At 45.5% G+C, this 61078-nt stretch overlaps 1 protein-coding gene across 1 annotated transcript; it reads right to left on the minus strand.

The window, feature by feature from the left end:
- Positions 1-6450: 6450 nt before the first annotated feature.
- On the minus strand, positions 6451-41607 carry LOC141069242 (uncharacterized). The gene is made up of 18 exons (XM_073558695.1): positions 41523-41607; positions 37624-37953; positions 36705-37004; positions 30688-30972; positions 30038-30139; positions 22980-23297; positions 20053-20394; positions 19425-19730; positions 18709-19044; positions 17700-17990; positions 15967-16290; positions 14999-15301; positions 13878-14198; positions 12910-13212; positions 11836-12156; positions 10409-10702; positions 8623-8967; positions 6451-7226 (listed from the first exon to the last, which is right to left on the minus strand). The coding sequence occupies exons 1-18, from the start codon at positions 41563-41565 to the stop codon at positions 7180-7182; spliced, it is 4911 nt and encodes a 1636-aa protein (XP_073414796.1). The 5' UTR covers positions 41566-41607; the 3' UTR covers positions 6451-7179.
- Positions 41608-61078: the final 19471 nt, after the last annotated feature.

Here is a 61078-nt window from a genome sequence, read left to right on the forward strand (position 1 = left end):
AGAAAGAAAGAAAGAACAGAGATAAAGAAAATAGAAAGAAAGAAAAAGAACAGAGAAAGAAAGAGTGGACAGAAAAAAAGAACAGACAGAGAAAGAAAGTGGGGGAAAAAAGAACAGAGGGAGAGAGAAAGAGGGGAAGAAAGAACAGAGAAAGAAAGAGTGGACAGAAAAAAAGAACAGGGAGAGAGAGAAAAAGGAGGGGAAAGAAAGAAAGAACAGAGCGGTAGAGAGAAAAAGGGGAAAGAACAGATAGAAAGAAAGAAAGGGGAAAGAAAAAAGAAGAAAGAAAGAAAGAGGGGAAAGAACAGAGAGAGAAAGAAAGAACAGAGAAAAAGAAAGAGAGGAAAGAACAGAGAGCGAGAAAGAACAGAGAAAGAAAGGCTAAGTGCACACGTAGCAGAAAATTTCTGCTCAAAAACCTGACTCCCTTCCCAGAAACCGCGCCTTTTTTGTCCACGCGTTTTCGACGCGGTTTTTGCACGGTTTTGATGCGTTTTTTCCGGCGCGTTTTCAAAACGCATAGAACTAGCCAGAAATGTGAAAAAAATCTGCGAAATTAATGAGCATGCTGCGTTTTTTTACCGCAATGCGTTTTTTTCGCGGTAAAAAACGCATCAATATGCACAAAAAGTGCAAAATGCATAGAAATTAATGGGAAGCTTATTTTTAGTGGTTTTATAGGCAAAACCGCTAAAAATACCGCTAAAAAAAAACGCTGTGTGTGAACGCAGCCAAAGAGGGGAAAGATAGAGAACAGAGAGCGAAAGAAAGAACAGAGAGAGAGAAAGAAAAAAAAGATTACAGAGAAAGAACAGAGAGAAAGAAATAACAGAGAGAGAGAAAGAAACAGAGAGAAATAAAGATTCCGTAAAGATACCATAGCAGACCAGCTTCCATTGTAGTGCCCACCTGAGCCTCCTGGTGCAGGACATATCATGATCCGCACACATGGCAGGCATCTCCGATTCCAAGGCGATCCCGCTGTCCTCGCTGTCAGAGGAGGACACAGTGATGGATCTGAAGCATTCCCTGAAGTGCCTCCATGGTTCCGTCACAATCTCCTCCCGAAGTTACCTCATTTCTAGTCAGCTTCCAGCACGTCACTTCCGGTAGAACGTCACATGCGAGTTCTAAGGTGCTCCTTGGGGCTCCGCCGTGTACTCCTGTGTCCGCGGGAAAAGTAAGCTCCCAGCTGGGGCAGTCTCTCTCTCAAAATCGGGACTGTCTCGCTGGATCCGGGACGGTTGGGTGGTATGAATTCTTCCCACCATTCACCTCGTACACGCACGGCTCCACTCCGTACACCTTGTACACCAGCGGCTTCACTCCGTACACCCCCGGCTCTGCTCTGCTCCATAAACACACGGCTCATCTTCGTAAGCACAGGGCTCCATTCCATACACCTCGTACACATCCGGCTCCGCTCCATACACCTCGTACACATGCGGCTCCGCACAACTCATGCACATTCGGTTCCGCACTGCACACTTCGTACACACACGGCTCCGCTCCGTACACCTCATACGCACGCAATGGTCCTCCAACTGCGGCCGCGTGAACCCAGGATCATGGCCGCGACAGTCTCTCCACAATTTCCTCTTTCTCGACCACTTCTTCCGACTGCTCCGGTTCAATCATCTCCGCATCCACGATGCACCGGCTCCTGACGGTCTTCGTCACCATCTGGTTGAATGGGGACCATTCTTCCGAAAGTGGTAACTGATCCTTTTCTTACGTACCCTGCCTGTTTGTGGGTGGAGCCACTTCCGGCTGCTCCACCCGTTCCTCAATAATCTGCAGGGGTTTAGGCTTCTCCTTTCTTCGCCACGCCCTCCCGGGTGGGCACCAGTCACTAAGGGACATGGCCTCGACTTAGGCCGCTGCTTCTGCCAAGTTGGTCTTCGCGCCTTTTTTGCTTAGGACGCCCACGGTGGGCGGCACCGCTTCCATCTTTAGCGCCACTGACTGCCATCTTCATGTCAGTGTTTGGCGCCATCTTTAGGTCTCTAACGGCCGCCATCTTTGCCATTTTCAAGGCTCTTCTGCTCTCTGCATATAAGGCATTGCAATCCTGCCGATTACGACAATTCTGTGAGGCGGCCAGCATGGTAGTCGTGGCAACAAGCTGTAGTGTTCCCACACCCTGGCGCCCACAGATGGAAAAAAATGGCCTTTTTGCTGCATGTGCAGCGTGTGCAACAGTACACTCAGATTTACTGTCAGAGTTCCCTCGGCTTCTGTCACTCTGGCTCTGTATCCAAGAGCTCCACAAACCATTCCAGAGACAATGTCCTTTTTCAACAGTTCAAATTTACTTAGCACTAGGGAATCCATCACAAATGTGGCACAGTGCATACATAGTGGCATCTCTCAATCTTTCCCTGCCTCCTGGCTACCTCTGTTCTTCCTGGCAATCTCTGCCTTGCTTCTGGCAATCCCTGCCTTGCTTCTGGCAATCTTTGCCTCGTTTCTGGCAATCCCTGCCTCATTGGACAATCTCTCGGACAATACATGTCCCTTTCCAGCAATCACTGCTCTTTTGGACAATCCCTATCCCTTTCCAGCAATCACAGTTCTTCTCGGACAATCCCTGTCCCTTCCGTGCCTTTAGGCCCACCAGCTTCCTGCCGTTCCCCTGATAAGGCTTCAAATTATAAGATAACAGGCCCACCATCTCAGCTTCGCCTAGTCCCTGCTGTAAGCTTCGAATCCTTCTAGGAACGGTTCTGTTTAAGCTGGTGACCGCCTGCATGACACTCAGCCTGGGGCCCCTTCTTGCCAAAGCAGCCTTATCCCCACGGCTGTCAGACTGTACTTGATCACTGTTGCACCACCTTGCCTGGGGCACAGCTGCCTGGACTCTGCTGTCTAACCAGGAAGTGTCTTTGCTATATCCCACTGATCTGTCTTGCACTTCTCTGTGACTCCTCCCAGTCTGGAAAACCCCTATACTAGCTATATCGACTCTAAGACTCTTATTCCCTATCACTAATGTGCCCCACTAATCTAGCCCCACTGTTATCCTATACTAACTCCTATCCTATCCCTAAACTTATAAACAGTACATATCAAATACATACACAACAACATTGCATGAATACATTAACATTGGTAAATGACAATTTGCAATGGTACAGTTGCCTGAGGAAAACAACCCAGGGGAACCGGGGTGGGTGTGGTGGGTTCTCCTGGGTTGTGTTCCTCAGGTAACTATACCATTGCAAATTTATGTATACCTTTGTTGAATATTGATTGTTTTGTGATAATACCATGGCTGGTTTAGGTTTATACATCACTTGATGTTTACATGTGGATAGGTTTAAAAGTTTTTGCCCTGTGTGGATGGATGCACATCTTTACACACCCCATGTACTTTTTGCAATTTTGCCTTGACAATAGGGATTATACTTGTGTGTCTGGTTGTGCTCTCATCTGCTCAGGGAAAAGCCTTCCTTTAATACTAATCATTAATATTTGCATGGCATATTTTGGATTTTATGGCTTCTGATGTAAATTTCCATGATGGGTTATGATAATATATCAATTGTTTTGGTATACACATATATACAAATTTTTGTACTTACTAGGTGTTCAGTCCCGGTTGTGCCGACCTCCTTCTCTGTATCTGTGTTATTGCCTTATGTTTTTATTTTTATATTTATATATTTTTCACTAAAGAGTACTATTGTTATATGGCTGTGTGTAAAGCAGTTTTTTTCGGTGTTATATTATAGGATCACAGTGGTGTAGAAACCATTTTTAGGTATTTTTTATTTCCAGACAACCCCTTTAAGACGTATAGTATTTTATATACAAGAAACCAGACTCTGATTCAGCTTCTGCTTTCAAGTTTTTTGTTCACATTGAGCTTTTTATACATTCCGATATCGAATAAATGTGTATGACGATTAATTGAGGCTGAGGTGCTTCCTTCACATTATTATGGTTCAGTTGTATCTAGGAATTCACTATTACAAGTGTTATATCCATATCTGATTCATCAATATTAGCAGTTAATATATGGAAACGTCACACACATTTGTACAATATATGGCTCTTTGTGAAGTGTCGCTCAGGAGCTTATGTGGTCCATCATGGGAGCTGTCTGTAAAGTGTCCTGCTGCAATGCAAGGGAATGTCTGCCGTTCTGTCTATCCCCTCTGTTGACCTCTCCGCATCCTGTTGCCCATAGCTGTGATTGTATGCAGCAATCTAACATTGTCCCCTCTTGTCTGTCATTATAGCACATCTAATAAAGGGTTTGCCCACTACTGGGTGGCCCTTAATCAATGCCCTGAATGTGCAGAGTGAAATAAGAAAAAAGCATACTTAGCTGCCGTACCTACAGTACTCCTCCGCTGTGTGTCCTTCAGCCACGTGACATTGTATATGTCAAGTGACCGCTGCAGCCCATCAATAATCGTTTCATCAGAAGAAACTTCCATCTGACAAAAAGTGTGAAGGCTTCAGCTCACAAACAGTGGCAGACATTACATAACAAATCATTTCACGAGATCTCCAGGGCAGCGGATGACTGAGATCCAGGAGATTAGGATGATTTCTTCTTATTTTAGTTGCGAGCATTGAAATGTTGTCCGATAGTGGAGAACCCCCTTATGTCCTACAAACAGGATATCCACAAGCTGACAGGTAATAATAATTCTTGACAATTCTGAAGTATTATAGTACATTACACCAACAATCAAAACATTTTTTTAAAAAAAGTTCATAAACTGTTAAAAATTTTCCCCAATTTTTTTTTTTTTTTAAATGTTGGTAATGCTGCAATTTTAATGGCCCACTAACTGAAATTAACATGTTCTTCATGCCGCAGAATGAATGAAGTAAATAAAAAAAATAAAATTGCTGAACATCCTAACAAAAAATGTGATAAGAAGCCATCAAATTGTTTACTTAGTCCAAAGTGATAAAAATGGAAACTAAAACTCAGACAGCAGGTAGTGAATAATACAGAACACACTACAAATGCTATAGTTTTCTTCTTTATCTGATAGTATGTTATAACGTTCTTATCTTTGTATGTATTTTACGTGTATTATGTATCTCCAGGGTTATAACAGTCACATAGAATTATGTTCAAAACAATGTAATTTTAATATTTTGCATTCTTCCTCTGTAACTGGGACATTCATATGAGTTGCAGAGGAAAACGGCTCTAGTGGTGACATTGGCAGAGCTTTTATGGGGCCAGTGTTCTTGCGATCACTGGGTTCAATGGTGCTCATTGATTTCTCTGGGTCTCCCCTTGGCTCTGACATCCTGGCACCCAACATAGTGCTGCTTTTTTGCAGGTACTTTGAACCCTGACCGTACATGTAGGATTGTGACCCAAAAGCAACTTGCTGCAGCTTTACGGCACATGGTACCATATTAATATGTTAACTAGGATCTACAATAACGTTAAAATCTGCTGATTCTGAAACTGAAAAAAAACCAATACTGTCCCAATAATTTCGATAGTTTTCCAAGTACGTGCATCTGGTGTCCCTCCTTTGCAGGGAGCAACAAAATGTCTCCATTCATATGAATGGAGGCTTATTGTACTTACTTGCACAACACTGATCTGGCTAACCTATAGGTAGCACTATAAAGGGTGTACATGACTTTACTATCGATGACCTAAGGATAAGCCATCAATATAAAAAATCCACAACCCCTTTATCCAGAGTTATTGTTTCCTTTATTATGAGGATTGTAGGCAGCCAAGGACTGTCTGAGAATAATTTTACACAAGTTTAACCCCTTTACCCCCGAAAGTGGTTTGCACGTTAATGACTGGGGCAATTTTTACAATTCTGACCACTGTCCCTTTATAAGGTTAAAACTCTGGAACGCTTCAACGGAATCCCGTGATCCTGAGACTTTTTTTCATGTCATATTGTACTTCATGATAGTGGCAAAATTTCTTCAATATGACTTGTGTTTATTTGTGAAAAAAAAAATAGAAATTTGGTGAAATGTTTGAAAATGTCACAATTTTCCAACTTTGAATTTTCATGCTCTTAAATCACAGATATGTCACACAAAATAGTTAATACATAACATTTCCCACAGGTTTACACATTTGAAGTGACTTTGAGGGGTCTATATGATAGAAAATACCCAAAATTGACACCATTCTAAAAACTGCACCCCTTAAGGTGCTCAAAACCACATTCAAGAGGTTTATTCACCCTTCAGATGCTTCACAGGAATATTTAGAATGTTGAAAAAAATGAACATTGAACTTTTTTTCCCCCAAAATTTTTTTATTCAGATCCCAATGTTTTTTATTTTGACAAGGGTAACAGGAAAAAATGGACTCCAAAATTTGTTGTGTAATTTCTCTTGAGTACGCCGATACCCCATATGAGGGAGAAAACCACTGGGCTCACGGCAGAGCTCGGAATGGAAGGAGCATCATGTGACTTTTTGAATGTAAAACAAAAGCAGTGTTATATCTCCTTTATTATAAGAATCGTGGTGTCTTCACGCTTTCAACATGTAACAAAATCATTAGTCATCGCAGATTCCCTAAAATCATTCAAGCAAAAGAGCAATACAACAAAAAATGGTAACAATGTCACACACATTGGATTATTGCAGTGTAAGGTCCTTGTACACAAGGCAGAGAGCCACCTTTCCAGCTTTTTTACAATTGACAAATGCATACAAAGTTATGATGTAAGTTACTGAGGTTTTCGCTGACTTTTTCTGTGCCAAATGTCTATGAATGTTGCGCAAAGTAAAAAATTGTGTTTTTTTTTTATTTTGCTTTTTTTCTAACTTTAACCATTTTTTTCTGCAACATTCTAGCGCAAGAAAAGTTTCAGGTTTATGAAAAAGTTGCAAAAATTCTGAAAAAAAATCAAAAGTGTTGACTGGAGTACATGTGCAAAAAATGTTTTCAACATTTTGCAAAGTTGCAAATGATGAATCAGGTAAAAACATCTTTAAACTCTAAACCATGCACACAGTGACAAACTAAAAAAACAAACAAACAAAAAAACAGAGAAAATTATAAAGTAGACTTAAAAAAGGCGCAAATGGAAAAATGAATTTGGTGTAAAAAAAAAAAAAAAATTAAAAAAATGAATAAAAAACAGGTTCAAGTGCAATACTGAATCAAACCATGAGATTTCTGGGACTGGAAACATTGTCTTCTAGTGTTGTAGCATTTTAGTCGCTGGTCTCTTCTGTGCTGTTTCTTCTCAATGACGGGTTTTCTGTGAATAGTGATATAAGCACAGGATAAGTATCGGTAGAAAATCTCCTTATTAAACCAGAAGAACTGCCCTACCTACACCGCACATATATAAAATTGCTGCTAATGATGGAGCAACCACAAATGTTTAAGAAACTCCAATGGGTAAATAATGAGCTGCGATGTAATTAAAGTGCGCTGATGGTGTGGACTCTGAGTGTTCAGCAGGCTGATCATAACATTAGGATTAGAGTTATATTTAAAATCATTAAAGAGGTTGTCCACTAACTTGAAGAACCTGTTCTGAACTACTATACTCCCCATGTAATGTAAAAATAGCATATTCCGTCCTCCTGTATCGGCAGTGTTCCAACAATGACAGTCGTGACTCACGTGTGACATTCATCTCATGACAGCCATTGGGGGGGCAGAACAGCAGAGCTTTGTTTATAAAACCTTTGCAGCTACAGCTCTCCCCTCACAATGCTGTCACCTCTGCTGTACTTTCGTCACCCAGACTGACTGTCAGATGAAAAGTGTTTGTAATCACACTCATCTCTGCTCGACACTGTAATCACAGACAGCTTTTCAATAAGAGCAGTGAAGCTCTCAGACTGTCATTACGTGTCTCACACTGAAAAGCCTGCCCTAAGCTAACGTGGGGGCGTCTTCTTTTTTTCTTTGTATGTTGCTGCCTGCTGAGGATTGGTCAGCGTCATGCTGTAGAAGAAGTACACGCCCCAGAGACAAGTTTCTGGTAAGGCTCAGTTGGGCTTCGCATAAATTATAATCTAAACTTTACAAGCAAAAATCTCCGCAATGGAGAGGAGAAATCAAAATATAAAAATGACATTTCACTCAGCTTCTGTATTCCTTATTTAATGATTTGGCCAAATTACCGTGCTCCAACTGGTGAAAGGTCCTCTTTCAGATGGGATTAATGAAGAAATAGCTTTTTTTTTCTGAATATTGACTTTAGAAATATGATTGTTCAGAGTTTCTCCAGGCAGGTGCAAAAGCAAAGTCACTTGTAAGAACCGTTATCTTTAGAGATCCTGTGCAAGCCCTTCTCTAACACTGGGTGAGAGGATGTACCCATTTCTTTTACGGGTGACAGGAGCGCCATCGCTTCCAGAACTTGTCACTACTGCTCAGCTGCCCCCCAGTGAGTGCCAGCAAGTAGGCAGATGAACAGCAGTAATAGATGATGGGGCTGTGTTATACCTGACCCCCTATACACAAGCTCAGCAGAGTGCTGATGTGTTTGGATGGGGAAATTGGAACATGTCACTGACAGGCACTTTTGCTGGTGTGTTATATACCCTGAGATAAAAGAAGGGGTATTTTGAAATCCAGTGGTAATGAAAAATTAGAAAAAGATTTAAAATGATGCTGTCCATATAATGTGCCGTACTCACCCTGCACACATAAGGGTCCGCTGCTCCTCTCTAGTGGTCTCTCCAGGCTGGAATGATTCACGCTGCAGATGATCTCTGATTCCTGGTCTCTCACGGTTGGGGTGAACAGCAGTCGGGCTGTACACGAGAATGTGGAGTCATAAAGTCTCTCCGTCTCAGAGATTGATGTCTTATACTTATTGTTGTCATGTAGAGATTTCATCTGTCCCTCCTTCTCCTTCTTATACCAGCTCACAGTCACATCATTGGGGAAATATCCAGTAATTCTACATTGTAGCTGAGCTTCCATCTCATCAGTCAGAGCAGGCAGTTCAATTTCTTGTAATATTGGAATCCACAAAAATGCTGTAAAATATCACCATAAAAGTGTTCAGCATCATAAGGGTATGTGCACACGTTGTAGATTCCATTGCGGATTTTTCCACGGGGAATCTGCTGAATCTTCAGGTAAAATGACCTGCGTTTTACCTGCGGATTCATTGCGGATTTTCTGTGGTTTTTGTGTGGATTTCGCCTGCGTTTTTACACCTGCAGATTCCTATAATGGAATAGATGTAAAAACGCTGCGGAATCCGCACAAAGAATTGACATGCTGCAGAAAATAAACCGCTGCGTTTCTGTGCTGAATTTTCCGCAGCATGACCACAGTGGATTTTGTTTTCCATAGGGTTACACGGTACTGTACGCCGCATGGAAAACTGCTGTGGATCCGCAGGGCCAAATCCACAACGTGTGCACACACCCTTAATGTTTATAAATCAGCGCTATCAGAACATCAGAAGCCCGGCTGACCATAGCTGATGTTTTATATTAGACATGGCTCCAGGAAGAAAGGTAGACATGATGGAAATGTGAACACGGCTTATATAATTCCATTTATTAGTATATGATAGAATTACTAACATAGTCAATAATGAAAATAATGTTTTACAGAGATGAGCAAATACTGTGTATCCCCGAAAATAAGACCTACTCCGAAAATAAGCCCTATTTGCAGTCAGGACGCTCTTAGGAGCCCCCAGCATTTCTATTCTGAGGTTAAAACTGCTTAAGGACCTTTGATGACATCAAGGTCATTTGACTATGATGTCTCCAAAACTTCTTTAACTGCAGGAGTCTAGAGGAACTAAAGAGGATACAGGTCGGTATGTAGGGCTGGTGTTAGGGGGAAGAGGTGGAAAATTGGGCAATTGTTTAAGGGCCCCCAGCAGGTCTATTCTGAGGTTAGACTGCTTAATGACATCACAGTCAGGCGACCTTGATGACATCAATGTTCCATTAACTGCAAGAGTCTAGAGGAGCTGGGCAATTTTTGGACCTCCTGTACTATATTTGCCCATTTCTCCATTTCTTTCATCCCAGAGGCAGCCCTCAAAATTATGAAACTTTTATGGCATATCCTGTAAATATGTCATAATTGTTCACGATGAGAATATGTCTCCAAGATAGGGTTTTATATTATTTATAGTTAATTCCTTTAGAATACATTATAACTTAAATACATATTCTGGAAATTATTCTATATATGTATTATTAAATGTACAGTATCTCTACATAAACCTTAAATTAACCCTGATACATCCCTCTCTGGTATCACTGGCTTGTTCCTTGGTGGCTACATTTGTGGCCGTTTTTGGTTTGACATTGGAGCTTATATGTCTGATTCCTCTGCTGCTGACACCATGGAAGTGGAACCCTTCAGGTCTATACGGATTTCATACCTAATTGTAGCTTCTCTCAGTGTTGCCCTATTATATAATTCTGTGTTCTTGCCGGTTGTTCTTACCTGTATCTTTTAGTTGGAAGCTTTGAGGACTTTCCATAGACTCGTGCTGCCATGTCACCTGCAGAGGAAATCTGAGCTGTGTCCAAGGAATTCTACACTCACTGATGGCGTCATACGCCTCCTCTTCTTCTTTATTCACCTGAAGGATTGTTTTCAATGCCACTGCACAACTTTCTCCATTTATCCAATTTACTCTGATTTTTTTAGGAAAGAATTTTGTGATCTTCACAGAGCAGAGCACCTCGTCTGTGCCATATGGGGTAATTATCGGTCGCTCCGTCCGCTCCGGGGACACTGAAAATTAAGAAATATGAAAAATCATGTCGTTTACAGTATTTTAAGTAGCTAGGAACGCAGGTGCACAAGTCTAAAGAATGGCGCTTATGTAATGTGAGATACAAGAAAAGGTAGCGTTTTTATCATACAGAAACATTTATAAAAATGAATGAATAAGTTAGTTATAGTAAGGATAAGGAGGTGGTTAAGGTTAGAAACATTTCCATTCACCATTTCACCGCTCTTCTCTTGTATTGTGATGCCACTGTCACTCACTTGTCCTGAGATGCAGAAAATCTGCAGTTGGAGGGGTTATCTGAGCCGGAACTGTCTTTTTTTGCAAATAAATGTAATATCTGACAAAATCCTGGAGAAGAGTCTGTACTATGCTACCCAAGATGAAACCTTTATACATGGGTGAGATAACTGAACCATGAAGACCATATTAGGGAACTCTGAACCAATCTCAGGAATCCGTAGTTTAGGATCGTCACCACTTGTCCAGGTTAGAGAGAAGTTACGAAGATTAGGTAGGGGAAAGAAAAGTGGTTGTCCTGAAGAAGAAGTTGTATACTTCGAAACGCGTTGACGATTAAACCACTTATACTTGGATTGGCACCCTTCATCCTTTCTACATGGCAGAATTAACCCATTTATTTCTCCACTACCGACACTGACATCTCCTCGTGGGTCTGCAGCAGCCTCAATGTAATCGGTGGTTGTGTGCACACAACCCCACCAGGTTAGCACGATTGTGCAATTCTTTTAATATTGTTACCCAGATAAGACTCTATTTTGCGCTTTGTCGTTTTCCAGTCCCATCACCTCCGGAAGTTACAAAGATTGTCCCTTACTCTGCAGGATCTGTGCTATCGTGCATTACACAGACAGCTCACTGATGTGAGAAAGCACCATGTACAATCTTTTTTTAATTTGCTGGGACGGGAAGGGGAAATTGAACACTTACTGCCAGACTTCAGCTCTCATATGCACATGGAGACTGCTGCCTCTTATTATGCTGTTTGTGTATTAGGATGAATCAGAAAATACACTAGAAGGGCAGCGGATCTGTTCCCATACTGTCCTTCCCTCACAGATTAATTATCCATCATTTCTGGTTGTAAATTAACAAATTCAAGAAAAGCTCTCACCATAGACTTGTATTGGTCCCGTCGTTTGCTCTAGGTGTTGCTCCAGGCTGGGATGCTGCGCTCTGCAGATGAACTCCGCTCCATCATCTTTTATGGATGGTATGACTGTCAGGCTGGCGGTGCAGCTGTACGTGTTGTCAGGCTGTCTCTCTGCAGGGGGTGTAGTGCTCTTTATTAGATCTGGATTTCCCTTCTTCTTGTACCAGGTCACACTGAGATTATTGGGTAAATATTGGGAGATTTTGCACTGCAATGTGGCTTGTCTGTTCGCAAAGAAATCTGGTTTGTCTATTTGTTCAATGACGGGACGCCAGGGAAAGTCTGGAAATAAGTCATGTAACAATAACTGATGATTGATATGGCTAAAGAAAAAAAATAATATTGCAGATAGAAAAGAGGAAAACTAAGTCCTCTCGAGCTGATAACTTGTAATGTCTGACGGTAGATGTGATGATAACTAGCCGCCTCCTACACTGCTCCAGTCTCTTCGTTACGAGTTAGGTTTAAAGTTGATGTCCCCAAATTTCACAATACAAAATATATATGTATTAATAGATCTCTTGATGATCTCGAATAGATCTTGATGAGGCTAGAGTACTTACTTTAAATATTCATGTCAGAATGGCTGTATAATCCTGATTCCATAATAAGAGCGAGAGCTTCTATGTCCCAGTGTATTGAGTCTGCACCCAGCCTGACTGACAAGCCCCTCAGTGTCCCGCCTCCCTGCTGCTGCTGAATCTCTGCTCTTCCTGCCTGACAGCGGCAGCTTGTACTGACCAGTATGAGAGCTCAGCAGCAGGAGGGACATCAAAGCTGCTTTTCTTTATCAAATCGAATGGCAATTATTGCATACATGTTATGATGTATTATGTAAATATACTAAAATTGTTCTAGAAGTAAATGCATTTTTAAGTATTTTTTTATTATTTTATCCAAATTTATGAATAGGGGTGTCTGCATTTAATGTATTTGCTGACTGGAATTAATAGAACATATTTTCTGATTAATTGTTGTTGCATAAAACGACAAGGACACAACAGTCACTGCATTGTATTCTCCATGTTTTATTACCTGCATCCCTGATGTACACCTCTCTCTTCCCTGGTTCACCCAGTGATTCGTGGCTCCAGGTTACAGTGATCCTAAAGTCGGGGTCATTGATGTCCTGCTGAGCGACTGTGCACTCACTTCTCACATTATATGTGGAATCACCATTGTCTTCATAGGACTCACTGGACGTTAAATACCTGTTAGAGCAGCAGCTCCACCTGATTTCTATAGACTTGGGGTAAAAACTTTGCAAATTGAGAGTACAGAGAACATCTCCTCTCTGACTGAGAGACCATTGTACTGGACCCTGCACCCTGGGGGAAGCTAGACAAGAAAACACACGTTAGACAGATACAGAAAAGGCAGAATAGAACGCTCCGTGACAGTCAGACTACGAGATCTCACAAGACATCTAGAGATCCTGCGCTTCTGCACTTTAGAATAGCAGATACCGATTGGTAACTGAAAAAAACCTTCTTCATGACACAGTAAAACACCAGCATAAATACGAGAAGAGGCGTTTATGTCACTAAACAAGAGATTGGTTCAGCCAGGGAAGCCAATCACGTCTATTCGAGCTCGCGGGCTGCACCTCTCTAACACATGGGGGTCTCCTCACCATTGGAGAAACAGTGATGTAACCAGTGGGCACCCAGTTTACATAACACCTTTTTAGGTTACATATTCCCCAAGGATGAGCCGGGTATAGTGGCGTAAGTGCATGACATACATTTGCGCATGTGCTGAATCTGTTCAGCACTTACACAGAGGTGGAAGCAGCCTGGTACTGCCAATGGTGAATGACATGATTGCCGCCATCTTACTTCATGTGCACATTGAGTCCTCTGCCTCTTATAAAGATGTCTGTCTAATAGGACAAATAGAATACAGAAGGACAGTGGACCTGTACCCCTACTGTGCTTCACTTACAGGTCACCTTTATGTATCATTTCTAATGTCTAATTGTCTACTGCTAGATAAGCTCTCACCATAGACGTGTATTGGTCCTGTCGTTTGCTCTAGGTGTTGCTCCAGGCTGGGATGCTGCGCTCTGCAGATGAACTCCGCTCCATCATCTTTTATGGATGGTATGACTGTCAGGCTGGCGGTGCAGCTGTACGTGTTGTCAGGCTGTCTCTCTGCAGGGGGTGTAGTGCTCTTTATTAGATCTGGATTTCCCTTCTTCTTGTACCAGGTCACACTGAGATTATTGGGTAAATATTGGGAGATTTTGCACTGCAATGTGGCTTGTCTGTTCGCAAAGAAATCTGGTTTGTCTATTTGTTCAATGACGGGACGCCAGGGAAAGTCTGGAAATAAGTCATGTAACAATAACTGATGATTGATATGGCTAAAGAAAAAAAATAATATTGCAGATAGAAAAGAGGAAAACTAAGTCCTCTCGAGCTGATAACTTGTAATGTCTGACGGTAGATGTGATGATAACTAGCCGCCTCCTACACTGCTCCAGTCTCTTCGTTACGAGTTAGGTTTAAAGTTGATGTCCCCAAATTTCACAATACAAAATATATATGTATTAATAGATCTCTTGATGATCTCGAATAGATCTTGATGAGGCTAGAGTACTTACTTTAAATATTCATGTCAGAATGGCTGTATAATCCTGATTCCATAATAAGAGCGAGCTTCTATGTCCCAGTGTATTGAGTCTGCACCCAGCCTGACTGACAAGCCCCTCAGTGTCCCGCCTCCCTGCTGCTGCTGAATCTCTGCTCTTCCTGCCTGACAGCGGCAGCTTGTACTGACCAGTATGAGAGCGCAGCAGCAGGAGGGACATCGGAGAGATGTCAGACTGAGAGTTTAATCTTTCATACTCAGGACATCTTGTCAGCTGCTTTTCTTTATCAAATCGAATGGCAATTATTGCATACATGTTATGATGTATTATGTAAATATACTAAAATTGTTCTAGAAGTAAATGCATTTTTAAGTATTTTTTTATTATTTTATCCAAATTTATGAATAGGGGTGTCTGCATTTAATGTATTTGCTGACTGGAATTAATAGAACATATTTTCTGATTAATTGTTGTTGCATAAAACGACAAGGACACAACAGTCACTGCATTGTATTCTCCATGTTTTATTACCTGCATCCCTGATGTACACCTCTCTCTTCCCTGGTTCACCCAGTGATTCGTGGCTCCAGGTTACAGTGATCCTAAAGTCGGGGTCATTGATGTCCTGCTGAGCGACTGTGCACTCACTTCTCACATTATATGTGGAATCACCATTGTCTTCATAGGACTCACTGGACGTTAAATACCTGTTAGAGCAGCAGCTCCACCTGATTTCTATAGACTTGGGGTAAAAACTTTGCAAATTGAGAGTACAGAGAACGTCTCCTCTCTGACTGAGAGACCATTGTACTGGACCCTGCACCCTGGGGGAAGCTAGACAAGAAAACACACGTTAGACAGATACAGAAAAGGCAGAATAGAACGCTCCGTGACAGTCAGACTACGAGATCTCACAAGACATCTAGAGATCCTGCGCTTCTGCACTTTAGAATAGCAGATACCGATTGGTAACTGAAAAAAACCTTCTTCATGACACAGTAAAACACCAGCATAAATACGAGAAGAGGCGTTTATGTCACTAAACAAGAGATTGGTTCAGCCAGGGAAGCCAATCACGTCTATTCGAGCTCGCGGGCTGCACCTCTCTAACACATGGGGGTCTCCTCACCATTGGAGAAACAGTGATGTAACCAGTGGGCACCCAGTTTACATAACACCTTTTTAGGTTACATATTCCCCAAGGATGAGCCGGGTATAGTGGCGTAAGTGCATGACATACATTTGCGCATGTGCTGAATCTGTTCAGCACTTACACAGAGGTGGAAGCAGCCTGGTACTGCCAATGGTGAATGACATGATTGCCGCCATCTTACTTCATGTGCACATTGAGTCCTCTGCCTCTTATAAAGATGTCTGTCTAATAGGACAAATAGAATACAGAAGGACAGTGGACCTGTACCCCTACTGTGCTTCACTTACAGGTCACCTTTATGTATCATTTCTAATGTCTAATTGTCTACTGCTAGATAAGCTCTCACCATAGACGTGTATTGGTCCCGTCGTTTGCTCTAGGTGTTGCTCCAGGCTGGGATGCTGCGCTCTGCAGATGAACTCCGCTCCATCATCTTTTATGGATGGTATGACTGTCAGGCTGGCGGTGCAGCTGTACGTGTTGTCAGGCTGTCTCTCTGCAGGGGGTGTAGTGTTCTCTATTAGATTTGGATTTCCCTTCTTCTTCTTGTGCCAGGTCACAGCGAGATTATAGGGGAAATATTGGGAGATTTTGCACTGCAATGTGGCTTTAGTCTTCACAAAGAAAACTGGTTTGTCTATTTGTTCAATGACGGGACGCCAGGGGAAATCTGGAAGTAAATCACATAACAATAACTGATGATTTATGTGGCTAAAGACAAAATAGTATGTTATAGCATAGTTAGCATAAAACGGAGTCAGAGTCCTCTCGAGCTGATAACTTGTAATGTCTGACTGTAGAGATGATGGCAAATAGCCGCTTTCTACTCTGGTCTCCGTCAGGCATCAGGTGTAAAGTGGATCTGCCACCGGATTTCACAATGCAAATTTTATGTATTAATAGATCTCTTGATGATTCCTAATGAATCCTGGGAAGACTGGTGTACTTACTTTGAAAATCCATGTTAGAATGCCTGTATAATCCTGATATTATATAGTAAGTATTTGTGTAAGCCCAGTGAGAGCTCATGCGTCTAAGAATACTTGGTTTATACCCATCCAGCCTGACTGACACACTCCTCAGTGTCTCTCCTCCCTGCTGCATGATGAATCTCCCGACCTCCTTGTCAGTTGCAGCTTGTACTGAGTAGTATGAGAGCTCTGAAGCAGGAGGGACACTGAGGAGCTTTCTGTATAAGACTTTAACCTTTCGTAAAGGATTATGGTGCCTCATCTATGTAACAGTGGGGCCGGTGTACTTACTATTTAACACTGTATGCAGTTTATATTGTTTGTGAATGTTTATATACACTTTAGTTCCCCCAGTGGACGTCCATTGCAACTTCACAACTGCACTTATATTTTCTATCAGTAGTGAACTGCTCGTTTACCGTGTTCCGCTCTCTGAGTTTCTCTTGGTGAATTTCACCCTGTGCTCCTGAGAGATTTGGGTATTGGCGGCATCGGTTCACTATTAATGACCTCCATCTACTTTTGATCACAGTCTACAGGATAGAGTTGTGCCTATCCTAGACAAATGTTCCTATCCTCCCCGTCTCCGATACTCCACACCGCTGTCTGTACTATTCTGATGTAGAACCTTTGTGTTCTCTTTATTTTTATATCTCCAAAATCCATAATGATTACATTAGTATTGAAAACAAATTTTGGATCAGACCAGAGGTAACACGTATTGTGAATCCTGCACATGAGAGTACCAGACTGACGTCACTTCTGGAGCACACAGTGCTGCGGCACTAATTATGTGCGGAACCTTCTCAGGCCTCGTGTACAATGGCTGCATCCAGAAGTGTCCAGCGTAAGTCCAAAGAACAGGATGACAGTGAGGTGCGGTGCTACAGACCTACCGCTATCGGTGTCCTTATAATGTGACATGTACAGGGTCGTCCTCTGTCTTATCCTACTACCTTGTCCCATCACATACAGAAGGAATCATTCATAGAGCGGAACACCCATCTCTGGTGGTCACTATGACGGCAGCAGTGGAAGAGAACTGTACTGTGTAAATCAGCCATTTCTACGCACTACCGTGTGATTACTGGTGTGTACAGGGCTCTACCTTTTACACAGAGATCCTGATGCTGAGGAGATGACAGTGATTCGTGCTCCCACGTCACTCGTACTCCAGTCGTGAAATGATCGCAGGGAACTTCACATTCACTCGTAGCATCAAGTGTCCGTTCACCATCCGTCTGTATAAGTCTCCTGATGGATGGTATCACTTTATCTCCTCCGTACGTCCAAGTAATCTTAATATCTGAAGGATAAAAATTTTTAAACCTTGTGCAGCACCGTACTCTGCCTGCTTCACTGAGCGTGAATGTCACCGGCTTCTCCATCAATGGAATCACTGGGGATAAAAGAGAAAAAATTTATTAGATTGTACTGAATAAAATATAGTTATTCCTGAAGCATTCATATTAATTATCCCTATTTCTGCAGAGGATGCTGTCAATGATGACAGTGGTGAGGGCGCTACATCCGGTGCGGTGACACGGGCGCTACATCCGGTGCGGTGACACGGGCGCTACATCCAGTGCGGTGACACGGGCGCTACATCCAATGCGGTGACGGACGCTACATCCAATGCGATAACGGACGCTACATCCGGTGCGGTGACTGGCACTACATCGGATGCGGTGACGGACACTACATCGGATGCGGTGACGGACACTACATCGGATGCGGTGACGGACACTACATCGGATGCGGTGACGGCACTACATCGGATGCGGTGACGGGCACTACATCGGATGCGGTGACGGGCACTACATCGGATGCGGTGACGGGCACTACATCGGATGCGGTGACGGGCACTACATCGGATGCGGTGACAGGCACTACATCGGATGCGGTGACTGGCACTACATCGGGTGCGGTGACGGGCACTACATCGGATGCGGTGACAGGCACTACATCGGATGCGGTGACAGGCACTTCATCGGGTGCGGCGACGGGCGCTATATCCAGTGCGGTGATCGGCGCTACATCGGGTGCGGTGACGGTGCTACATCCAGTGCAGCTCCCTGAGAGAGCCGAGTACATTTATTATAAAACCTCCCAATCACCTCTCATCATGGCCTTCCCTGTGCTCCGTTCTATCGGATCTTTTAGGCTCGGGTGAGAGACTTTACAGATAAACTCAAGGTCCTCAGGATCTGATGTGGCTGTGAAGGATAATGAGGATGAGCAGGAGTAGGACTTATCCGTTGATCTGTCTGGTGTAGAAGAGACTTTGCACGGCAAACTCTCACATTGTGTCAGAGAATTCCCCGTCTTCTTGTACCAAGTCACCGTCAAGTTATCTGGGAAAAACTCTGAAATTTTGCAGGTGACTGTAGTCTGTTTTCCCATTTGTAGAATCAAAGGAGTCATATCCACAATTCTTGGACACCACGGATAATCTAGAAAATATCAAAGATAGAAACAGAAAATTATTATCACTTACGTAAAACACATAACTTGTTGTTTATTTAAGAAGTCGTCTCCTGACAAGAAACACCGTCCATGTGCCTTATGAGGAAATAAGGGCTTGATATATGGGGTCCCTAATCTGTAGGAGCCAAAAGTTAGAGCTGCTGTGGTGGACTCGGCCTCACGTCTGACCATTCAATAGTGCGATAATGGTAACATTTATGAGACAACACGATTCTCTCAATTCCAAAAGTGTCAATGTCCAACCACATAGTAATCTGAAAAATGACTGACCGCTGTTCTCTAAGCCACAGAGTCATGGATTTCTCCGTATTTCTATCACAGGCTTGTCATGGATTCATCATCTCACCTTCATGCCCCACACCTATCTCTCTGCTTTCTGCCTCGTTCATGGTTTCGTGTTTCCAGGTCACTTTTATTTTACAATCTGTTTGGGTAAAGATCTCCCCCGGGATGTTACACTTTGTATTAATGGAGAAGGTGTCATCATGGTTTCTGATGGCTTTCCCCTCTGATGGTTTCTTCTCCTGAGATTGGCCGTAGCTCCATGTGATCATTATGTCTTTGGGGTAAAAGTTTAGGAGCGATAAATCTGCTGTCACATCTCCGGAGTCAGTGATGGAGAGTCGGATGGGACGGTCACTTGTTGGTTTTACTGAAAGACATAGAGAATACAAGTAATACAGAGATTATGTCTGTGGATGATTGCAGGGTCTCCATATAGGCCCTTTACATTGCTTAGACAGTATTTGGATGTACTAAATTGCCATTGTACACACAATCAACAATGCACTTACACAAAACGGGGCACCAATGATGTAAAATTATAGTTTTCACAGATTATATAGTTTAGGGTTAGGGTTAGTTTTCACTGCAGCTCAGATTTTTCATTGTACATCATGAATATAGACATCAGCCCTGGATGATTGGGGGGTGGCTGTTATTCGATGGCAGGATTACCCTCACTCCTGACTTACCCCTCACTTGTAACTGTCCCGTACTCCTCTCCGCCGGCCGCTCCAGGCCAGGATGTGTAACTCTACAGATGATCTCCGAGCCTTGTTCCTCCAGTGATGGGGTGAGCGTCAGACCTGCCGTACAGGTGAATGACTTATCTCGCTGCTGCTGGGATCTGTGGGGTGTCATCTTGTATTTCTCACACATCTCAATTATTTCCTCATTATCCTTCACTTTCTTAATCCATTCGACAGTGAGATCATCAGGGTAAAAGTGGCAGATTGTGCACTGCAGCTGTGCCGGGCTGCTCAGCATCAGACTCGGTGCGAGTATTTCCCCCAGTTCTGGAGGAGACCGAAAACCTACAGGAAGATCAAACACAGAAAATGATTAGTCAGCCGGCCCTATAATCCCATGTTTATGCTCATAAAGTGTGAGTGACATTTCCAGGTCCTGTCACAACACGGCTGAAGTAATAAAAAGAGACATCTCCACTTTTCCATATGTGTAATGTCCAAAAGTTGTTGATTACATTAATGTTATTACAATGTAAATTGTTCTTGAAATTTGCCTTTAAATACTTGAATTGATACACTGCTTTAATATGCAATATTCAGCACACTCTATAGGGTTAACCTCACTACATAACTACTTTGCTGCCAGACAGGAAATAGTTAGGTGGATGGAGTTTAGCTGATATAATGCTGCAGCCCTGGTTGATAGTGTGAGGATCAGCAGTAAAGCAGCCACTGCAGGAGGTAGGAGAGCCGCTCATGCCGTTTTCTAGAGGCCGTCACAGCAGATCTATCTGAGGGAAAATGTAGTACAGTATTCCTGATTACCCCCTTACAGGGAAGAATTTTAGTTCCCGCCTATTTCCCGCTGAAAAACTAGCGATTTGCAAGCGTAATTAGCTTGCAGAATGCTAGCGTTTTCCAAGCGATCTGTAGCATCGCTTGGAGAACTGATTGACAGGTTGGTCACACTCGTCAAACATAGTGTTTGACTAGCGTGATCAACTTTTTACTATTGAGGTCGCCTATGCAGCATCAGTAGTAAAAAGATCTAATGTTAAAAATAATAAAAAAAATCGGGTTATATTCACCTTCCGACGTCCCACGCAGCGTTCCCGATCATCGCGATGCTCCCGGCAGGTCCCGTTCCCAGTGATGCATTGCACCAATGACCTTTGATGACGTCGCGGTCTCGCGAGACCGCTATGGTATCGCGAAACCGCGACGTCATCAAAGGTCATTGTTGCAATGCATCACTGGGAACGGGAGTTGCCAGGAGCATCGCTGAGGCCTGCTGATGCTGCAAGGGACGCCAGAAAGTGAGAATATGACGATTTTTTAATTTTAATTCTATTTTTTACAGGGATATGGTACCCAGAGCCTGGAGGAGAATCTCCTCTCCTCCGGACCATGGGTACCATTCACAAATGTTCTGCTTACTTTTCGCATGGTGGGCACAGCCACATGCGGAAAGTAAGCAGAACAATGCATTAAGATTCCGCACAAAGAATGAGCATGCTGCGTATTTTTCCGCGATGCAATTCCGCCGCAGAAAAATCCGCAGCATTAGCACAGCATGTGCGGAATGCCATAGGATTGCATGGGATGCTTTTTTTTGTGTTTTCGCGGCAAAATCGCGTGTTTAAAATCGCCGCAAAAAAAGCTGCGTGTGAACACAGCCTTACAGCGGTATACTTAAACCCTCACCACTACCGATACAGGGTACCAGACCCTTTTTATCTATACTAAAGATGGGCATGCCCCCATCATTTCCTATAAACCCCTAACTATCTTTTTGGATCTTTACCTCCCCTGATGAGTCACTAAATAAAATGCGTTGGAAGCAATCACAGGTACAGACTATATGGATCCTGCTGAGTCTCCTTGTTGGTACGTTAATGTGTGGCATGAACCCATGCCCCCCCCCCCCCCCCTCCTTCCATATGCTGACAATTAGGACCTATCTCAACTAAAGGGAACTTTTCTAGACTTCTAAACTGGGTGACTCCGTTCCTTTTTATACATTTTAACTATATTACCACTGTATGATAATTTGGACCACAAGATATGGCCATACCAAAACCCTGTCTGATGACAAAATGCACATATAGCAGGATGCAGCGGGCCTCCACTAATAAAGGCAAGGGGCAGCTCAGGTGCAAACTACTGATAAAAACAACCACCCCACACCTAACAAACCATGGAGGGGTTGGCTGCCTAGTAGGAAAAATGCACATAGATAAGGCTTGCATAGGACGTCAGTCATACATGTAAGTGTGATGCAAAGTGTCTGGCTTGCAACCTATTAATGACGCCCATAGTATTATCAGGCGGGCTGCTACAGCACTATAATATGCTTTAAAATTAAAGCAAGAGAACAGACGGCATCGGACAACGGGCAGAACAGCGGCCATCTGATCCTAACCTCTAATATCAGAAAAATCCTAGTGATGAAAGAGGAGGCTAACGTAAATCTTTGGTGAATGGTGCAGTCTGAGCCGCCACTGAATTTTCCATTGTTGTTTTTTTTTGCTACTTTTTCGGCAACGTGTTCCTCTACATCATTTAACATTTTTTACAGTACGGTTATGATTTTTTTACATAATTCCCTCTTCTGACTTTGTTACACTGCTGTTTATCAAGTATTTTGGGGGATTTGCCTTTTTAGTGTTTTTTTTAAGCATTATACATGATAAAAGTCTGCAATGATTGTAAAGATGTGGCCGGCCCATTCAGTGTCAGACTGAAGAACATTGGGCCCACCAGAGGATTTGATTCTGAAGGCCCACCTTTCTTCCCCACTCAAGAGCCCAATTCCAGCGGCAAGGTTTGCACTATATAATCTCCTGAAGGAGAAGTGAGGGCCCACCGGAGGATTCTCCGGGTCTCTGGTGGGCCAGTCCAACCCTGGGCCCATACTATACAGCACTTACGTGTGTTGTCCTTGCTCTCATTCGTCCATTCTCTGTGGCACGGATGTCTCAGTTTTTTGTGTATCACCGAAGCACGCAGGGAATATTTCTCACTTTCATCGACTTTTCCTCTGAGACTTTCCGTGGTGCTGATCACATTGAAGGTGCCATCCTGGTTTTTCTCCATGACATCTGTATATTGCAGGGTCTGAGGGTTTTCACTAGAAGGAGGTTGAAAGAGTTCCCAAGAGATTGAGATTTTCTCAGGATCGAAATGATCCACATTCAGACTGAAGCTGCCGTCTGCGAAGGGGGTGATATTTCTTAGCTTCGGGTGACCTGGAACAACAAGTGAAATGCTTTAGTTATATTTGCAGAGAATTGAAAGTGTTCAGAAACTTTTGGAATCAATTAGAAGGTGAAATCAGAAATAACCGCTTACTATGGAAATTGTCAACATATCGAGAAAACACGGGTATTACATACCTGGTAATGTGTTTTTCCAGGGGACATGACGGCACCACGAGAGAGGGGATCCGCCCTACGAGGACAGGAAACCTTCAAGACAAAAGGGGGCGGCTCCTCTCTCCGCATCAGTTGTTTTACAGAGCACAAGAGGAACTCCGCCAGTTAGTGTACACATAAATAATACCTATTTTACACTGCTAAATTTCCCACACCAAGGGAGTGTATAATACTAATAAAAAACACCCAACTAATGACGTGATCAAACAGGGCGGGAATATAAGGGTGCCGTCATGTCCCCTGGAAAAACACATTACCAGGTATGTAATACCCGTGTTTTCCCATGGTACATGACGGCACCACGAGAGAGTTACAGAGATTTGTATTCTCTTTAGGGGGGGGATCACTGCCTGCAACACTCTTCTCCCAAATGTGAGATCAGAGGTAGCAGATAGGTCTAATCTGTAATGTCTGAAAAAGGTAGATGGAGAGGACCAAGTGGCCGCCTTACATATTTGGTCGATGGAGGCGTCCGCTCTCTCCGCCCAGGATGTTGCCATGGCTCTCGTGGAGTGGGCTTTTAGGCCCTCTGGAACAGCCCTGCCTGCACTACTATATGCTAGTATGATGGCCTCTCTCACCCATCTAGCTATAGTTTGCTTAGAGGCTTTAAGACCTTTCCTTGCCCCCTGGTATGAGATAAACAAGGCCCTCTGTTTCCTCCATGGTTTTGTCACCTCTAAATACTGTAGGATACATCTCCTAACGTCTAGACAATGTAACCTCTCTTCCTTTTTGTTACCAGGGTTAGGACAGAAGGATGGCAAGATTATTTCCTGAGCTCTGTGAAATTTCGACACTACCTTAGGGAGGTATGCTGGGTCTAATCTTAGCACGACTCTATCATCCATAACCTGAGTGTATGGTGGGTCTGCTGATAGTGCGTGTAAGTCCCCAACCCTACGTGCCGATGTGAGTGCCACTAATACGGCTGTTTTTAAGGTTAACACTTTGTCTGATATTGTGTCTATTGGTTCAAATGGACTTTCCGTTAGGGATGATAGGACTAAATTTAGATCCCAGGGAGGAGGTTTAGGAGATGGGACAGAGTCAGCTCTAGTACAGGCCCGGATAAATCTGGCGACCCATCTATCGCTTGCCAGGTCATAGTTGAATAATGCTGCCAGGGCTGAAACGTGTACTTTCAGGGTGCTGACCGCTAAGCCCAAGTCTAAGCCCCTTTGCAGAAACTCTAGCACTGCCCTTACCGGTACTTCCCCTTCCTGTATTGGGCCTGAGGTGGACAAGAACTTCCTCCATATCCTCCCATATATTTTTGTAGTCACTGGTTTTCTGCTGCTGATTAAGGTGGAAATCAATCTCGCCGAAAACCCTTTCTTTTCTAATAGTGACCTTTCAAATTCCAGGCTGTCAAATGCAGCCTGGAATTCGGAGGATGATTGAAGGGTCCCTGTGTTAGGAGGTCGTGATCCTCTGGGAGCACCCATGGGTCTGTCACTGACATCACTCTCAGCCAATAGAACCACGGCCTTTTTGGCCAAAAGGGAGCTATCATAATTACTCTGGCTTGGTCCTCCCTGATCTTTATCGGAGGGAATGCGTACAGGAGACCTGATGTCCATTTTATTCTGAAGGCGTCTACCGCCAGTGGCATGTCTCCTGGTCTTAGGGAGCAGAATTTTTGAACTTTTCTGTTGGTTTTTGAGGCGAAGAGATCTATTATGGGTTTTCCCCACCTCTGCACAATTTGCTGAAAAATGCACTCTTTTAGGCACCATTCTCCTTGCTTTAAGTGGTTCCTGCTCAGAAAGTCCGCCCTCAGGTTGTCCGCGCCTCGTATATGCAGGGCCGATAATGAAAGGAACTGATGTTCCGCCAGAGTCAGGATTCTTTTTGCTATTTCCATCAATGACCGAGAACGAGTGCCCCCTTGATGGTTCACGTATGCAACCGCTGTACGATTGTCTGATAGGACTTTCACATGATGTCCTCCCAGGTGTGTCAGTAATCCTTCCAGCGCTCTTTCGATGGCTAGCAGTTCCCACTCGTTTGAGGATAGATCTTTTTCCCCCTGAGCCCAAGTATCTTGGAGCCATAGGGTGTCTAGATGGGCTCCCCAGCCCCAGGGACTGGCATCTGTCGTGACTACTCTGGAGGCTGCATATGTCCAGGGTACTCCCCTCGGAGCGGCCTCTATCTGTAACCACCATTTTAGCGACTGGAGTACAGGATCCGGGATGGTGAGCTTCTGTTCTAACTGCCCCTGAAGCGTCAGATCGCTTTGTAACACACACCACTGAAGTTCCCTTGCGTGAAATTGTGCCCATTTTATCGCTGGTATGCAGGAGGTTAGGGACCCCAGCACTGACATGGCTTTCCTCAGAGTCATTGTTGGCTTTCCTAATGTTGTTCTGATTAGGTTTTTGATTTTCTCTTTTTCCTCTGGGAGGCGACACTCCTGTATTACCGAGTCTATTGTTAGGCCCAAAAAATTCTGGACCATCGTTGGCTCCAACCTGGATTTTTTGAAGTTCAGTTGCCAACCCAGAGTCTGAAGAGTCTCTATCACTGTCTTGACTTGTTCCTGACAGTGAGCGAAATCTTTCCCCACTATCAAGAAGTCGTCCAGATATGGTATTACTAGAGCATCTTTTTCTCTGAGATGTGCCGTGACCTCCGCAATTAACTTCGTAAAGACCCGGGGGGCTGTTGCTACCCCAAAGGGCAGAGCCTTGTATTGAAAATGATGCCACTGAGAGTTTATCTGGACTGCCACCCTGAGATATTTGCGGTCTTGCTGCCGAATCGGGACATGATAGTAAGCGTCCTTGAGATCCAGGACCGCCATGTAACACCGAGGGAAGAGGAGTTTTACTGTAGATCTTATTGTCTCCATCTTGAATGATGGGACTACTAGATACTTGTTGAGGCCTTTCAGATTTACAAACGTCCTCCAGGAATCGTCTGGTTTCTTTATCAGAAACAGGGCGGAGTAAAAGCCTTTCTTCTTTTCTTTTTCTGGAACTTCTTCCAGTACGAGTTTTTGTACAAGCGATAATACCTCCTCTTCCAAACTCTTTTGTCTTTCCTGAGATGATTGTACCGGAGTTTGAATGAATTTTTGCGGTGGCCAATGGTGGAATTTTAACTCCAGACCTGACCCTACTATCTGTCGGATCCAGGTGCTGGATGAGATCCTTTCCCAGGCTGGGAGGAAGTGAGAGAGCCTTCCCCCCACCTGAGAAGGACCGTCACTGGGTGGGTTTTTTGGCTTCTCTCGGGGGCTTACTGAAATAGAAGCCTCTCCCTCCTCTGTATCGTCTGTCGGAATTGCTCCTGTCACGATCTTTAAATTGTTGTCTCCTGAACTTTCGGCCCCTCTGAAAGGAGCGCCGAAAGGCCTGAAATGGTTGTTTCGGAAAATTCTTTTTGGTATCACTCGTTTTCTCCAGCGCTTCATCCAATGCCGGGCCGAACAAGAAATTTCCTTCACATGGTAGAGAGCAAAGTTTCATTTTCGCCTGGGTGTCCCCCGGCCAGCATTTGAACCATACCGCCCGCCGTCCTACATTGGTTAAGGCTGCTGATTTTGAGGCTAGTCTGGCCGAATCTGCTGATGCCTCTGCGAGAAAGTTTGCCGCTGCCCTAATAGCCGGCAATGATTCCAGAATCGTCTCTCTGGGAACCCCTTGTTCCAATTGATCCTCCAAGTTGTCTGTCCATATCTTTAAGGACCTAGCCACACAAGTGGCTGCGATGGCGGGCCTTAGTGCGCCAGCCGAGGTTTCCCAGGCTGCCTTAAGGCAACTATCCGCCTTTCGGTCCAGTGGCTCTTTTAGAAACCCCAAGTCCTCAAAGGGTAGGGAGGATTTTCTGGCGACCTTTGATATCGCCACATCAATTTTGGGGGCCCTATCCCAGGATGAGGATGCCTCTTCCTCAAATGGGTATCTCCTCTTCAGGGAATTTGTATTCTGGGACTTCCTTTCTGGTTTTTCCCACTCGCGATTTATGAGTGCTTTCAGTTGCTCATTAACAGGGAAGGTTCTAAGTTTTCTCTTTTGCAGTCCACCAAACATGAGATCTTGGGCTGTCTTTTTTGTCCGCTCTTCTACTAGCCCCATGGTAGATCTAACTGCTTTAATGAGTTCATCCGTAGCTTCTACTGAAAACGTATCTTCCCCGTCCGAGCTACTTCCTGAATACTGCGACTTATTTGAGTCGTCTTCTGACCCTGTAGAGTCCTGTTGAGAGACCCCTGAGGGGCTTGATCTCCTAGCTTTTCTTTCTGTATCTACCGTTTGTAATGCTCTTACTGACTTGGAAACTTCTGTCTGAATTATGGCCCTCAAACTATCCGAAAATGAGGGTGTCTCCTCCGCTATGGTCTTGTTAATGCACTCCTGGCATAATTTTTTGTTCCAGGCTGTTTCTACGGGACTTTTACATAAAGCACATTCTTTATTTTTTGACTTTCCTCTATATTTTTTAGGGCCCTCCTATACTCCACCCCGTCCATATATATAAGAGGAGGAGGAGAGGAAAAAGAGAGGCAAAAAAGAGAAAGAGAACAGACATTAGATTACTGGACTTTCTCGAGGTTCACTCACCACTCGGACGCTTCATAGAACGGGTACCGGATCTGGAGGTTGGCTGGTCCTCTCACTGTCTCCCAACGAGACTATGGACCCCTCTTTTTTGCGGTGACGATCCGCCCGTGCGCTGCCCGAGTGGCTCACACTACTGCTGCGGCGTGCTTTTGTTTTTTCATCTGAGCACGACCGCCTCTCCTTCGCTTCCTGGCGCGGTTGTATATGCTCTGGCGAAGGGCTATCCATTATGCTGCATATGGCTGCAAGCAGTCACCCCACTCAAAATTGGTGCTGTGACGCCCGCTCGCCTTTCCTGGCGATTTAAATAGTACTTTCTCTTTTTTTTTTTTTTTTACCTGGACCAGCTGGTCTCGCACCTGTGTGTGGATGCGCGCGCGCCCCCGTGCTCCCCCCCGGGACCGCGCACTCTTCCTGTCTCTCCCAGGCCCCGCGGTGCTGTGCGCCCCCTCCACTTCCGGGTCGCACGCAACCGCTTCCGGTTCGGCGGCCATCATGCGCGCTCCGAGTGCGCGCCGCCCCCCGGTGCGGCCAGACGACCTGCTGTGCGGGCCGGGTGAGCGCTTGGGCCCTGCCTATTTCGGGGCCCCCAGACACCCCTTACCCCCGATGGACCTGGACCACGGATCAGCTACACCTGCCGCACTCCGCTGATGTCATCCATGGTGGGCCTGGACTCCCATGCTGCAGAGCACCTTCTGACTGCAGGTACGCTGCGGGGTCCGGTGTCTGGGCTTCGACAGGGAGGGTCACTGTCCGTGGCCTCCGAGGAGCTCTTCTGCCCGGGCACCGATGTGTCTCCTGGGCTGCATGGCCACTTGCATGTCAACAGGGAGGGAACACTACCAGTGGCCTCCCTGGACCTCTTTGCTGACATCTTGGAGGGTCCCTTCGCCAAGGTACCCCGCTTCGCCTGGGCATCTGCCCAGCTGTGGCCATGCCTTCGCTCAGGGGGGACATAGGCATATATGGCCCCCGAGGCGACTACCAGTACCTGGCGTCGGGTGTAGCAGACCCATGCCTGCCACTAATCACCCGACCCAGGCCCAGGCATCCTCTTCGGAATCTTCAAAGAGGCTTTCATCTTGAGGGTTCCCCGTCGAGGACAGGAAACCAACTGATGCGGAGAGAGGAGCCGCCCCCTTTTATCTTGAAGGTTTCCTGTCCTCGTAGGGCGGATCCCCTCTCTCGTGGTGCCGTCATGTACCATGGGAAAATATGACTTTGGAGCCAATGTATTGTGGAAGTGCAGAGAAAGAATTGATCATTATCAGCTCAGTAGTGATGAACAAACATGCACGGGTGTTATCCGGGTGACTTCAGCGTGCTCAAACGATATGGTTGAGTCCCACGGCTGCATGATTCGTGGCCCCGCATGTGCTGCAGCTGTCTGTTAGGCAATCCCATAAGGGTTTGTGCACACGCTGCGGATTCTGTTCCATTGTCCAGGTGTCAAACCGCAGGGGAATACCGCTGGCAAATCCGCAGGAAAACCGCAGGTCACTTTGCCAGTGGTTTTACCTGCAAATCCGCACGGAAAAATCCGCAGGTGATTCAGCACTGTGTGCTCTCACACTTAGTTGTGTCTAACAGCCACGAGACATGCAGCCACAGGGACTCAAACATATTCGAGCACACCCAAGATGCTCCAATAACACCTGAACATGTTGGGATTACACGTTACCCGAGCACGTTCGCTCATCACTACAGTTCGGCTCCCAGTTAGCACATCTCACTACTAGGAAAATCAATATTCCGTAGAAAATAAATAAAATCTCAATTAGAGTAACAACGAGCACAAAATATGTGTATCCTGAGCAGCAAGGTACATACCCTCATCAGTATACAGAAAGCGGCAATAAGGAGACACAGCAAAAACCATGAAATGATTAAAAAAAAAATAGAATTAGACAAGACTTTCACTTATTCAAAGCTGAAATATACAGAAGAATCCAATAAAATCTATCTGTATTAATTACTTACGTTTCTGCCTGTATCTGTACACATAAGAGATAATGGTCCCGAGTCCTAATAGCACCGGCAGTAATATGGCAGCGATTAGAAGGAAATGACTACGCATCAGATCTGAAACCAGAGAAGAATAGACCATTTATGATCTGTGGTAAGGTAGAAGCAATGAAAAAAGAGGAAAAATAGCAGTCTTTAGAAAAAAATTACGGTAGATGTATAAGTAAAAAACACCTATATTAGTAGAAAAAAATTCATTTAAAAATGGCCGCGTTGCGAACACAAAAAGTGTTCTCCTTCATGAGCTACGAATAATCAAACGTTTTGTGTTTGAAAGGCGTCAGTTTTGTTCTCCTTTCCCTGTTATGATTTTTTTTATGGATTTTTCTACTAATAACGGTATTTTTACTTTTACATCTAATTTTCTCCAAAGAGTGCTGGATTTTTTCCTGCAGATCCCCTGATGCCGCACAGGATCTTGATGAGCTGGCTCTTCTACTTCTGAAATGGGAGCAATGTTATAATGGCTCTGCGGGAATGGTAAATCTGTTGCTTAGTTCAGTGTAATTTCTTTCTACTCGTTAATGATAATTCTCACTTATTGGATCTATTCACTTTACTATTTGCAAACTGTCTGTGAATTGTGCTGACAGATTTGTACTCACTTTTCCCAAGTACGGTCAGGCTTTTCGCCCGCGGCCGGAGCAGGGTGACGTGTTCCACCACACAGGAGACCTCCGTGCCCCAGTTCTCCTCAGTTGGCATGAAATGAAGGACGGCTTCCACGGCTGAGCTGTTAATTCTCTTTATTTCTGTCTTCTGCATATTTGTCCCATTCAAAATCCAATTCACCACAATGGCTTCTGGTTGAAACCCGGACACGAGGCAGACTAATGGCTGTTTTATATTCTTTATAAATGTGTGAGGAAGAATGTGAATAGTTGGGACGGCTGTAAATGAAGATTCAAATCAGTTATTTCCTAATATTACCCTAGATCTCTATTATCTAGATTGTGAGCCCCAATGGGGACAGAGATGATGTCTGTAAAGTGCTGTGGAATTAATGGCGCTATATAAGCAAGTAAAATAAATAAATGACACAACCGCAATGAGGAGTTCAGTATAAAATAGTATTTAGAAGATTAAATTTCCAGATATTTGTCATTGTATATTTATTTTTGCAATCAGGGATCCATACTTTTAGTGATCCATTGAAGCATCTCCTCAGATATGCAGCTCAGTCTGTAAATATAACATTCTGATCATTGCTTAAAAAAAGATTTACCATATATACTCGAGTATAAGACGACCCGAGTATAACCCGAGACACCTAATTTTGCCACGGAAAACTGGGTAAGCTTATTGACTCGAGTATAAGCCAGGTATGCATTGTCCCCTCATCCCTGTCCTGGTATGTGTGGCTCCCCCCATCCTTTCCAGCTATGTGTGGCTCCCCCTGTACTGGTATGTGTGGCTCTCCCTGTTGTATGTGTGGCGCCCCCAGGAGTATTGTCTCCACAGTGGCATTGCCTTCCTCCAGGGAGGGTGATGTCAGGCTTGGAAGCAATGAAGGGTCTCTCTAGCAGTTAATCATTTTCATGCAACACAGTTCCCACTCCAGGCCAGGAGAGGGAGCTCTGAACCAGAATTGAGGGAAGAGCGACTCTCTGAGGGCCAGGAAGGGGAAAGAGGAGTTAGTGTGAGGACGGCAACGTGTGTAGACGTGTGGAGAAGCTGGAAGTTGAGCTGAGGATAGAGGGCTCCCTCCCAGTGACAGCGCATGATCTGGAGCCTGGTCTCCACGGTTGTATGGATACTGAAGGTCCTGCAACAGAAACCAGAGGAATAGGAAGCTGCAAATGCTCTATTCCCACCTAAGGCTGTGTGCACACGGTGCGGATTCTGCTGCGTTTCCGCAGCGGTTTTGCCCCTGCGGAAACGCAGCAGTTCCGCTGACAAAGTACAGTACAATGAAACCCTATGAGGTTTCAAAAACGCTGTGCTGATGGTGCGGTTTTTTCCGCGCGGTTTTGCTGCGGTTTACAAACCGCAGCATGTCAATTGTTTGGGCGGTTTCCGCAGCGGTTTCACACCTTTACCATAGTAGAGGTGTGAAACCGCAGGGCAAAACCGCAGGAAAACCGCAGGTCACTTTACCTGCGGTTTTACCTGCGTTTCCGCGAGAAAAACCCGCAGCGGAATCCGCAACGTGTGCACACAGCCTAAGACTCGGAGGCACAACAGCGACGGGTGAGCCAAGAGAGATAGAGGGCTACAGCTGTCTGCCATACGAGGTAGTTCTAAGATGATAAGGAGGAGGAACTTCAGTGTAACCCTGTACTGCATGTACCTCAAGCCAGCGCTAGGAAGGAAACTACACAACCCATCTGATAGAGAAATCCCTGAGTTGCTTCCAGGCTAGCCTGCTCCTGTGCCATCTGTAACCAGGACCAAGTAAAGGTAAAGAAACTGCACCCTGTTATGTCCTTGCCTCCTTCCTGCAACATCCTCAGCACTGCTACATCTCTGTGCCAAACACTGCACCCTCTTCCTAAACATTCAGCTACACTGCCCTGGGACCAACAGCCCTACCTGTGGGGGGCTACAACATCATTGCTGCACTACACCATCTGTCCCAGAGGATCTGCATGCAGCGTCGGCTTAACACCTCCCTTGCCGAACACCACAGGTGGCGTCACAAATCACTTATAAACTTTATTCCCAACTCAACCCCTTTTACATGGGTGCCCAGGGCCACGGACCGGGTCCCCGCTGCTGTGACAATCCCCTCTGAGAGACCGGCCCGGTACCGAGTACCCCACAGCCCTGGGAGGGCGACCCATATGCATGGCTCCTTCGTCCTCCCCTGCTGTATGCATGGCTCCTCCATCCTCCCCCCTGCTGTATGCATGGCTTCTCCATCCTCCCTGTAATGTATAATGATTGACCTGTCTCTTTAAGAAAGGAAATCTTGTGACTGGAAGGTTATAGACAGGAAGTGGGTTGGTGGAGTTTCAGTTTAGCCTGATGAGGGAAATGTGATGCTGTGTGCTGGAGGGAGAACGAGAAGAATAAAGTACAGTTAAAGCGTTCTCTCTTGAATTCCTTATACCGTGTGGACATTACACTCCCCCTGCTGTATGCATGGCTTCTCCATCCTCCCCCTGTTGTATGCATGGCTTCTCCATCCTCCCCCTGCTGTATGCATGGCTCGGCGTTCTCCCCATGTAAGTATGGCTCCCCCATCCTCCCCCTGTACGAATGGCTCCTCCGTCCTCCCCCTGCTGTATGCATGGCTCCTCCGTCCTGACTCCTCCCCCTGCTGTATGCATGGCTCGGCGTCCTCCCCCAGTGTATACAAGGCTACTCCCGTCCTCCCCCTGTCCTCCCCGTCATACTCACCCCCTCCTGGCGCAGTCTCTGCACTTCCCTGCTTCTCTAATGGTCTCTGGCACCAGCAGCTTCTTCCTGTGTTCAGCGGTCACATGGTACCGCTCATTAAAGTAATGAATATGCGCTGCATGCCTATTGGGTGTGGAGTCGTGTGCATATTCATTACTATAAGCTGAAAATCTCAGCTTATACTCCAGTATATACGGTATGTTTTTTTTGGTAGCTTAGTTCAGACTTAGTTTAGACTTCATGTTATATAGCACTGTGCACTTACAATTGCTCATTTTGCCCTTCTGCTGCGGGTTGTACGCTGCAGATGTACACAGCGTCCAACCCGCAGCATTTACCGTGGGATCATACCCTTACATGCTGAAATAATTTGTGACAGATGGAACCTTCAGCATTCCAGAAAATAGAGCTCTGCAGACCTGACTTGAATGAAACAGAGGTGCGAATCGTTGCCCTCTATGCCATTCATTGTCCAGGCGCACATACGCTCCAGTACTGCAGAGCCCAGGTCTCTGGGTTTCAAAGTCCCAGTTTTGGATTGTTGAGTTTCCAGCAGTTGAACCACAGTGATCAGCAAGAATAAGGGATAAAATATTATTTTATGGAATAACTATTAATCAGATAGAGAATAATTTGAATATAATTCTCGAACAGCGAATTACAAACCGTTTGTCTACCTCTAGAGAGACTAACTCTAACTTATTAACATATACATACTTGATGCGTTAACACACCACAGCTAACGAATATATGAACTCCCATAATTCTGCAAATGTTAAAAACATAAGGTACTTAGCGCTTTTTTAATAAAAGAGTGCAAAAGCCAACCAACCACATCAAGGTGTACCTTCAATATGGATGATACTTAGCCACTAAATGTCTTCCTACTCTATGTACCAAACCCGCCTCGTGTACAGGGAGTGAAAAGGATTCCAGGCATCGCTTGTAATTAAAAGCTTATATGGGAAAGATGGACAGATAAGGGTGCTGAGCCCTGGAGGGGGCCACAACCTCCGATATGTACTGCATAACTTTTTGATTACCAGATGTTAGTGAATGTGTAGAGCAGGGGTGGGGAATCTTTTTCTGCCAAAGGCCATTTGGATATTGATACCATTCTTCGGGGACCCTACAAGTTGCGCTTTATCTCTGCCCACAAAGTACATCCTGGCCCTGGCGCCAGGATTTAATATTTCACTGTACACTCCTCAGCGTTCAGTAGTGAACACTGCGTGCTTACAGAGCAAGAAAAAAACTAATGGGTCGATGGCCGTCAAAGTAAAGCTGCCGGCCCAATCACTGGGGTCCCTGGGAAACTGCCCAGCGGACGCATAAAAGTTTATCGAGGCTGTGGGCCTGAGGTTCCCCCCTCCTGGTGCAGAGGTTAAAAGTAAAGTATCTTGGTATATGTTTAACAAAAAATTAGATTATATCTTATCTGATTTCATAGATAAATTTTAGCAAACTTGATCCTCGTGGCTTTACAATATCTTCTCACCTACAGTAGCACTCCCATGGATCTGATCTTCGGCTAGCATTTTCCCCCTTTTTTCCTTTCTCCTTATCTACTCCGTCATTGTTGTTGACCACTGACTCTCATCCTAGTTTTCTGATCATTTTGATAGACTTGTGTCCTTTTTCCCCCCCAAAGTTTAAAGGGGTTGTCCGGGCTTTTCACATAATCTCAGTGCATATCTGGGCTGCAGAATGGTGACAATAAGTAATTTACCTTCTGTCACCAGTTTGCAGGGTTTTCTAGATATCACTCTCTTGCTTCTGAGCAGAACGTCCAAGGTGGGGGGGGTGTTCTGGCATTGAAATGAGAACTGGTCTTTTCCTCCTACTCTACTAAAAACCTGCCCTCTATAGCAACAACCCCACCCTCCATAGCAACAGGCCCTCCGCGTCCACATGAACAAGCTACCTCACACAGTAACACATCCTCCCCCTCTAGCAGCCTCAGTGCAGAGAGCAGAACGACCCAGCTGCTCCTCCCCCAGACACACACTGAACAGTGATGTATGGGAAGTGAAACTCTAGTGAGGAGGGAAAATCGTCCTGTATTCTGGGCCCCTCCATGATTACAATACATAACTCACTCATTATCAGTGATTCCTTCCCTCACTGTCCTAGGCTGCTGGCAGTGATGGGGCTTGGGCTGGCAGTGATGGGGATCGGCTGCTGGCAGCAGTGAGAACAGACTGTGTGATGGCCAGGGATGGGGGTCTGCAGCTTCTAATCTGCACAGGGGATGGCAGTCACTGATGTAATCTGTTGTGTGACAAAGCCTCTGCTGTGTGAATGAGACAGCTCTGTGTCACTGATGTCTTCACACAGCAGCAGATTTGGTGCAGTGTATGTGTGGGCAGTGGGTGGTGCTGGTCACTGGAGCTTGGTGGAGCCTCACACATACACTGCACCAAATCTGCTGCTGTGTGAAGACATCAGTGACACAGAGCTGTCTCATTCACACAGCAGAGGCTTTGTCACACAACAGATTACATCAGTGACTGCCATCCCTTGTGCAGATTAGAAGCTGCAGACCCCCATCACTGGCCATCACGCAGTCTGTTCTCACTGCTGCCAGCAGCCGAGCCCCATCACTGCCAGCCCAAGCCCCAACACTGCCAGCAGCCTGGGACAGTGAGGGAAGGAATCACTGAGAATGAGTGAGTTATGTATTGTAATCATGGAAGGGCACAGAATACAGGACGATTTTCCCTCCTCACTAGAGTTTCACTTTCCATAGATCACTGTTCAGTGTGTGTCTGGGGGAGGAGCAGCTGCTCTCTGCACTGAGCCTGCTAGAGGGGGAGGATTTGTTACTGTGTGAGGAGGGCTTGTTCATGTGGACGGGGAGGGCCTGTTGCTATGGAGGGTGGAGTTGTTGCTATAGAGGGCATGTTTGGAGTAGAGTAGGAGGAAACGACCAGTACTCATTTCAATGCCAGAACACCCCCCCCTTGGAAGTTCTGCTCAGAAGCAAGAGAGTGATATCTAGAAAACACTGCAAACTGGTGACAGAAGGTAAATTACTTATTGTCACCATTCTGCAGCCCAGATATGCACTGAGATTATGTGAAAAGACCGGACAACCCCTTTAAATTACACAGTAGACTAATACATCTCAGTACTCTATTTTGTAGGCCATGTGTTTTTTTATACAATATACTTCAGTGTCCTGTTCATTATATTGTCAATTAATTTTAGTTACAATATAAATTAAATTGGTAATTTTAAGTCTTCTCCCTAGCTCACTATTTTTATCAAATATGGCTACCTCCATAAACAAGTTGAAATGTTTCCTGGAGAGGTTTCGGCAGCGATTCATGTTGGACTCTGCATGAGAAGTTTTGCTTTCTGTCTTCCTCAGTGGGTACAATTGTCACCGTGCTGTTCACACTGTATAGTCCATCTCGGTTCCTCAGGGACGGATCCTCCGAAACATCACTCAGCCTCTCTGAGCCCCTGAACCATTTAATATCGATATCCACCGGGTAGAATCCCGTGACGGAGCAGCACAGGACACTCTCTGCATTCACCACAACCATTTTATTTGTGATTGTCACCTGCGGAGGAGCTGAAACAAAGAAACAGGAAATATATTACTGAACGTTACCTGTTTTTGCTGCAATGTGATCAGATTGCTTGAATCCCATATAAAATCTCTCCAATCAAGCTGTGTGTGAGATATTTTATTTTTTAATTACTTTTATTTTTAAATGGGAATAAAAACAGTTTGGTTGCTTGTTTATATTTTTGAAAACTCACTCTTTTTTAGTTTCCTTAGGGGACTTGAACCTGCAATTCTCAGGCTATGGTCTTGCACTTCTTTTTAGTCATCTCTCATGGCCTGTACTAAGAGTAAGCCATCAATTGAAAAAGGCTGTATAAACTAATAGACAGTCAACAACTAAACCTTATAAACTTGTTTCTGCTGACACTTGTCTATTTGTTACTGTACACATATGTTATTGGAAAGGATCAGCCATTCGGGGTACAGTAGAAAACGGGGACTTTTGCTCAGTAGTAAACCAGCGCAGTCATGTAATACATCTAACATCTGATTGTCAGAGGATCCAGTATCTCTGAAGATGGTCTAACTCTCTCGGGACTACCTAGGGACTTGTCCTAGTTTAAAAGGCATGTTACAGAATGTGCTTGATTATTGAATTTGTATTAAATCTATGAATCCTTACCTTGAACGTCCAGCCTGATTTCTGCCTCTTTTCTTTGGTTGCTGTATATTACAGAACACTTGTACAGTCCACCATCAGAGAGGGAAGTGTTAGAAATATACAGATCAGCTCCCCCATCCATGGCTTTGTCTACATAAGACAATCTAGGATCCGTTGAATCCTCTGATTTGCCATCTACCCTTAGAACTTGTTTTCCTTGAAAATACCAAATTATCTTCAGTAGTGAACGGTCGACAGGAGGTTTATCCACAATGAATGAACATGGTATCTGCACATTTTTCCCCAACCAGGCTTTATGAGTCGGCGGGACAAACAGCTTCAGAGACGCAACTGTAGAGAAGGAGAGAAGACATGTTCACGACCAAACAAAAGAAAATGTTATTGGCATTAACATTTACCAAGCCTTAGCTATACCATGGAGCAAACACTGTGAAGACATCTTCAAGAATTGGCTTAAACTTGGCACCACAGTGATATACCTAGAACTGGAGTTCCATCAAATACTGATGAAAAGACAAAAAGAAAATTGATCCAGGAGGATGTCAACAGGTCGACTGAAACATTAAAGGAGCTGTAGGAATTTCTGGCAAATACTGGCTGTGTACTACATGTGACAACAATCTCCTTTATTCTTTATTGGTCAGGTCTGTGAGGTAGGATGGCAAGATGGAAGCTCTTTCATACAAACAGAAGATTGAAGCCCAACTATGTTTTGGTAAAACCTACAAGTCTTCCAAAGGATGTGGGAAAACGTGTTAGGCCTCTTTCACACTTCAGTTTTTTTGCATCAGTTATAATCCGCCAAAAAGGCAGACAAGCGGATCCATTGTCAACTGATGTGAACGGATGGCACAGGATCCGTTTTTAGACGGATCCTGAAAATGAGGAAATAAAGGAACTGCTGGCCGGGAAGGAGAGAAAGAGAGAGAGAGAGAAAGAGAGAGAGAGAGAGAGAAAGAGAGCGAGAGAGAGAGAGAGAATTTTTTTTCTTGTTTTGTCCGGCACCCAGAAAGAAATTCGGGTTAAATCAGTGTCTGGAGGATCCGCCAGAGAAAAAAACGTTGCAAGCTCCGTTTTGAAATCTTTGAGGATGGTGACGGACAGGAACTTTTGGCGGATCCTCAAAAAAAACGGATGCAACGGACAGCAATCCGTCACAGTCCGCCATTAATGTAAGTCAATGGGGAAAAAAACGGATCCTCAAAAGAAAATTGAGGATCCGTTTTTTTCAAAACCTGGCGGATTGTGACTGATTGTAAAAAACTGAAGTGTGAAAGAGGCCTTATGGTCTGAGGAAACCAACAGTGAACTTTTTCACCAAAATTCCAAAAGGTGTGTTTGGGACGACACCAACACTATGAAATGCAAAAAAAACAAAACAATACCAACAGTGTATCATGAGGTCGGTCCTCAAAGAATAAAAACCTGTTCCGAACTAGTATGGTCCTTACGCTCAAAGGATTAAATGCATTGTTCAGCATTACAAAAAAAACTTGTCCTAAGCACTAATTTACACTACGTGATCTGCAACGTAAAACTGCATATATGTCATTTGGCAGTCATTTAATAGCCTGTTTACACAGGCAGAAAGACCTATTACTGATAGTCTGTAATTGTTCTCGGCAGCACATGTCCTGTTTACACAGGCAATCCGCGATGCGCACAGAACGCTCTATTATTGATTGGCTGTCGTTGTCAGCAGCACTTGTCCTGTTTACACAGGCAGATTTGTCAGCAGCACTTGTCCTGTTTACACAGGCAGACCTCGCTTATGATGCCCACAAAGCAATTACTGATAGGCGGTCATTGTTCTCAGCAGCACATGTCCTTAATTTTTTAAGCCAGGCAAAAGATCGTTTCACCTGATGAATGAGTCTTTTGCTTGTTTGTCGTGTGATCAGCAGCCGGTTTTGCTGGGAACACTCGTTGATATTCGCACAGTGTGGGTCATGAGTATGCAGTCCTGGAAAACCACATTAACCAGCAGAACTCATCGCTTTCTATAATTTGTGATGTTGGAGCAAAGACAGTTACTGTGAATTGCTCCTCTTAATCTTGGCCTGCTTAGTTTGTTAGATAGGCAACTTGCCACTTCAGCAGGGAAGAAGACCTGAACTCTAGCGCCACCTACTGGGAGTAGCAAGCCTTGAAGTTGATATTGACCCTTTAACGACTCTTACCACATAATTTAGGATAAAAGCCAAACTAGAATTTCTTTTTGCAGACACGTGTTTCCAGGCATTGATCCTTCTTAGTGCTAGGTATGAGATCTGATATGGCTAGAATTACTGCACTGAACAGTTAGGGGTTAAAGGGAATTTTTGCAGGTAGGGAAAAAAAAGAGTGTTTTATTTCTATCAGAAACAGAAAGTAACTGGTCCATGGGATGTGCAGGGAGCAAAGTTTCCTTCTTTCAATTTGCTCTCAGGCAATGGCGGATCCTAATAGGGGCGGATGGGGCGGTCGCCCCGGGCCCAAGGTTTTTTGGGGGCCCAGGGGCAGGGGCAGGGGCGGGCTGGGCCGGGTGGCAGAGAGGCAAATGCCACCCGGACCGCTCCCCCAGCACCTGTACAGGGCCGGCCGTGCCCTGTGCTGCCTGTGACGCCGCCGGCAGCAGACAGCCGCCCGCGTCACAGTCTATGAGGGGCCGGGAGCTGTGCACGGCCGTCACCTTGACGGCTGCTCAGCTCCGGCTGTACTTCCGGGTCAGATGTCGGGCGTGCGCGATGACGTCATTGTGCACGCGCCGACATGTCCCGGAGGATGCTGCAAGCAGAGGCGCTGCTGGGGAGCGAGCCGGCTGTGAGGTAAGTATGGGGAACTTTTTTTATTTTTTTTTATTTATAAAATGAATTAAATGGGGGACGAGGTGAGTGGGGGCTGTACACAATGAAGGGGGGGTGACTGGGGCCTGTATATGATGAAGGGGGGGTGACTGGGGCCTGTATATGATGAAGGGGGGGTGACTGGGGCCTGTATATGATGACGGGGGGTGACTGGGGCCTGTATATGATGAAGGGGGGGGTGACTGGGGGCTGTATATGATGTAGGGGGGGTGACTGGGGGCTGTATATGATGAAGGGGGGTGACTGGGGGCTGTATATGATGAAGGGGGGTGACTGGGGGCTGTATATGATGAAGGGGGGTGACTGGGGGCTGTATATGATGAAGGGGGGGTGACTGGGGCCTGTATATGATGTAGGGGGGGTGACTGGGGGCTGTATATGATGAAGGGGGGTGACTGGGGGCTGTATATGATGACGGGGGGGTGACTGGGGGCTGTATATGATGACGGGGGGTGACTGGGGGCTGTATATGATGAAGGGGGGTGACTGGGGTTGTACAGGATGAAGGGGGTGAGTGGGGGCTTCACAGGATGAAGGGGGGATGAGTGGGGGCTTCACATGGTGGAATGGTGGCGGGTTTTCCGTATGGACCCGCAGCAAACCAAGTGCTGCGGTCCGTACGGCTGTCAATTCCCGCACGGGGACCGCAGCGCTCAGGTGGGAAGGGGGGTACAGGGGCCCAGGTTTTATGAACAGCCCCGGGCACATAGTCCACTTAATCCGCCACTGCAGTCTCAGGGGTAATACACTGAGAATAGGGTGACATATCATAGTATCTGCGAAAACAAGGCTACATCCTGCTGTCCGCACTCTAGAAATGCCTGCTCCCCTCATATTACACCTCTCACCCTCCTCATCACATCCAGGTAACACAGAGTTGAGATCTCGTATTTCTATCCTGTCCTTTCAGTCCTTTGTCCTGAGATGCTGCCATGTAATCTGATGTGCGCACAGTGACTGAGCGGCCTCCTCTTCGACAATGGATCTGCCATCTGTTAAATTATTTTTCCCTTCATTACTTATTTCTGCCAATAACATAAAACACACACGCACCTGTCTGCAGGAGAAGAAGGAGCAGGACTGGTGAAGCTTCCATGTTCTTCTGAAGTGTAAAGTCTATTTCTACTTTCACTTTCAGTCCCCAGCCTCCTGTTATCCTGTAAAACTTTTAACCACCCCCGGGTCAGCTCCCCCTTAGTGAGAATTTGGGTAAAAATGATTACATTCGTTAGATCTTTGTTAGATCCGGTTTGATCAACCAAAACTAACGTTAGATCACCCCCACAAAATGAGATATTTACGATCTTTTCAAGGGGGGTTGACCTGTAGCTAGCCCCCCCAACTTTGAAATTTGCCGTTTTTTGGATGGATTCTGATATTCGTTAGATCCGATTTGATCAGCAAAAATTAACGTTAGATCTCCTCTCGTTCCTGAGATATTGGGGGTGTCAGGTGGGGGGTTAGCCCCCTAATTTGAAATTTGCCGTTTTTTGGCTGGATTCTGATAGATATTCGTTAGATCCGGTTTGATCAGCAAAAATTAACGTTAGATCTCCTTTCGTTCCCGAGATATTTACGATCTTTTTCTGGGGGGGGCTAACCCGTAGCTGTCTGAATGCAAAATCCTACAGAGACAAGTAGCGGCTGGGAAAATTCATTGTGGCGGTCTGGACTAGAAATAGGCAAAGCAAATGACCCCAGTAACAGCAAACGTCGCATGTGACCACTGGATATAAGGCCTCTTTCACATGATCTTAGTTTTGTCGTGTAATACGCTGTGTTTTTCACGATGAAATGTACCCATTGAAATCAATGCGTTTATTCTCATATGTGTTTATTCTCATGCATACGCAAATGCGTGTAAAAAAAAATAAAAATTACAGGATGTTCTATTTTGTAGCATATTACACGATTAGCCCATTAATACAAATCACTGGGCTGCGTGAAATATGACGGGAAATGCGCAGTGACAACGCTGCATTTGTAACGCGCGCAGTACGCATATGATCGTGTGAAAGAGGCCTAAAGGTAACATAACCACTAGTGCGGTCTGCAGAGCGCCTGTGTAGCTAGTTTCTGCCTATCTATGGTCACTGTATAGGAGTAATATTGGTCTTTGCATGGTGTTTTATTCAGTCACAGTATGGTGGTATTGTTTCATTACTACGTTGGTGTAACTCTCATCAGAGTGGGGGCAAGTAGGAAATCTTGGGTGAGTTCCCACATTTTTTTCCCAGAACTTGACCCCTGGTAGTACCTGATCTGTAATCCAATGTGAGCATGTGATGTATGGTGCTGAAGGGGTTCCCTGGGATTTCCACAGGTTGCAGAAGGCTGGTGGGGTGACGTCACCCTGCCAGCGGGAAAGCTCAGGGAATCCTTACAGTGCCACAACAGAGGGATGCCGGTGAGCAGTGCTACCTTGCACATCGTCCTCCCGCTTCGCTGCAGCGGCACGGGTACTCATGGCCTCCCTTGCTGTCGGCTACCTGTGAGTCTTGTACTGCAGTGCTTGTCTGTGGTTCCCTGGCGTTTCCCCTGCATAGGACACAGGAGGGGCGACGTCACCCCGCCAGCAGGAGACACCAAGGATCCCCTGCAGTACCACATTCGGAGTTTAATTCCGGCTCAGACAAAACAGGTGTCATATTTAAGCAGTGTGAACTTAGCCTAAGTCAGCAGATAAACTTTGATATGCCTCTATGACATATCAAAAGTTACCTGAAAGTTAAATACAGGGCAGGAAAAGCAACAGGTGGAATAGTGGCAGAACAGAGGAGCGCAGCATGATGGAGCCGATCACATGCTCATCAGCTCCCTAAGCACTGCATGATGCCATTGAAAACCACATGTGGAAAAACCAGGTGGGGCAATGGCTTGAAAACCCACTTAGCTCCTTTTACATTTGCATGTAGTTTTATCAACACAATGTATCCACTTTTGAGTGATTTTGATCCCACCCTCTGTTTGACCCTGTGTGTGACTTTTTCTTTGGATGTTCATTTTCACTTCAGTCATAAGAGCAGGCAGAGAAACACATCCTCGTACAAGTGTGTTCACTAAATGTGAAGGTCGGTATTGATTTCCTATGTGTGGCATATTTCTATGCAGGAAGGTCTGATCTACTGTGTGTAATTGTCCTATCTGTGCATGAGTGTGTGCAGGGCCGGATTATAGGCAGGGCAGGCGGGGCTTCAGCCCCGGGGCCCCCACCACAAGAGCTTCTAAGGGGGCCCCCACCACATTCCTGCTGGCTGCTGCAATGGCACTCCATCTTCTCCCCACCTAAAAGTGAGTGACCGTGGGGGCGGCATTATGTGCTCTGCTACCAGCAGCATCTACAAGTAGCCTGAACGCTGATGCTGCTGGTAGCGTGCAAAGGCTTGTGATGAGATCACAGGAGGTAAGGTGTCAGGGCCCCGATCATGTGACCCCTGTCTCCTCCCCTCCTGTGACCTCATCACAGGTCCTGTGCGCACAGCACAGAACACTGGGAGCAGCCATGTATGTGGAGTGCGGCTCTGCGGGTGGAGGTCAGTGCTGGAGGCTCCATTATTCTCTATGTGGAGTGCGGCTCTGCGGGTGGAGGTCGGTGCTGGAGGCTCCATTATTCTCTATGTGGAGTGCGGCTCTGCGGGTGGAGGTCGGTGCTGGAGGCCCCATTATTCTCTATGTGGAGTGGGGCTCTGCGGGTGGAGGTCGGTGCTGGAGGCTCCATTATTCTCTATGTGGAGTGCGGCTCTGCGGGTGGAGGTCAGTGCTGGAGGCTCCATTATTCTCTATGTGGAGTGCGGCTCTGCGGGTGGAGGTCGGTGCTGGAGGCCCCATTATTCTCTATGTGGAGTGGGGCTCTGCGGGTGGAGGTCGGTGCTGGAGGCTCCATTATTCTCTATGTGGAGTGCGGCTCTGCGGGTGGAGGTCGGTGCTGGAGGCTCCATTATTCTCTATGTGGAGTGCGGCGCTGCGGGTGGAGGTCGGTGCTGGAGGCTCCATTATTCTCTATGTGGAGTGCGGCTCTGCGGGTGGAGGTCAGTGCCGGAGGCTCCATTATTCTCTATGTGGAGTGCGGCTCTGCGGGTGGAGGTCGGTGCTGGAGGCTCCATTATTCTCTATGTGGAGTGCGGCTCTGCGGGTGGAGGTCGGTGCTGGAGGCTCCATTATTCTCTATGTGGAGTGTGGCTCTGCGGGTGGAGGTCGGTGCTGGAGGCTCCATTATTCTCTATGTGGAGTGCGGCTCTGCGGGTGGAGGTTGGTGCTGGAGGCTCCATTATTCTCTATGTGGAGTGCGGCTCTGCGGGTGGAGGTCGGTGCTGGAGGCTCCATTATTCTCTATGTGGAGTGTGGCTCTGCGGGTGGAGGTCGGTGCTGGAGGCTCCATTATTCTCTATGTGGAGTGCGGGTGGAGGTCGGTGCCGGAGGCTCCATTATTCTCTATGTGGAGTGTGGCTCTGCGGGTGGAGGTTGGTGCTGGAGGCTCCATTATTCTCTATGTGGAGTGCGGCTCTGCGGGTGGAGGTCGGTGCTGGAGGCTCCATTATTCTCGATGTGGAGTGCGGCTCTGCGGGTGGAGGTCGGTGCTGGAGGCTCCATTATTCTCTATGTGGAGTGCGGGTGGAGGTCGGTGCCGGAGGCTCCATTATTCTCTATGTGGAGTGTGGCTCTGCGGGTGGAGGTCGGTGCTGGAGGCTCCATTATTCTCTATGTGGAGTTTGGCTCTGCGGGTGGAGGTCGGTGCTGGAGGCTCCATTATTCTCTATGTGGAGTGCGGCTCTGCGGGTGGAGGTCGGTGCTGGAGGCCCCATTATTCTCTATGTGGAGTGCGGCTCTGCGGGTGGAGGTCGGTGCTGGAGGCCCCATTATCCTCTATGTGGAGTGCGGCTCTGCGGGTGGAGGTCGGTGCTGGAGGCCCCATTATCCTCTATGTGGAGTGTGGCTCTGCGGGTGGAGGTCGGTGCTGGAGGCTCCATTATTCTCTATGTGGAGTGCGGCTCTGCGGGTGGAGGTCGGTGCTGGAGGCCCCATTATTCTCTATGTGGAGTGGGGCTCTGCGGGTGGAGGTCGGTGCTGGAGGCTCCATTATTCTCTATGTGGAGTGTGGCTCTGCATGTGGAGGTCAGTGCTGGAGGCTCCATTATTCTCTATGTGGAGTGCGGCTCTGCGGGTGGAGGTCGGTGCTGGAGGCTCCATTATTCTCTATGTGGAGTGCGGCTCTGCGGGTGGAGGTCGGTGCTGGAGGCTCCATTATTCTCTATGTGGAGTGCGGCTCTGCGGGTGGAGGTCGGTGCTGGAGGCTCCATTATGCTCTATGTGGAGTGCGGCTCTGCATGTGGAGGTAGGTGCTGGAGATTCCCCATTACTGGGCAGAGGGGGCAGTAACCTTTTCAGAGCTGAGACTATCTTGGTGCTTTTTTGTTGTCACTTTCTAAGAATCATAGCATTTTGTTCCTTGTACATGTGACCCAAGTATGGAAAACAGGAAGTAACAAAACACATATTGCAATGTCCCTTTCCTGTCCCCACATACAGTATAATTTTCCCACAGTATCACGTCCCCACATACAGTTTAATGTTCCCACAGTATCACCATCCCCCCACATACAGTATAATGTTCCCCACTACCGTCACCCCCACACAGTATAATATTCCCACAGTACTGCCATCCCCCACACAGTATAATGTTCCCCAAGTACCCAGTATCAGCCCTTGGTTTATGCAGGACTCTGCTGTCTGTGCTGGTTTTCATCGTCCTGGATGAGGTGAAGTTTGTGTGGGGTCAGGGAGGGTTTACAGGGTGGATATAGCAGAGACGTGTGTGTACAAGGTGTACGGAGCGGAGCCGTGTGTGTGTGTATGAGGTGTACGGAGCAGAGCCGCGAGTGTGTGAGGTGTACTGAGCGGAGCCGCACGTGTACGGAGCTGAGCCCCACGTGTGTGTATGGAGCGGAGCTGCGTGTGTGCAAGGTGTGTGGAGCGGAACCGCATGTGTACGAGGTTTGCGGAGTGGAGCCATGTGTGTACTGAGTTGAGCAGTGTGTGTGTGCAAGGTGTACAGAACGGAGCCGTGTGTATGAAGCATAAAAAGCGGAACCGTGTGTGTATGATGTATGCGGTGCCATACGTGTACAAGGTGTATGGTGGGGAGCATTCATTCCTCCCAGCGAGACAGTCCCGATTTTGAGAGAGATACTGCCCCAGCTGGGAGCTTACTTTTCGTGCGGACACAGGAGTACACGGCGGAGCCCCGAGGAGCACTTTAAAATTCGCATGTGACGTTCCACCGGCAGTGACGTGCTAGAAGCTAACCGGAAATTAGGTAATTTAGGGAGGAGATTGTGACGGAACCATGGAGGCACTTCAGGGAATGCTTCAGATCCATCATCGTGTCCTCCTCCAACAGCGCGGACAGCAGGATCGCCTTGAACTTGGGGATGTCGGCTATGTGAGCGGATCGTTATATTTCCTGCATCGGGAGGCTCAGGTGGGCACTACAGTGGGAGCCGGGCTGCTATAGTATCTTTATAGAATCTTTCTATCTCTGTTTCTTTATCTCTCTAATCTTTCTTTTTTTTCTCTCTCTCTCTCTCTCTCTTTCCATTCTTTCTTTCTCTCTCTGTTCTTTCTTTCTCTGTTTTCTTTTTTCTCTGTTCTTTCTTTCTGTCCCGCCTCCTCTCCTGTCACACCTCCTGTCCTGTGGATCTCCTCTGCCTGCTCGCCGCGTTCACGAGCATCGTGCGCCCGCCGCCTGCTGTGTACCCGCCAATCAACTCTGCAGCGCCACGGTGATTAACCCCCTTGCCTCTAGGCTCCAGCTAGCTATATATTGATCGAGGGAGCTGTATGCGCGAGAGGGGAGCTGTACATTTGGGCCTGTATACCTGGAGGAGGGAACTGTATAAAGACAAAACATTGGAGAACTGTATAACCTTGGGGGGGGGGACAGCTGCCTGTATACCCATGTAGGGGGCAAGAGCTGTATACCCGTTGGGGGGGAGTTGTATTCCCATGGGGGGGAAAGCTGCCTGTATACCCTTGTAGGGGGCAAGAGCTGTATACCCTTACGTGGGGGGGGGAGCTGTACTCCGGAGATAATACAATAGAGAGCATATTGTTATACAGTAGTTAGCAACAATTGCTGCCGGTGAAAACTTTCCCTTTCTGCATTTTTATTATTCCTTGGCTGTCTTAACATTGGGTTCAATAAAAAAAATGTGAGTAACTCTTTCTGTCTATAATTGGACTGCTTTGAGTTATCCTGGACTGTATCTCTATTGTAGTACTGTAAATCTGAATGTGGCAGAACAAGAGGATAAGATTAGATTGTACATCTGAGTGCTACAGTTCGCGCTCTACTGTTATGGCTAAAATGTTAATGATATGGGGGCCCCCACCAGATTTTCTGCCCAGGGGCCCCCACCAACCTTAATCCGGCCCTGATGTATGGATCTGCTGATCAATGTATGCAGATATGGATGGCAGCAGGAGAATGGATGTAGAGAGCTGTGTGTTAGGAAATTAAATCCCATTTTAAGCACATAAGTGTGTGGCGCCCCTGAGGGTTCAATCGCAACAGAGGTACTGCACCTCCTCCTGACGTGTGGTGCCCCACTATCCAGGTAAGGTGGAGACACCTGACCACACCCCCAACACCTGCATCCCACACCACAAAGTAGTGTAGCAAAGCACCCTTTGGTGGCTCCCTGCTTGGAACACGAAGCGTGCTGGGAGGCGGGTGGAGTTTAGTTTGCACTAAAAGAGCGGGAAGAGGATAGGATTTAGTCAGTTACAGGAGTATGACGAGGTCAGTCTGTGAAAGGAGATCCCCTGAGTGGGATGAATGAAGGAAGTGCTGCAGCCGACCTCAGTGATCTGGGTCTGCTGGCACAGGAAAGGAACATTGATAGAAAGCCTAACTCTCCATAAGAAGGAAAGGATTAGTACGGAACATGAGGAGAAGAAGAGAACAAGGACCAGGGTTAGAGGAGAACCCTTCCCAAGTTCTAAGCGCAAGGCCGGCGTCTGGTCCCCGAAGTTGTATGGATACTAATGGTCCTGCAGCAGGCACCAGAGGAATAGAAGTAGTGACCACTTTATTCCCACACCAGACTTGGGGGCACAACAGCAACATGTGTGAGCCGGGACTAGGTAGAAGGAGTCCCCGAAGCAGGCTACAGCTGTCTGCCGTACAAGTAGAATTCTTAGGAATATCTGACAGGAGGAACTCCAGTATAACTCAGTACTGTGAGTACTTCACTAAAAGGCGCTAAGAGGGAGACGTTCAGAAAAGGCACATATGTTGGCGGAGTGTTGGAAAGGAATACTTAATCTTGCCTGGAAGTTGACTGAGCTCCTGGCCCGGAGGACACGGCACAGAAGCGGGCTCTTGTGCCACAACAGACTGTGAGTAAAGCTTTGGAACTACATGCCCTGGTGTCCTCCACTTATCCCTGCGTCAACCTGCCCGACACTGCTACATCCCTCCTGTGCCCGACACTACACCATCTAAGTGTCACTTCACCTACACTGCCCTGGGACTACAGCCCTGCCTGTGGAGGACTATAACATCATTGCTGCACCACACCATCTGTCCCAGAGGATCTGTCTGCAGCATCGGCTTCACATCTTCCTTGCTGAACACCACAGGTGGCGTCACGAATCACTTATAAACTTTCACCACCATAAGCACACTGAAACAACCCCTTTTGCAATGGAGCCCCAGGGCCACGGACCGGGTCACTGCTGCCGTGACAACTCCCGTTGAGAAGATCAACCGGCCTGGTACCGAGTACCCCACAGCCCTGGCGTGTGAGGGCGCTCCAAGTGCACAATAGGAAAATGTGCCAAGTAGCTGCAAACCAGTCCTTTACTTCAAGCTTCCCCATTACGTTATTTGTGTTGGCCAATTTATTCATATATAGGATATTAGTCATTCACACGAGTGTTGAATGCTTCACTGAAATGCTGAGAACTGGCACCAGAGCTGGCACCAGTGACCACAGACCCCATGGCCAGCCTAATCGTGCTATTAGATAGCTGACATGCGCCCATGAGTGCCAAATAACTCAAAGGAAAGACGAAGAACAGTAACGCCCCGGTGTTGGGCTGTCAGAGTTCTTCTTTCTTTTGTTTGAGTTACTTTGCACTCATGGGAGTTTTCAGCTCTTCTATTCTTCAGATACAGCCTACATCTTTCATGAATATTTATTGTAAATTATTATTGGTATTCTATGAGATTAAACATTTGAATAAATATATATCTAGTCACATTAGTAATTTTCTTTGTTTTTTGTATAAGTCAAACACCGATAACTCAGGAACTTCGTCTAGATGTTAAAACGTACGTGTTCTATTTATATTACAGGGATTTGCAGTCCTAAACTTTCCATTATTAAATATCTATTTCTGTAAGGTATTACTTTTACTTGTGTTTTTCACTGTACTAATAAGTAAGATTATTTTTTCATAATTAAATTGATTAAAAATGAGACCACATGAGGAGTTTTTGTTTAGTCTATGTACAGGCTTTTTTAACCCCTTGAAGACCGCCCATTGACTTTTGCCAATGGGGCTAGCCGGGCCTTATTCCTCCGCCATAGAGTTTTCACATCGGGTGGGGGAATGGCAGCCCCAGCTAGCACCGTCGGCAATCACGGGATCCCAGCTGTCCTACCATCAGCTGGGATCCCAACCCCCAAAAATTAAATATTTTAATATTTATTCCACACGGTAAACGCCATAAAAAATAAAAAAAGCCATAATTTCTATTTTTTTCACTGTTTGAGTCACAAAAAAAGGCATAAAACGCGATCAAATAATCAGATATACCCCAAAATGGTCCGAATAAAAACTACAACTCTTCCCGCAAAAATGAGGCATCCCACAGCTCCGTAGTCAGACAAATAAACGCTACGGGGCTGCGCATGCGGCGAGACCAAATCCTCTCTCATTATTTAAAAAAAAACGTTTTACTTTTTAAAAGTAGTAAAAAAAAAAAAAATTACATAAATTTGGTATCGGTGTTTCCGACCTGACACGGAGAATAAAGTTATTCTGTTATTTTTACCGTACGGGAAATTAACTAAAAATAAAACTCAAAAAACATTAATTTTTTTTTACATTTTCCCTCTCCTAAAAAATAAATAAGTTATACAAAACATTATACAGTGGAGGCCAAAAGTATTGGCACCCCTGCAATTCTGTCAGATAATACTCAGTTTCTTCCTGAAAATGATTGCAAACACAAATTCTTTGGTATTATTATCTTCATTTAATTTGTCTTCAATGAAAAAACAAAAAAAGAATTGTCCTAAAGCCAAATTGGATATAATTCCACACCAAACATAAAAAAAGGGGTGGACAAAAGTATTGACACTGTTTGAAAAATCATGTGATGCTTCTCTAATTTGTGTAATTAACAGCACCTGTAACTTACCTGTGGCACCTAACAGGTGTTGGCAATAACTAAATCACACTTGCAGCCAGTAGACATGGATTAAAGTTGACTCAACCTCTGTCCTGTGTCCTTGTGTGTACCACATTGAGCATGGAGAAAAGAAAGAAGACCAAAGAACTGTCTGAGGACTTGAGAAACCAAATTGTGAGGAAGCATGAGCAATCTCAAGGCTACAAGTCCATCTCCAAAGACCTGAATGTTCCTGTGTCTACCGTGTGCAGTGTCATCAAGAAGTTTAAAGCCCATGGCACTGTGGTTAACCTCCCTAGATGTGGAAGGAAAAGAAAAATTGACGAGAGATTTCAACGCAAGATTGTGCGGATGTTGGATAAAGAACCTCGACTAACATCCAAACAAATTCAAGCTGCCCTGCAGTCCGAGGGTACAACAGTGTCAATCCGTACTATCCGTCGGCGTCTGAATGAAAAGGGACTGTATGGTAGGATACCCAGGAAGACCCCACTTCTTACCCTGAGACATAAAAAAGCCAGGCTGGAGTTTGCCAAAACTTACCTGAGAGAGCCTAAAACGTTTTGGAAGACTGTTCTCTGGTCAGATGAGACAAAAGTAGACCTTTTTGGGAAAAGGCATCAACATAGAGTTTACAGGAAAAAAAAAGAGGCATTCAAAGAAAAGAATACTGTTATGAGCTCATTTTCTGCTCCACCAGTTGAGAGTTCTCCTTCCGTTCTCCCTCTGGTGGTGACAGGAGGTAGTGAGGTTGGTTTAAGTGGTAGTGATCTGCCCCTGATGAGGAGGATAATGATTGGATCTCTGGAGTATCAGACTGGATATAAGGCAGCCGACGCCCTATCCTAGTGCTGGTGATTCAGTCTGCTTCTCAGGTCTTGGACTTCAGCTCTCTTCCAGTCTTCTCAAGTTAAATTTGTTTTTTGCTAATGTTCACACTTGCGCTTGTTGGTCAATTCAGTTTCTTGTGTGGTCAGCTTGCCCCTGCTGGGGCTATGCTGAACTTTCACTCCTATTTATCTGTATTTGCCAATTTGCCTTTTTGTCCCTTATTAGATTGGCCTCTTTTTGCTCTGTTTCAGAATATTTCAGAGTGCTGATATAGTGGGAGAAGTCTTGTGACTTCAGGGTTAACTTTGCTATCAGACGTGTTGGACATTATTTTGGTAGGGGTTTTTTTTGGCAGATTGCAGACAGTGGCTTTCCTTTCCTTTCCTTTCTAGTTAGTCGGGCCCCATCGTTTGCTCAGCCTATTTTCCTGCCCGTGTTTGTGTTTTCATCTTGCTTCACCGTCAATACATGTGTGGGGGCTGTCTCTCCTTTGGGGGTCTGCTCTGGGGCAGTTAGTTTTCCCTTTTCTTGCTTTAGGTTTATGTAGTCCTCCGGCGGTGACGAGGCGTCTAGGAACATCGTAGGAACGCTCCACTGCTACTGTGTTATGATTGAGTCACCGTAGGAGGCAAAAACAGAAATGCTAGCTAAGTCCAGAAAACCAGAGAAGTTGGCAGCTATCGGATTGCAGACCCCTGAACCTATCAACACAACTAGCAGTAGCCGTGGGGGTTCCTACGATGCCCTAGACCCCTCGATCACAGCCAGAGAATTAAATAGGCCTAAAGAAAGAAAGGGGAAATCTAAACTGCCCCAGAGCAGACCCCAAAGCAATAGGCAGCCCCCAACATATAATGACAGTAAAGCAAGATGAAAATACTAACACAGACAGAAAGATAGACTGAGCAAAGAGGGGCCCAAGCTAACTAAATAGAAAAGGACAGGAAGGCTGCTGTCTGCAATCCGTGAAAAACCCTATGAAAATAAGAGCCAACAGACTGACAGTGAAAAAGGCCCTGAAGACGCTAGGCTTCAAAAAAGCTATGTCAGTACTCAGGAATATACTGAAGACAGAGCTACAGGCAAAAGGAGATTCAGCTCACCCCAGCAGGGAATGGCAGAATACTGAAAAGCAAGGAAAACAAAAAACAAAACAAAAAGCTAACAGGCAAAACAGAAACTTAGCTTTAGAGGAGCAGGAATCAGACTGGTGTCCTAGAAGTCCACAGAGAAATCACCCGCAGGGCAGAAGGGCGTCGGCAGCCTTATATCCAGTCCGTGACTCCACTCAGCCAGTCATCCTCATTAGACTCAGGTGCCTGATAATCAGGCTCATTACCTTCCTTACCAGAATAGGGAGTTCACCAGACCCCAGTGACGAAGGGGAAAATGAACTCACAACACTACTGTTAGTTGTGTGGTTAAGATCAGGGATCTGCAATCTGCATAGTTACCAACCTCTCTGTTTTTCTGGGACTTAGCTTTTTTGTTGTTCCTCCTCAGTGACCAATTCATAACAGAATCACCAGCCATACCGCAGATTCTTGGGTACTCAAAAGCAGGAATGAATTGTTAAAGAAAAAAAAGTGTCAGAATTTTTTTAATATATTTTTTCCTCTTTTTTCTGGGGCCGTAGGAGGATTTTTTTTTTTCCCTAATGGAGATTAAGCAATTGTCTGATCGTGTGGAGCAACTTGCTGCTGAAGTACAGGGAATTTACACCTACCTCATTCAGTCACATGCTGCTGAACCTAAGATTCCTACTCATGATTTGTTTTCTGGGGATCGGTCTAAATTTCTGAATTTTAAGAATAATTGTAAATTATTTCTTGCCTTGAAGCCTAATTCATCGGGGAGCTCTGTGCAGCAGGTTAAAATTGTCATCTCCTTGCTGCGCGGCGATCCCCAGGATTGGGCGTTTTCTTTGACACCTGAAAATCCTATTTTGACTAATGTGGATGCATTTTTTCAAGCCTTGGGGTTGTTGTATGATGAACCTAATGCCGTTGATCAAGCTGAGAGTACCCTGTTGGTATTAAGCCAGGGTCAGGATCCTGCAGAGTTATACTGTCAAAGATTCCGAAAGTGGGCGGTCCTTACTACATGGAATGATAGTGCATTGGCAGCTCTCTTTCGGAAAGGTTTGTCAGAGACCATAAAAGATGTTATGGTGAGATTTCCTGTTCCTTCTGGTCTGGATGGCTCTATGTCATTGGCCATTCAGGTTGATTGGCGTTTACGTGAACGTAAAACTGCACGGGAGGCGCTGCCACCTTTTGAACAAACGTCTAAACCTATGCAATGTGATAGGGTTTTGTCTAGGGCGCAACGTCAGGAGTTTAGAAGGTGTAATAAGCTGTGTTTTTTTCTGTGGTGACGCCTCTCATACTATTTCTGTCTGCCCTAAACGAGAGAAACGTTTTGCACACACATTTGCTGTGGGCAGTGTACAACCTAAGTTCCTTTTGGCAATTACTCTGATCTGCTCCTTGTCCACATTTTCCACTGAGGCTTTTGTGGATTCAGGAGCAGCTCTGAATCTGATGGATTTGGACTTTGCTAAACGTTGTGGCTTGTCCATGATGCCTCTGCAGACGCCTATTCCTTTGAGGGGTATTGATGCCACTCCTTTGGCGGAGAATAAACCTCAGTTTTGGACCCAGGTGATAATGCGAGTTGCCCCAGACCACCAGGAAAATTGTACATTTTTGGTGCTGCATGATTTGCATGATACTATTGTTCTGGGGTTCCCCTGGTTGCAAACTCATAACCCAGTTTTGGATTGGAAATCTGTGTCTGTGGTGAGTTGGGGTTGTCAGTGTGTTCTTAGGGACGCTCCTGTTTTCTCCACCTCTCCTCAGTCTCATGATATTCCTGATTATCTGGCTGATTTCTATGATGTATTTAGTGAGAGTAAGTCTGCGTCTTTGCCTCCTCATAGTAGTTATGACTGTGCAATTGAGTTGATGCCTGGGTGTAAATTTCCCAAGGGTCGGCTTTTCAACTTATCTGTACCCGAACATGATGCTATGCGATCCTATATTAAGGAGTCGTTGGAGAAGGGTCATATTAGACCATCCTCGTCACCTTTAGGCGCTGGGTTTTTTTTTGTGGCCAAGAAAGATGGTTCATTAAGACTGTATTGATTATCGTTCCCTTAACAAGATGACGGTTAAATATCAGTACCCGTTATCTTTGATGTCTGATTTATTCTCTAGAGTTAAGAGTGCCTGCTGGTTTACTAAGCTTGACCTCAGGGGGGCATATAATCTTATTCGCATCAAGCACGGGGATGAATGGAAGACGGCGTTTAATACTCCGGAGGGACATTTTGAGTACCTGGTGATGCCTTTTGGGCGCTCTAATGCCCCTTCTGTCTTCCAGTCCTTTATGAATGATATTTTCCGAGACTTTGTGGATAAGTTTTTGATCATCTATCTGGATGATATTCTGATCTTTTCTAGTGATTGGGATTCCCATGTGGAACATGTCCGGACTGTGTTCCGGATTTTGAGGGAGAATTCCCTGTTTGTTAAGGGATCGAAGTGCCTCTTTGGTGTACAGAGGATTTCATTTTTGGAATTTATCTTGTCTCCATCGACTATTGAAATGGACCCGGCCAAGGTACAGGCCATTTATGATTGGGTTCAGCCTACTTCTTTGAAGGCTCTCCAGAAGTTTTTGGGTTTTTCTAATTTCTATCGTAAATTTATAGGTAATTTTTCTAGTATTGTCAAACCACTGACTGATCTGACCAAGAAGGGAGCTGATGTGCTGAATTGGTCTCCTGAGGCTGTCTCAGCATTTCAGGAGCTTAAGCGGAGATTTACTTCAGCTCCAGTTTTACGGCAACTGATGTCTCACTTCCATTTCAAGTGGAGGTAGACGCTTCTGAGATTGGTGCAGGAGCTGTTTTGTCCCAAAAAGACCCTGTGACTTCTAAGATGAATCCCTGTGCCTTCTTTTCTCGAAAGTTTTCCCCATCTGAACACAACTATAACGTGGGGAATCGGGAATTGTTGGCCATGAAATGGGCATTTCAGGAGTGGAGACATTGGTTGGAGGGAGCTAGAAATCAAGTTGTGGTCCTCACCGATCACAAGAATCTGATTTATCTGGAGTCGGCCAAACGCTTGAATACTAGACAGGCTAGATGGGCCTTGTTTCTCACGCGTTTTAATTTTGTGGTCTCTTTTCTTCCGGGCACTAAGAATGTTAAGGCAGACGCCCTTTCTAGGAGTTTGTTTGCTGATTCTCTTAATGTGGCCGAGCTTACTGCTATCCTAGGTGAGGGGGTAGTTCTTTCTGCCATTTTGCCCGATTTGAGACGCGCCCTGGAGGAATTTTAGGAGGATAAACCTGAGCGTTGCCCTATGGGAAGATTGTATGTTCCTGACCAGTGGAGAAAGAGAGTGATGTCTGAAGTCCATTGCTCCGCATTGGCTGGTCATCCGGGTATTTTTGGTACCAGAGATTTGGTGAGTCGGTCGTTTTGGTGGCCTGCCTTATCTCGTGATGTCAGGAATTTTGTACAGTCCTGTGGGACTTGTTCTCGGTCTAAACCCTTTTCTCGTTCTAGTGGGTTGCTGATGCCCCTGCCGGTGCCCAAGAGGCCATGGACCCATATTTCAATGGATTTTATTTCTGATCTTCCTGTCTGTCAGAGAATGACTGTTATATGGGTGATTTGTGATAGATTTTCGAAGATGGTCCATCTTGTACCACTCCCAAAGTTGCCATCTTCCGCTGACTTGGTACCCTTGTTTTTACAACAGGTGGTTTGGTTACACGGGATTCCTGAGAACATTGTGTCCGATAGAGGGGTCCAGTTTGTTTCCAGATTCTGGAAAGCCTTTTGTTCCAATCTGGGAATTCAGTTATCCTTCTCCGCGTTTCATCCCCAGACCAATAGGCAGACTGAGAGAACAAACCAGACCCTGGAGTCTTATTTAAGATGTTTTATATCTGCTGATCAAGATGATTGGGTCTCATTTTTGCCCTTGGCCGAATTTGCGCTGTACAATAGAGCTAGTTCTGCCACTTTGATGTCACCCTTTTTTTTTATAATTTTGGGTTTCATCCTCGATTCTCTTCAGGGCAATTTGAATCTTCGTCCTGCCCAGGTGTGGACACAGTGGTTGTGAGAATGCAGCAGATAAGCAGATATGGGACCAAGTGGTGGATAAGTTGTCACTCTCTCAGGAAAAGGCCCAGTGTTTTTCCAACCGGCATAGGACCATTGGTCCCCCGTTTAAAGTGGGTGATATGGTTTGGTTGTCGTCTAAGAATATTCCTATGAAGGTTGCATCTCCAAAATTTAAGCCCAGATTTATTGGACCTTATAAGATTTTGGAGATTCTTAATCCTGTTTCTTTTCGATTGGATCTTCCAGTTACGTTCAAAATCCATAACGTATTTCACAAGTCACTGTTGAAGAGGTTTGTTGAGCCAGTAGTTCCTGTGGCGGCACCTCCTGACCCTGTATTGGTTAAAAGCAATATGGAAAATGAGGTAGAGAAAATATTGGATTCTCGTTTGGTTAGACGGAGACTCCAGTATTTGGTCAAATGGAAGGGTTATGGCCAGGAGGATAATTCTTGGGTCTCTGTCTCTGATATTCATGCCAATAAATTGGTTCGTGCTTTTCACCGGGCCCATCCTGATCGGCCTGGTGGCATGGATGAGGGTTCGGTGACCCCTCCTCAAGGGGGGGGTACTGTTATGAGCTCATTTTATGCTCCGTCAGTTGAGAGTTCTCCTTCCGTTCTCCCACTGGTGGTGACAGGAGGCAGTGAGGTAGGTTTAAGTGGTAGTGATCTGCCACCTGATGAGGAGGATAATGATTGGATCTCTGGTGTATCAGACTGGATATAAGACAGCTGACGCCGTATCCTACTGCTGGTGATTCAGCCTGCTTCTCAGGTCTTGGACTTCAGCTCTCTTCCAGTCCCTTATGAGATTGGCCTCTTTTTGCTTTGTTTCAGAATACTTCAGAGTGCTGATATAGTGGGAGAAGTCTAGTGACTTCAGGGTTAATTTTGCTATCAGACGTGTTGGACATTATTTTGGTAGGGTTTTTATTTGGCAGATTGCAGACAGTGGCTTTCCTTTCCTTTCCTTTCTAGTTAGTCGGGCCCCATCGTTTGCTCAGCCTATTTTCCTGCCTGTGTTTGTGTTTTCATCTTGCTTCACTGTCAATACATGTGTGGGGGCTGTCTATTCCTTTGGGGTCTGCTCTAGGGCAGTTAGTTTTCCCTTTTCTTGCTTTAGGTTTATGTAGTCCTCCGGCGGTGATGAGGCGTCTAGGAACATCGTAGGAACGCTCCACTGCTACTGTTAGTTGTGTGGTTAAGATCAGGGATCTGCAATCTGCATAGTTACCAACCTCTCTGTTTTTCTGGGACTTAGCTTTTTTGTTGTTCCTCCTCGGTGACCCATTCATAACAGAACACGGTCCCTACAGTCAAAAATGGCGGAGGTTCCCTGATGTTTTGGGGTTGCTTTGCTGCCTCTGGCACTGGACTGCTTGACCATGTGCATGGCATTATGAAGTCTGAAGACTACCAACAAATTTTGCAGCATAATGTAGGGCCCAGTGTGAGAAAGCTGGGTCTCCCTCAGAGGTCATGGGTCTTCCAGCAGGACAATGTCCCAAAACACACTTCAAAAAGCACTAGAAAATGGTTTGAGAGAAAGCACTGGAGACTTCTAAGGTGGCCAGCAATGAGTCCAGACCTGAATCCCATAGAACACCTGTGGAGAGATCTCAAAATGGCAGTTTGGAGAAGGCGCCCTTCAAATATCAGGGACCTGGAGCAGTTTGCCAAAGAAGAATGGTCTAAAATTCCAGCAGAGCATTGTAAGAAATTCATTGATGGTTACCGGAAGCGGTTGTTGGCAGTTATTTTGGCTAAAAGTTGTGCAACCAAGTATTAGGCCGAGGGTGGCAATACTTTTGCCTGGCCCGTTTTTGGAGTTTTGTGTGAAATGTTCAATGATTTGATTTTTGCTTCATTCTCTTTTGTGTTTTTTCCTTGCAAGCAAATTAAATTAAGATAATAATACCAAAGAATTTGTGATTGCAATCATTTTCAGGAAGAAAATGAGTATTATCTGACAGAATTGCAGGGGTGCCAATACTTTTGGCCTCCACTGTATGCATTCCAAAGTGGTGCCAAGGAAAAATACAACTTGCTACGCAAAAAACAAGCCCCCGTACTTTGAAATTTGCCGGTTTTTATATGGATTCTGATAGATATTCGTTAGATCCGTTTGAGCAGTGGCGACTTCGGCGGGGCCCAGTTGTGGGCAGCATCAGGACTTCACTTGCGATGTGTCGCGGCGAGGAAGGGGGGCAGTGTGCTGCGATGATTGTGAAGAGGCGGGCCTGTAGGCATCATGGGGGACGAGAATGACTCACTGACCGAACTTTCAGATTGTCCCACTCACCATCTCCTCACTTCACTCTCTCTCTGTTGGTCTCCCCCAATGTTCTGTCCTTGGACCCCTCCTCTTCTCCATCTACACCTCAGGACCGCTGCTAAAACGGATCTAACGAATAACTATCAGAATCGATCCAAAAAAAGGCAAATTTCAAAGTAGGGGGGCTAACCCATAGCTAACCCCCCAGCTGAAACCCCCAATATCTCGGGAACGAAAGGAGATCTAATGTTAATTTTTGCTGATCAAACCGGATCTAACGAATATCTATCAGAATCCATCCAAAAAACGGCAAATTTCAAAGTAGGGGGGGCTAACCCATAGCTAACCATCCACCTGACACCCCCAATATCTCGGGAACGAAAGGAGATCTAACGTTAATTTTTGCTGATCAAACCGGATCTAACGAATATCTATCAGAATCCATCCAAAAAACGGCAAATTTCAAATTAGGGGGGCTATCCCGTACCTAACCCCCCACCTGACACCCCCAATATCTTGGGAACGAAAGGAGATCTAAGGTTAATTTTTGCTGATCAAACCGGATCTAACAAATATCTATCAGAATCCATCCAAAAAATGGCATATTTCAAAATTGGGGGGGCTAGCTACGGGTTAGCCCCCCCTGGAAAAGATCGTAAATATCTCATTTTGTAGGGGTGATCTAACGTTAGCTTTGGTTGATCAAACCGGATCTAACAAAGATCTAACGAATGTAATCATTTTTTACCCAAATTCTCAGTAAGGGGGGGCTAACCCGGGGGTGGTAAACCTTTAGGTCATATATGTATGTGAAGACTGTATCTGTATATATATGTGTGTACTGTATATTCTGTATATGTGTATATACAGTCATGGCTGAAAGTGTTGGCACCCTTTGTTCCAGAAAATGAAGTATTTCTCCCAGAAAATTACTGCAGTTATACATGTTTATTTTCTTTGTGTGTATTGGAACAACACAAAAAAAAACCTGAAAAAAAGGCAAACCCTGAAATAGTCCAGATAAAATAGTTGGCACTTTTCCAAAAATTGTAGGCAAACAACTTTGTTTCAAGCATGTGATGCTCATTCAAACTCACATTTGGCAAATAACCGGTGTGAGCAATATGAAAATCACCCCCAAAACCAGTTAAAAAGGGGAGAAGTTGACTCAATCGTTACATTGTGTGTGCCACACTAAGCATGGAGAACAAAAAGAGGAGAAAACTGAGGAGTTGAGAACCAAAATGGTTGAAAAATATCTACAATCTCAAAGTTATAAGTCCATCTCCAGAAATCTTGATGTTCCTTTTTCCACGGTGTGCAACTAGGTGCTGTGTCTGTGTGCAAGGCATCATAAAAGGTGAAGATTATCAAAGGATTTTGGGTCGCAATGTGGTGCCCAGTGTCAGAAAGCTGGGTTTGCTTCCCAGGTCATTGTCACGTTGTGAGTCTTTAGTAAGGAAGGGGGGCCTCAAACTGTTTCCTGAACTGGGACCTTACCTATCCCTGTCCTGGGGGTACTCTTGAAGGTAGAGAGGCCAGAGCTTCCGACCTTAGTATGTTCCTATTATTCCCTGGTCTGTACCCTCCCCTACCCCATGAGGCCTGGGACAGACATGTAATGTAAACAAGACACAAAATATACAACAGGTAAGGCCTCTTTCACACTTCAGTTTTTTACAATCAGTCACAATCCGCCAGGTTTTGAAAAAAAACGGATCCTCAATTTTTTTTGAGGATCCGTTTTTTTCCCCATTGACTTGCATTAATGGCGGATTGTGACGGATTGCTGTCCGTTGCATCCTTTTTTTTTGAGGATCCGCCAAAAGTTGCTGTCCGTCACCATCCTCAAAGATTTCAAAACGGAGCTTGTAACGTTTTTTTCTCTGGCGGATCCTCCAGACACTGTTTTAACCCGAAATTCTTTCTGGGTGCC

Source organism: Dendrobates tinctorius, unplaced genomic scaffold (genome assembly GCF_039654945.1).
Source record: "Dendrobates tinctorius isolate UK_male_01 unplaced genomic scaffold, ASM3965494v1 ptg000257l, whole genome shotgun sequence".
Taxonomy (NCBI): domain Eukaryota; kingdom Metazoa; phylum Chordata; class Amphibia; order Anura; family Dendrobatidae; genus Dendrobates; species Dendrobates tinctorius.

What these genes read in the sequence shown, in the direction of transcription:
- LOC141069242 (XM_073558695.1), bottom strand. Translation starts at nt 41,565, where the DNA reads ATGGAAGCTTCACCAGTCCTGCTCCTTCTTCTCCTGCAGACAG. An exon ending in GGTGTACATCAGGGATGCAG is followed by an intron (nt 14,199 to 14,998) that starts GTAATAAAACAT and finishes ACTTATTTCCAG; the next exon opens with ACTTTCCCTGGCGTCCCGTC. An exon ending in CGGACCCTTATGTGTGCAGG is followed by an intron (nt 7,227 to 8,622) that starts GTGAGTACGGCA and finishes CACTATTCACAG; the next exon opens with AAAACCCGTCATTGAGAAGA.